Here is a 70,965-nt window from a genome sequence, read left to right as displayed (position 1 = left end):
GCCTAGGAAGAGGACGGCTGACCAAGGAAGAAAAATCAAAATTAGAATAAAGATAGTTGTTCTGTTTTGTTTTTAAACACTTGGCTAATATATGGGGCGCCTGGATGACTCAGTCACTTGAGCGGCTGACCCCTGATTTCAGATTAGGTCATGATCTCAGGGTCCTGAGACGGAGTCTAAGTCAGGTTCCGTGCTCAGTGGGGAGTCTGTTTCAGGATTCTCTCTCTCCCGCTGCCCCTCCCCTAACTTGTGCGTGTGCTCTCTCCCTCTCTCAAATAAATAAATACATCTTTTTTTAAAAAAATGTAATTAAATAAATGCTTCACAAAACAATGTTTAACCTCAGTTTACAGTACTAGCCATAAAACATGTAACAAACACTGCATTTTTCTATTCTGTTATTCTACTGTTTTTTTAAAATGCTGGCCTTACCTACTGGATGAATTGTCACCCGATAATGGGTCACCCACAATTTGGAAAAAAAACTGATTTCGTATTTAACAAAACTGGGATTAATGGAACAAAAATAGAATCCACATGTGAGCTTACAAATGTGCATGAGTTACAGACTATGAAAAAAGGCACTATCACAACAAAATAAACCCAAATAGAAGTAAGTAATAAACAAAAACACAATGATTAACTAATTAAAAAAATAGAAAAGATCAACAAAGTTAAAAGTTGCTTTTTAAAGTCTTTTTTTAAAGATTTACTTATTTTAGAGAAAGAGTGCAAAAGAGAGCGTGCACACGAGCAGTGGGGAGGAACAGAGGGAGAAAGTCACAAGCAGACTCAGGATTGAGCACAGAGCCCAAGGTGGGGCTCGATCTCACAACCCTGAGATCTTAACCTGAGCCGAAACCAAGAGTCTGACGCTTAATGAACTGTACCACCAAGGCGCCCCTAAAAGTTGCTTTTTCAAAAAGGTGAATAAAACTGACATTGGATATAATTCTGGTAGAATTAATCAAGACAAAGAAAAAAAAAACCACAAAAAAATATCTAGAATGAAAAGGGGACCATAACTTTAAATGCTGATATCAATGAACTTACACCAATATATTTGAAAACTTGGATGAACTAGAAAAATTCTTTAAAAATATAATTTCTCAAACGGTCTCAAGGAGAAAGAGCAAACCTAAATAGTTGTATAACATTAAAGAAACTGAATCAAAACTTTAAAAATCTTCCTATAGAGAAAATTCCAGGCTCAGAAATTCTGCACATTCAAGACATAATTCCAATTTTACACAAGTTATTTCCAAGTCCAGAAAAAAAGGTGAAAGGCTCTCCCATCTTCTAGGAGGCCAGTATAACCTTAATATCAAAATCTCACACCGGTGGTTCTCAAAGTACGTCTGAGGACGCCAGGAGTCCCCATAACCCTTTCAAAGGCTCTGAACTGTTTTCATAATAATACTGACAGGATTTTTTCACTTTCATTTTTGAGGCCATGTGATGCATGTTATTGCAAAGACTGACTGCAGAAGTAGATATGAGAATCCAGCTGTCTTCTAAGTTTTTCCCACTATAATGAAAGATATCAACTCACAGATTCAAGACACTCAAGTCCAAGCGGAATTACACCAAAACAAACAAAACAAAACAACCACTTAGATATGTCGAAGTAAAATAACTAAAGAAAAATGTTAAAAACAGCCAGAGGGGAGAAAAATCTACCCAAGGTCGATGAAAAAACTACACGTAATAGGCAAAACTATAAAATACTTAGAACAGAGATCTCTAGGACTTCTGGCCAGAGAATGATCTCTAAAACAAAATACAAGAAGTGCAAACCATAAAAAGATAAAATGATAAATTCTATGTTACCAGTAAAAATTTTTGTTCATCAAAAGACCCATACGGAAGTAAAAAGACCAGCGATAAACTAGTAGACTTGCAATCCGTACAACCGATAGGGACTAGCAACCCGAATAAAGGATGCCTACAAACCAATAAAAACAAAGACTAACAAAGCAAACAAAAAGGAGAAAACCGGACAGAAGACTTAAACAGGAATTTCACAGGAGAGGACACAAAATCAGCACAGCAACATCTGAAAACCACGTTTTGTCTCATCAGTGGTCAAGGCACGTATAGCCACAATGAGACACCGTCTAGCCGCCAACACAAGCAAACGAACAGTCGAACACCACCCAGTGTGGGCAGGGCCTGGAGCCACCGAGCTCCACTGGAAGGAGGATCAACAGGCTGGAGTCCCAAGTGGTCAGCAGAAGGGCTGGAAAGAAGAGGGGCTGATGCCCCTACATTAGAGTCCCAGGCATCACACTGCACTTCCCACTTGTCATAGTTTGGTCCCCCTGTCCCCCTGGCAAAAAGAATGAAAGACAAGGATGGAGGTGCAGGGAGTTTCTTTACTTGGGAGGTGACCTCAGAAAGCCAGAGTGACCAGCAAGGGGAGAGAGACACAGAACAAGGGACAGCCAGTAAGGTGAGCAACAGGGGCTCTTAGGAGTGCTAGGCACTCTTGAAGAACCACAAAAACTATACCTGTCCCTCAGAAGGATGAGAGGCCAAGGCACTAATCTCCCAGCTGGTGCCCACTATTGCTTGAGATTGTCCGGGACTATTATCAGCTCATACTCTGTATTCAACAACCCTCAAAAGATCTGCATCTTATCCTTTCCTCGATGTACCATTAGTCTGACAAAGAGCTGCAGTTCCTTGAGGAAAGACTGGGTGAACCGCTGTCTATACTTGCAGGGACGTTACAAAGTCCTCTTCAAAGAAACCCAGCCTCCCTCTCAATCCATGGGATAGGGGTCTGAGATCCTGTCTGAAAACTGGGGATGAACAGTGATTCTTCCATTGCAAGAGCTGACATCAGCCTTCTAACTGCCCGCTCTTGGTTTTTTTCTGGTTAAAGAAGTCAAGCAATACCCTAGTTAGCGGCCCATCTATACTGCCCTTAAGGATACTATACTCTATTAGCGTCACTGTGGATCAAGACACGTCGGCTGCAAGTCGGGCTTTATCGGCCATTGTGGGGATTGCGTCTACCATGCCACTGCAGGTCAGTGCCACTCAGCCTCCGCTCTTTCAGAATCCTATCACCCTCACAGATATTTGGGAACGGAGTTCCACAATCAGATCTAAAGTCAATTCTGGGGGCACCTGGGTGGCACAAANAGAATCCTATCACCCTCACAGATATTTGGGAACGGAGTTCCACAATCAGATCTAAAGTCAATTCTGGGGGCAGCTGGGTGGCACAANGTTCCACAATCAGATCTAAAGTCAATTCTGGGGGCACCTGGGTGGCACAAAGGTTAAGCATCTGCCTTCGGCTCAGGGCGTGATCCCGGCGTTATGGGATCGAGCCCCACAACAGGCTCCTCCGCTATGAGCCTGCCTCTTCCTCTCCCACTCCACCTGCTTGTGTTCCCTCTCTCGCTGGCTGTCTCTATCTCTGTCAAATAAATAAATAAAATCTTTAAAAAAAATAAAAAAAATAAAGTCAATTCTGGCCTACAAGGGACGGTCCACACTGAGCTCCACAAAGATGCTGGCCTCCAGTGGGCGGTCCCTGTTACCAGAATTAAAGGAGCGAGCCCTCCCAGAAACACAGGCAGGTGGTACATCTCTGGCCTCAGATAACAAATCTATTTCAAACCTCCACCTCCCTCTACCTCTGATCCCTTCCTCAACCCTCTACCGAGACAGCTCTGGCACCCCCACCTCATTTCCTACAGGCCAGGCACGACTGGCACTACTGACATCTCAGGCCAGCTCAGCCTTTTCTGTGGGGAGGCAGAAACAACCCCCAGTTTTGGCAACCAAAAATATATCCAGACATTGCCAAATACCCCCTGGGGAGCCAAAATCACTCCTACCTGAGAACCAGTGGTACAGATCATGGTCATGGCCAAGTTTCAAGGAATCTGTCCAGCAGCCTATGAGGACTCGCCCAGTTGCTCTTGCAAGATCATTAGATCCCGAATCCTGAGAGAATGCGCCCAAAGCGACACGGCCTCTCCCAAGCCGCCTTACGGTCCACCACTACCCCACTCTTCATCTGACATCCTCAAGATGCACCCGCACGACGTGTGCCCTCAGTTCCTGCTGGTTCCTGGAACCAGTCCTGCCACTCCAGCACAAAAGCCATCTGTCCACTAGCAGGGACTGCACTTCCCCCGCTTAGGCAATGCTGAGATCCAAGGGGAGGACGAGGCAGATCTTGAGAGGATAAGTACCATCCTGCAACGCAACAGCCTCCGGCGAGGTCTTTGCAGAGTGTCCAGACAAGGAGGGGTGGATACTTCCGCTGGCCCAGAGGATCTAAGGAAATCTGGGAGTTCAGAGTTCTCCGTGCTTCCAGCAAATATCTCCATCTCAGTCTCACCCCCGACTTCAGCAGAGGCCACCTGCCAAGGCTGTGCCTTCAGCCTCCTCTGCAGTCTGCCATAATCATGATTACATTCTGGGCCTCATTTTCCACAGTCTGGCCTCTGGCCGCTGGAGATGCTGCCACAGAGCCTTCTGTCGCACCCCGGACACACTGTGCTGAACTGAGCCTGACCTTATCTCAAGGCTCAAAGAAAGATGACAAGAGACAGCCAGCTCCATTAGCCTTATCATGACCACTGTCCACATTCTGCTTCCGTGCTACAGCTCCTGTAAGAGCCCATGCTTTCCCTTCTAGCTGAGCCACACCCCGCCCACCGCTGGCGAGAGTCGTACCACTGTGATGCGAGAGAGGACCAGGGGTTATCAACAGCCGCAGAGGGGCCCTTGTTGCCGTCTGAGGGTGAGGGGGTCCAGGTTTACAATACCATGCTCAGGGTCGGCTTTCTAGGGCCACTTCTAGTACCGATTGTCTCAGTTCATGCTCTACCAAACTAAGAAAAAACTGGAAAGCAGGGAGCTTGCAGAAGATGAGTCCGGAGAGCCAGGGGGAGGGACGAAGGAGAGGAGCCAGGGAAGAATAGAAAGCCATGAGGGTTACCACACTGAGCTGGGGAATGGGGCTCAGTCTTCTGCAGAACTAGGTGGAACACACCTCAGAACTGTCCCTCTGAAGGATAGGAAACGATGGCATTCATCCACTGAAGCCCGTCCCCTACTGGCTGAGGGCTATTCCCAGATGTAAACTCAGATTTCTGAGACATACCTACGGAGCCCAAGCAAGCTCCCACAAGTCTTTGCCAAACAGCTGAGAGACGTGGTGAGCACTTGAGGTGAAGTAAAACCATTAAAAAATGAGGGGAGAGACACCTGGGTGGCTGAACGTTTAACTCTTGGTTTCGGCTCAGGTCATGATCTCAGCAAGGAGTCAGCTTGGTATTCTCTCTCCCTCTGCCCCTTCCCACTGTTCCTGTGCTCGAGCTCTCTTTTCCTCTCTCGCAAATAAGTGAATCTTAAAAAAANTTTAAAAAAAAAAAAAAAAAAAAAAGGAGGGGAAAAGCCTTAAATGAAAAAGGAAAGCAAAGGATGAGAGATGAGGGGGAAAATCCCTTACTAAACGGTGCTTTAGAGATAGAGAACCTTCTTGGCGAGCACCCACGTACCTTTCACATACCTCATCCCAACATTTGCTACGTTTTATTAAGTATCTGCACCTCTGTCTCTTCTACTGGTTGTCATTTTCTTGTAGTCAATTTCCACACACTGAAGCACAGAAAGATGTATATCCCCAAAACCATCATCCAAGAAAACAGGTCATAATCTTCCCATCCAAAGAGGACATTCGCTACCACCACCACGTCCAAAGCCCCTGACATTGAGCTGCTCGGAAGAGGACTGAAAGGANGGACTGAAAGGGGTCTTCTACTAATTAACGTTCCACGTAACACCGTAACCCATATCAAACAAGAATTTCACAGCAAAGCCCTACAAACTTAACCTTGAAACACATCAAACCTGTCCCTGCAAAACACTGGAATCGTCTGGCTAGCTGTCAAGCACTGAGTCACTGGAAAAATCTTTTAACTCCTCTCTACTCTCAGGATTAGAAGCATTTTCTGTTCCTGGAATTATTTATTCCAAAAATGTGCCTGAAAAACCTTTCCATGGTGCTTCAGGCTATATCCAATCCATTTAGTCTGATGCTTTGAGTCACAATCTCTTGTCTTAACCTTTTTAGAAAAGCCCTCACAACTGAACTCCCAGGGCCACTGCAATACTGTAACTTTACCCCACTGTGCCTGAAAACAAAGGAACCAAGTATTAACAAAAGCAGGAAGATCTGTGATTCATTGCCTTACCTGATAGGGTTCTTTATAATTAAAGTTATATGATGATTAAGCACCCCTAAAAATAGTTTCCAATGGGGGGGAGTGTTTCTTTGATTGTGGGAATTATACTATAACATACACTATACATAATGTACATAATAACTAACAACAAAACTGTATTGAAGACTTACTACATGTATCTGTTTTAAGCACTTTGTATTAACTTATTTAATCTTTCTAACAGTGCCATGTGACAAGCTATTATTACCCTCATTTTACAGACAGGGAAAGTGCAAGGGGAAGGCTAAGTAACCTGCGCAATGTCACAAAACTAAAAAATGCCAAGGCTAGGATTTGGGGGATGGCAGTCCGACTCTGGAGCCCCTGCTATTAACCTCTGTGCCTCCCCTAATTACCTATAAAAGCCTATATTAGATCATTAGATCTACCTTTTTCACTCCTCGATTAGCAAAGGGAGCATAACTTGGCAGACCCAAATCTATCTATCCATACCAGCACATGCAACCAAGAGGCTTAAACCAGCGGAACTGAGGGATGCTGGAAACTGAGTCATATATTACCGCGAAAAGCCTTTGAGCCCTGAAATTTACAAACCAAGTCCAACGCAAGTCCTTAGAGCATTCAACTGACTTCCAAGAATTAAAATTGACATATTTCTATTTCAAGGTATCTTCAGACCACTGAGTCAAGGACCCCTCTAGATTAGCAGTTCCCAATGTTACACCAAGCAATCACTTGAGTCTCAAAACCATACAGATAGATCTGATTCCCACCGCTAGTAAACCTCCAAATGCCTCTGCGCTTTGAGCCGATGCCCAGAGCCAGGGCACCCCTGGCCACCTTCCCCACCCAGCCTTCTTTCCGCGCTGGGGGCACAGTGCCCCAAGCCCTGCCAAGGCATCCTGCGCTGCACGGGCTGCCACAGGCCAAGGGAGAGCCCAGCGCGCTAGAAATCGCCGTAGGGAGAACCAGATCCCCGCAGGTCGCGGGAAAGTGGTGGCAGCGGGAAGGCATAAGTCCCGGAGCAGAGTGGGCCCTGCGGGAAAGGCAGCTGCGGAGTCCCGGGAAAGAGGAAATGAGCGGGCGGGGGTGGGCGTGGGCAAGGGAAACAGGTGAGCACCAAAGCGCGAGGCGGGCCAGAGGACCAGGCGGTGCGGAGATCCAAGCGCTCCCACAGGGAGAGACTTCGCGAGCAGCCCCGGCGGGGGTGGAATCGCCCCTCGCCGCCCTCGGGCCTCCGCGCGGCCCGCGCTACCCGGCTGCCGGGCCCGACTCCGCCGCGGCCGTGGAGACCCTTCCGCGCCGCGCTTACCTCGGCCACGGTTGCCTCCCGCTCGGGCCCCGCGCTCGGTCACCGGGGCATGCCGCGGGGCGCGGGCCACGGCCGCCGGGGAGGGATCGCGCCGAATCGCCGGTCGCCACCGCCGGCGCCGGGTCTGCGCGAGCGAGCGGGGAGAGCGACGCCAGCGACCGGGCTAGGCGACGTCTGACACCGAGCGCACTGCGCATGCGGGAGCGGCTGGGCCCGCGCCCCCTGCTGGACAGGAGGAGTCAGGGCACCGCGTAAGGTTTCTCCCAGGCCGACGCGCGAAGCTCAAGCTCCACCCTGAAACTCTTGCGCAAAGACCCGCAGCCTCGTTCAGAATTGAAACTGCAGGCCCGTAGTGGTGAGCGTGCAGCATTCCTGGAGGGCAATTTGGCTACATCCATCAAATGTGAAATGCCGGCAACCTTACCCCACCAATCCCTCTGTATGGAGTTTACCCTACGGATATTCTCAACAGCGTTTACCAAAAAATACTCATTACAGCGTTGTTCCAAATAATCGCTAAAAACTGGAAAGAAGTAAAATAAGCTATGCAAAATGCATAATAATCAAAATAAAGTATGACTAAAATGGAATCATGTGAGAATTCATATATATGTCGGTATAGAAATATCTCGAAGGTGTATTAACATGGAAGCATGCTCTAAAACTGAGTAAATATGGTCCCTTTTCCATAAAATTATGTATATGCAAAAAGAGGAGAGAGAAAATATACATGCAGATGTTTATATTCAAGCGTATGTATAATATTTTCTTCTGGAGGGAATCCAAGAAGCAAAGAACAGTTTTGGAAGAATAATGGTGGAGCTAGAAATGGGGGAAAGAGGGGTCCCTGGGTGGCGCAGTCGTTGAGCATCTGCCTTCGGCTCAGTGCGTGATCCCGGTGTTCTGGGATCGAATCCCACATCGGGCTACTCCGTGGGAGCCTGCTTCTTCCTCTCCCACTCCCCTGCTGTGTTCCCTCTCTCGCTGGCTGTCTCTCTGTCATGTTAAAGAAAAAGAAAGAAAGAAAGAAATGGGGGAAAGAGATTTTTTGTTTTGTTTCTTTTTATATTATTTACATGATCTAGCCTTACACATGCACAGTAAAACCCCTGTCATAAGGCATAAGAGGAGCTAAAAAAAAAAAAAATCAAAATGCAGAGCGCTGCAACTGGGAGGTTAATGAGATGACGCCCAGGACGTATTCAGTTTACAGGTAACTGTGCGCAGAATGACATAGGTTCCGGGCCCAGCTATCCCATAGCGCCATCTGGTGGAAGTTGTCGCTTACAGCTTAAATGGTCATGGGCATTATTCTGAGTCTGGAGACTGTGGCTTCCAGCAGCAAGTGTGATTCCAGGAATATTCTTGTGAGTTAATGCCTGCTTGCTACTGATGCAGGGATATTTGGATGAGAGTATTCTGGAGATGGGAAACCCACATTTTGCTTCTCCACATCCAAAAGAGCATTGCTCTGCCCTCCAAATCCACATGCCTCCAAGACGATAGGAAATTTATCACACATGCACCCCATTTGATAACTGGATAGATGGAAAGTATTTTGTTTTCTTGTCTTTCTCAGTATTAAACATATATTGTGTGTGTATGTGTATGTATACACATACTTTGTATGTGTCCCTTTGCTGGTCCCTATATATATATTTTTTTTCATTAATCATTTATTTGTTCACTAAACGAGGACTTCTTGTGTTAAAGACCTGTTAGGCACTGCCTCGGAGGAACCTATCTTATTTACTTTTTATAACCCTAGACATGTATAGTGCCTGGCACACAGTTAAGTGGTCTATAATATGAGTAAAGGGTGCCCAGACACTGGGAGGAGCTCCGTAGAAAGAAGACAAATGCGCGAGTAAGATTAAGCAAAGCAGGGGGTGAAAAGTAGCGTGGGAGAATATAAACAAAGTGCTAAGGGGTTCGAAAGAGAAAGCAATCACATCCAGTTCAAAGATATGGGAAGACTTCACACAACAGTTAATATCTTTGCTGGTCCTGGAGGGTAGTTAGGATTTTGGCAGGTAGAGAAGTGAATAGGGCATTCCAGGCAGAGAAAAAGTCACGAGCAAAAGCACAGATGAGAAGCAGGGGATGTAAAGAAGGAGAAACCATCAGAAAGACCAAGTGCTGTTTTAATCCAGTGTAACTAGAACAAGGTGGCTAAATTTCCAGGGGTAGAAACCATGCAAGTGATTGGAGGTAAGGAAGCACAGAGCTGTGATTGTACGGGCTGTACAAACGCTAAAGCAGCTGAGGATGACTGCGGAGCAGAGCAGGAAAGGGAACTAGAAGACAGGACCTCCAGTCTCTAAGAAGGTAGAAAAGCTCAGTGGTCAGCGGTTAAAAGGGGAGAGGCTGTAGAAAGACGTTTTGTTACTCACATTGAAGATACAGGGGGAAAAAAAATAGAGACCGCGCAGATCCCCGCCTACCCAAGGGGTCAGAAAAGGCTAAAGTGGAAGCTGGACAAGGCGTGGCTTTCCAGGAAAGTGGCATCGTCAGGGGAAAGTTAGGTTACGGGCAGGAGGAACTGCTAGAGTGCAGCAGCATCCCAGATTCACCGCTTCCTTTAAACGATGCCGGTTTGCAAGAAGGGAGAAAGGCATAATCTCCAAGGAAAAGGACTCCGTGAAAGAATGAATCGTTGTGTGGTATTTTATGCTGGCTCAGCTTAAGTGACGGTGGCAGGCAGCCTGGAGAACTAGAAACCACCTATCAAGCTCAGATCAAATATAATGAACACGCTATCTGATGGGTAGCTGAGCTCACAAAAATAGTAAAGAAAGGATACAGGGGCCAGCAAGGAAGCTACAGTGAGAAAACGGAGGTTGACGTGACAATGAGGGCGTGCGAAGTGGGGCGTGGATCCCGAGGGGCTCACAGAAAGCCAGGATCCTGAGGCGGAAGGCTGGAGAACAGACTCAATGTCAGTAACGACCAACCAAAAAACTGTCCATCTTGTGCAGAGAGTGGAGAAAGGAGAGTCTCTGCTGAGACTCTAACATCAGGCTTCACAACGACGTGGGATTTGAATTCATACTTACCAGCAGGGTCCAGAAAGCTCCAAGCCTAGAGAGTAACACTAAGTATTACCAACCCAGGTCAGTCGCACCTGAAGAAGGACACATGAACACCCCCACTGGAGGGTCTTGCCTCCACACAGTCTGCCCAGGATCCTGGCAGATAAAACCCAAACAAACGTAAACTCACAATCTAGAATGAGCACATGATAAATAAGCCATTCAGAAGAAACTACAAACAGCACAAATTTTACCGCCAAGAACCACAGATAACTGGATTATGAGAAATAAATATAAAGTCAGTAAGTTTATGGTGCTCAAAGACTTGAAAGATGGAATGTCAACATTAGAAAGAAACAGGATGATATTTTCTCAAAAGACCGAGGAGATTGAAAAAGTACTAAACATAAAAACCAGGAACTCAATGCCTAAGTTAAACAGTAGATGAGACACAATCAATAAATTGGGATATAGATTTGAATAGACTACCCAGAATGCAGATTGAGGAGAAAAGGAAGAGATGGACGAGGATGTTGAAAGAGAGGGGGGACAGAGGACGAAAGGGCAGCATATGTCCCGAAGGGGGGGATAGTGAATGAAGAAGCAGTAACCAGGGAGATAGTAGCTGAGAATTTTCCATCACTGGGCAGAGATGACCCTCTGTAACAGCTGGACAAGAAGACTAACAGCAGACTTCTCAATAAGAACAAAACCAAAACACAGAAACCATAAGATAATCATAAGAGAAGCTGGTAGTCGATGTACAGTTGTAGACCCAGTGAAGCCATCTGTCAAGAATAAGAAATAAAGACATTTTCAGACAAACAGTTTACCATCAATAAATCCTTCCTAACAATTTCTGAAAGATGCACTGCAGGAAAAAGAATGTTAGAACCAGAAGAAAGAATTCCATGCTCATGGATTGGAAGAATTAACATAGTTAAAATGTCCATGCTACCCAGAGCAATCTACACTTTCTGCTATCCCGATCAAAATACCGAGGACGTTTTTCAAAGAACTGGAACAAATAGTCCTTAAATTTGTATGGAACCAGAAAAGGCCCCGAATCTCCAAGGAACTGTTGAAAAGGAAAAACAAAGCTGGGGGCATCACAATGCCGGATTTCGAGCTGTACTACAAAGCTGTGATCACAAAGACAGCATGGTACTGGCACAAAAACAGACACATGGACCAATGGAACAGAATAGAGAACCCAGAAATGGACCCTCGGCTCTTTGGGCAACTAATCTTTGATAAAGCAGGAAAAAACATCCGGTGGAAAAAAGACAGTCTCTTCAATAAATGGTGCTGGGAAAATTGGACAGCTACATGCAAAAGAATGAAACTTGACCACTCTCTCACACCATACACAAAAATAAACTCCAAATGGATGAAAGACCTCAATGTGAGACAGGAATCCATCAAAATTCTAGAGGAGAACATAGGCAACAACTTCTATGACATCGGCCAGAGCAACCTTTTTCACGACACATCTCCAAAGGCAAGAGAAATAAAAGATAAAATGAACTTATGGGACTTTATCAGGATAAAGAGCTTCTGCACAGCCAAGGAAACAGTCAAAAAAACTAAGAGACAGCCCACGGAATGGGAGAATATATTTGCAAAGGACACCACAGATAAAGGACTGGTATCCAAGATCTACAAAGAACTTCTCAAACTCAATACACGAGAAACAAATAAACAAATCATAAAATGGGCAGAAGATATGAACAGACACTTTTCCAATGAAGACATACAAATGGCTAACAGACACATGAAAAAATGTTCAAAATCATTAGCCATCAGGGAAATTCAAATCAAAACCACACTGAGATACCACCTTACGCCAGTTAGAATGGCAAAGATAGACAAGGCAAGAAACAACAATTGTTGGAGAGGATGTGGAGAAAGGGGATCCCTCCTACATTGTTGGTGGGAATGCAAGTTGGTACAGCCACTCTGGAAAACAGTGTGGAGGTCCCTTAAAAAGTTAAAAATTGAACTACCCTATGACCCAGCCATTGCACTACTGGGTGTTTACCCCAAAGATACAGACGTAGTAAAGAGAAGGGCCATATGCACCCCAATGTTCATAGCTGCATTGTCCACAATAGCCAAATCATGGAAGGAGCCGAGATGCCCTTCAACAGATGACTGGATTAAGAAGCTGTGGTCCATATATACAATGGAATATTACTCAGCTATCAGAAAGAACGAATTCTCAACATTTGCTGCAACATGGACGGCACTGGAGGAGATAATGCTAAGTGAAATAAGTCAAGCAGAGAAAGACAATTATCATATGATTTCTCTCATCTATGGAACATAAGAACTAGGATGATCGGTAGGGGAAGAAAGGGATAAAGAAAAGGGGGGTAATCAGAAGGGGGAATGAAACATGAGAGACTATGGACTATGAGAAACAAACTGAAGACTTCAGAGGGGAGGGGGTGGGGGAATGGGATAGACTGGTGATGGGTAGTAAGGAGGGCACGTATTGCATGGTGCACTGGGTGTTATACGCAACTAATGAAGCATCAAACTTTACATCGGAATCTGGGGATGTACTATATGGTGATTAACATAATATAATAAAATAAAATAAAAAAAATTAAAAAAAAAAGAAGAAAGTAGTGAGATGAGGTGTGGATGGCAAACAGTGAAACTGATCAGCTCGTGGGTAAATCAAAACAAATACTGACTAAAACAACAACAATAAATACTGACTATATTAAACTATAAAAATAAAAAAGACAAATCTGGAGATTTAACACTAGATGTTTACCCCCATGTTCATGGCAGCAATATTTACAATAGCCAAGATATGGCAACAATCCATCAACAGATGAGTGGATAAAGAAAAGGGGATATGTATACATACAATGGAATATTTTTTATTATGACAAGGTTTTTTTTTAAGATTTTATTTATTTATTTGACAGAGAGAGACAGCCAGCGAGAGAGGGAACATAAGCAGGGGGAGTGGGAGAGGAAGAAGCAGACTCCCTGCTGAGCAGGGAGCCCGATGTGGGGCTCGATCCCAGGACCCTGGGATCACGCCCTGGGCCAAAGGCAGATGCTTAACCGACTGAGCCACCCAGGCGCCCCATAACAAGTTTTTTTTTAAGATTCATTTATTTATTTGCGGCACCTAGGTGGCTCAGTCGGTTAAGCATCTGCCTTTGGCTCAGGTCATGATCTCAGGGTCCTGGGATGGAGGCCTGAGTCCAGCTCCCTGCTCAGCAGGGAGTCTGCTTTTTCCCTCTCCCTCTGCCTGTCCCCTGATCATGCTTTCTCTTGCTCACTCTCTCTCTCTCAAATAAATAAATAAAATCTTAGGGCGCCTGGGTGGCTCAGTTGGTTAAGTGTCTGCCTTTGGCTCAGATCATGATTCCAGGGTCTTGGGATGGAGCCCCACATCGGGCTCCCTGCTCCATAGGGAACCTGCTTCTCCTTCTCCCACTCCCCCTGCTTGTGCTTGCTCTCTCTCTCTGTCAAATAAATAAGTAAAATCTTTAAAAAATATATATATATATACATATATATCTTAAAAGAAAAATATTTATTTATTTTAGAAAAAGAGAGAGAAGGGGGGAGGGGCAGAGGGAGAGAGAAAATCTTAGGCAGGTTCCACACCCAGCGCAGACCCCTACGCGGAGGCTCGATCTCATGACTGTGAGATCACAACCTGAGCCCAAACCAAGAGTCAGATACTTAACCAACTGTGCCATCCAGGCACCCCCATAGAATGGAATATTATTCATCCATAACAAGGAGTGAAATCTTGCCACTTGGGACAACATGGATGGACCTCAAGGACATCATGCTAAATAAGTCACACAGAGAAAGACAAATAGTGGGTGATGTCCCTTATATTGGAATCTAAAAACAAAAACAAATAAACAAATTTTGGAAAAATAAGCTTATACAGAGGACAGATTGGTGGTTGCTGGAGGTGGGGTTGGGAAGTGAGAGAAATGGGTGAAGGGGGTGACAGGTAAAAAAAATAAATAAGTTGAAAGAATTTTGCAGTGAATACCCACGTGTCTACCATCTCTACTATGTAATTAATATTTTACGATACTTACCATATACTGACCCACCCCTTGTTGACCCCTCAATTTTTGCTGCATTGCAGAGTAAATTGCCACTGCCAGTAGTTACATCTGAATATTTTATCAAAGGCATGTCATTAACTACAGATCAATATTTCGCAGTTCCTTTTTCCTAATGAGGTAAAATTTATGTGCAATAAGGTGCGCATATTTTGCATTTTTTCTTTATCAGGGAATAACAATGGCTATGGCCAGTGGTGAGGAACACATAAAAGCAGAAGAAAGGATCAAAAAATAATCATTTTCCCTTTATACAAAAATCATAGTTCACATATAAGCAAAAAAAAAAAAAAACCGTATTAAATTAGAAAGCAGGGGCGCCTGGGTGGCACAGTGGTTGAGCGTCTGCCTTCGGCTCAGGGCGTGATCCCAGCGTTGTGGGATCGAGCCCCACATCAGGCTCCTCCACTATGAGCCTGCTTCTTCCTCTCCCACTCCCCCTGTTTGTGTTCCCTCTCTCGCTGGCTGTCTCTAGCTCTGTCAAATAAATAAATAAAATCTTTAAAAAAAAAAAAAAGAAAGCAAACATACACTAGATAGCATTAACAAAGGTAATAGTTCATCGTAAAAAACTAATAAAACCAGCAAATTCGATAAAATCATTACAAGGTTGACTGTTCATGACAATAAAAGCAAAGAGAACAAATGCTACCAATATCAAGAATGAAAAAGGGGATATTACTACATAGAGGGACGAAAAAGAGAGGAAGAATGTACCATTTATACATGCAACAATGTCAATGAATCTTAAAACATTCAGCTGGCCTATCACGTATCCCCCGCTTTGCATGGTTCCCTGAGAGGCAGAGCCTTGATGCTGGCAGCTATTCTGGACACAGTCTTAGGAAACGGTGAGATCGGAGTAAGTCTAAGAGGACAAAGAAAGCCTGTCCAGAGGTGTGTTATAGAGCAGGCTACCGCCCTGGGCACCCGGGGCTCAATCCCAGCAGGACTCTTTGAGGAGCCACGCGGAAGGTCAGAAGGGCTCGGCTCACCGCACAGCGGTCGCCTGCTGACAGCGGCATCCATCCGCTGCTTCCTGACCCCCGCTGCTCAAGGACCGCCCCGGGAGTGTGAAGTCCCTCAGAGCGCCCAGTTTGCGTGTGCCCCATGAGGCTGTCAGAGAAGCCTGGGGCAGGAAGTGCCCTCTGGAGCAGCCGAGGGGCCCCCGGGGCGACGCTCACGCACACGTGGCTGGCGGTCGTACCGAGCAAGGGGAGAAAGGTGCGCGCAAAGGGGGACCTGAGATGGGTGTGGAATATGCCAGACCCAGACTCCACAGAGAGACATATGGAGCGCAGCCCTTCACGCAGCCCTTCCGCCAACTGAAACAGACGGACTCGATTCGGGCCCCGATCCCCAGGTCGGTCAGCCTCTGCCGGGAAGCCAGCTTTTATTCCCTCTGAAGAACTAGGAGTCATTCTTCTGAGAATTCTACATGGAATGTATCACAGGGTCCTTCCGTGGGGGACCCTGAACCACAGTGGCAGCGTCACAACAGAGGTCTTTAAAGGGGATACAAAGGGCTCTCAGTGTGGCCGTTATTCTGACCCGCAAAACCTGAAGGCTTTCCTTCAATGAATCCGCAACTCCTAGTAGCAGTGTTTCCTGGCAGTGGGACGAGAAAGGAGCGACCCTTGGCCAAAGGCACCGAGCAACAATGAAAGGTGCTGCCGATGACGACACGAGGCCTGGTCCTCGGGGCTGGAAAGAGAAAGCATCCTGCGGAGCCAGCTTTGGCAGGGTACAGACAGCACAGAATTCACAACCAAACCGACCCGACTCTGAATCCTGGCTCTGGGACTTTCTACCTACGGGACTTTGAGAATGTCATTCCAGCTCTTTGAGACTCCATGGCCTCATCTCTCGAGTGGAGGATAATCACGTCAGCTTCCTGGATTGTCGAAGTTAGACAGACTGCACAGAAATTACCAGCACGGTGTCCGCACACAGAAGGTATTCAAGGAAAGACAGGGAGAAGGAGCGAATGGATGAAAGGCAGAAACGTAGAGGGAAGCAAATCCTCGGTCAAATACCATGGTTTACAGAAAGTGCACACTGACTGCACCGACATTCTCTTAAACATTAACAAGGGAAGAGACTGCTTTTCTACCTAGGAGTGTAGACACCAGAGAAGGGTCCTCCGCACACAGCTTTAAGGTCGCTTCGGAAAGCCCATGTGGGCCCTGAGCTCAAGCAGCCCTGAGGATGGCCTGAGTGGCCCTTTGCCTACTTGGGGTGGAAAGGCCAGCCCTTATCTTCCCCCCAGTAGTCATGGCTGGATCACTCGGGTCTGAGATGCTCAGTGGAGGCAGCTCCTTGCCGGGGCAAGGGAGAAGGAAGAGCAGCCCAGAAGCAGGGCAGCTCTCCCTGACTGCCCCCACCGGGTCTTGTCCACCGCACCCCAATCGGAGGCCTGTCCCAGTCCCCGGTGTCCCGTGGGGGACACACCCGCACGTGGGGAGAACAATCCGAACACACAGAATTAACTCCTTCCTCCTGGTGGTTTGGGAATTATCACTCTTGTTTATTTCTTGGGCATGTTCTCTCTTTTACGTGTTGTTCCTCACGTTTCCCTGGCAACAAAGGAGGAAGGACGGTGCCATCAAAAGAAGGTACATGTTGTTTTCTTTTCACATCCTCAGGGGGCGAAGGGCTGTGGTTAGGAGCAGTCACGACTCCTCATTCTGTAAATTACTCACAACGGAGGCTTCTAGGTCCCCCCAGTTTTAACAGGCGGGGGGGAGGGGGGCGAAGCACAGCACAGCTGGAGGAGTCCCTCACCGTGCCTGAGGACCAGGAATGGTTCTTCTTCAGGGGTGAGGTCACGTCGGGTACCCTCCTGATACATGGCCCATCCGCCGTCGGTCTTCACAGCCCCAAATGGCTCAGACTGGCGGTGGCTGCCAGGCCCTGCTGTAACCAGGTCCTGCTGTCACCAGGAGACGACCAGCTCACCTGTGCCGGCTCCTTGGCTCCTCGGTCTGACAGGAAGGGGGCTCTTCTGCCACCTGGGATGTGCCCTCAAGCACCTGCCAGACCCGCCGCATCCCTGGGAAGGAGAAGTGACAGCCCCGTAGCACTGACGGCTGGGTGGGCAGGACGGGCAGGCTGAGGCTGCTAGAGCCCCACGTGGGACGAGAAGGGGCAGGGCCGAATGAAGGGTGCGGTGAGGAGGGGGCGGCACTCACCCAGGCACAGCCGGTGGGCCTTGTCTGAGAAGACCAAGCGGAACCAGCCGGGCTCTTTGCACTCGAAGGTCTTGCCGCAGGACAGCAGCACCTTGTTGTCCAAAAAGCGGCGCCAAAGCAGCATTTCCTCCTTAAAGGTGGCCTCAGGCAGGAACTGGGAGGGTGGCAAGGGCTCAGGCTGCAGAGGAGACAGCCCTGGCCCTCCCCTGCCGCAGAGGCTTCAACTACCCCCGGCCTGCAGCCCCACCTGCGTTACCTTCCTCAGGTCAACCCAGATGAAGAAGCCCGCCCCGCGGCTCAGGAAGGGGATGCCCAGGGCCCGGAGCTCTCCCGCGACATAGCTGTGGGCAGCCTTGAGCCGGGCATGGTTCTCCGGTAAGTACACCTGGTTGATCCAGTCTGTTTGGGTGAAAAGAGAAGCCAACAAATAAATCTCTTATCAACCTCCACACTGCCCCGTGAGTCTAATGCTGACGAGAGAAAAGGCACGAGCTGCCAAGACCCCTTCTCCTGCTGGTGGATGGGGGCCACGGGAATATTCAACGTCTAGTAGAAAGCACTGGAAATCCAGATAGCTGGCCTCCCAGCTCCCAGTCCTGCAGACACAGGGTCCTGAGGGTGCAGATCCTAACGGAAAGACGGCTCATTCACACGCTGATGCTTCCAAGCCAGAGGCTGCCATGCGGATCCCAGCCTGGCCACTGATGAGAGGCGGGGCCTGGGGCAACTGCACCTACCCATCCTCAGCTTTTCTATTAACTTTCTTTGGTGTCCCACTTGATGAGGGTTTTTTAATTGTTTTTTTTTTAAATGATATGATGTTTCTTTTTTTGAGAGAGAGAGTGAGAGAGCGATCGAGTGAGTGCACGGGCAGAGGGCAAAGGGAAAGGGAGAGAAAGAATCTCAAGCAGGCTCCACACCCAGTGTGGATCCCAATGCAGGGCTTGATCTCAAGACGCTGAGATCATGACCTGAGCTGAAACCAAGAGTTGGATGCTTAACTGACTGCGCCACCTGGGCACCCCACCCCCATTTGATGGGTTTTAACACATGTACACAACTACGTAACCCGCCCCTGCAGGCAGGACACTGAACAGTTCCCTCCCCCCAAAGAACATCCTTGTGCTGCTCATAGTCACGTCACTCCCATTCCCCCATGACGTTGGTCTCCGTCACTCCAGTTTTGCCTTTTCCAGAATGTCACGTAAGTGGAATCATACAGTCATGCCACCTTTTGAGACTGGCCTCTTACACTCAGCACAATGCCTTTGAGCTTACTCTGTGCTGCCCTGGCTCTCACTGCAGAGCTGTATTCCACTGTGTGGATGCAAATCAGTTTGTTCCCTCCTTCATCCTCAGAAGGATGTTTGGGGTGATAGTGAACAAAGCAGCTATAAATATTCACATAGTGGGTTTTGTGTGACCATAAAGGTAAACAGCTAGGAGTGGGATTGCTGGGCCATTTGGTAAGTGTGGTTTAACTCTGCAAGGAACTTTGTTTTCCAAAGTGGCCGCACCACCTTCCATTCCCAGAGCAGCGTGAGAGTTCCAGCTGCTCTGCTTCCTCGCCAACACATGATGGTGTCACTATTTTAAATTTTAACTGTTACAGCAGGTGCACAGTATCCAGTCCTCGTGTCCCCATCTATAAAATATTGGGGGGGAATACAGGAATATCTGCCTCCTAGGATTCTGGGGAGGGACCAACGAGATGGTGCAATGAGAACACCTAGCAGGGCTCAACAAAAGGTAAAAGGTGACAATTACAGACTCATTATCTGAGATCCTCACAGGAACAGGTATTTCCATTATAATGTTTTCCTTTGTTGCTTCTATTCTCTCTTTTTCAAGCGCTCACAGCTAATAATGATGAGTTCACATTGACTAAGTGCCTATTATATGCCAGGTACTATTCGAACTGACACATCATATGAACTGAGGTTTGGGGAGGTGAAGGAATATGCCACACAGCCAGGAAGTGACAGAGTTGGCTATGAACCCAATCATGGCCCTGGGGTTCTCGAACACCACCCTAAATTCTTCTTAGGTGAGAAGCTCCCATGATCCCTGGCCTGTCCCGGACTGAATATAACCGCCCCCCTCCATTCTCAAATGAGCAGGCCCAGGCAGTCACCATGGTCCCGGAGCAGCTGTGCCATCTGGTACTGGACCAAGCCACTGAGGCCATGATAGCGGCAGAGGGAAGCCACCGCAGTGGCCACGTCCCGGTTTTCCGTGTACAGCGTGCCAAACCGGAGCCCAGACATCCCGAAGTCCTACGGAGAGAGGCACCCTGGGCAGTGGAGGAAGCTGCTTCTACCCACCTCTCTGCCCTCCCACCTCCCTGACACCCCCAAGGCCAACCAGGAACCTACCTTGCTGGTCGCCCACATCACATGGGTCCTCTGGGGGTCAGGCAAGCTGCAAAGAACACAGTGTGGGAAAGGAGGCAACGCAGATCCACAAAAGCTCATACATGTCTGGATGAATTTGGTTCCGGTTCTGTGTGAAGCCCTGGTCTCATCTCTCGAATCACCAATTCCTACACATCCTTTAGAACCAGGGTCAGCAAACTACAGCCTGCAGGCTAAACCCGGCCCGCGGCCTATTTTCGTAAATAAAGCTTTACTTGAACACAGTCATGCTTTTTCATGTCTACGGCCACTTTCATGCTATATAGCCGAGTTGAGTGAGAGACCATAGGCCTATAAAGCCTAAAATATTTGCCATCTGATCCAAAACTAATTGCCGATCCCTGATCCAGAGGTCCACTCAAGTTCTACTTCCTCAAACAGACCTTCTCTAACCACCTCCCAGCACCGGGCCTGGGGACCCCAAGCAGATCCCCTCATGTCTCCCCAGACTTCTCCTTTTTAGCACTTATCAGAGCCACAATCAAATGACTGTGTATTTAGCTGCTAAAACATTTTTTCTGGGGGTGCCTCAGTGGCTCAGTCGGTTAAGCATCCAATTCTTGGTTTCAGCGCAAGTCATGATCTCGCAATTGTGGCTTTGAGCCCCGAATCGGGCTTTGCCCTCAGTGCAGAGTCTGCTTAAGATTCTCGCACCCTCTCCCTCCTGCTCTCTCTCTCTCTCTCAAATTAAAAAAAAATCTTTAAAATGATTTTTCTGGCTAGAAATAAAAGTACCACCTGAGAGGGACCTCTTTCTTTCTTGCTCACTGTTGTCCCAGCACCGACCAGAGTCTGGCACAGTCGCTATTTCTCTGCGTCTCACTTTCCTAATCCATAAACAAACAGGGGTAACAACCATCCACTTGGCAGAGCCTTGTGAGGACCAGCTGAGAGAACCAATGGAAAGGACTTCACAGGGTCCAGAGCTCTGAACAAAGACCAGGAGCTGTTAGAATCTCTCAATGTCACATTTATAGACTTTACAGGTGATCTGGTCCAAGAGTTTCCAGAGCTGTTTCAGCCACAGATTCTTGGCTCAGACTAAATCTAACGAAAAAGCCCAAACAGCTAGAAATGCTGGCACGTGCCTGGGGCGGCAGAAGGATTTGCTGAATGAGTGAGTGATTTGATGGATGGATGGATGGATGGATGGATGGATGGATGGATGGATGGATTGATGGATGGATGGATGGAGCTTAAGCTGCTCTAGAGATGAGGGAACAGCACAGGAGGCCGGTTCCCACCCTCACAGCCCTCCCACCCCCAGGAATCCTATGGCCCAGCCCCTCCTGGAGCTCTCAGAAACCCCACAGAACAATCTGAAAAGCCCTGATGTAGCCTGGCCCTCCCATCTTCTCCTTAGGGTATCTGAGGGCAGTGGGACCAGCTGGATGGAAGAGGAACTGCCACGAGGGGCCAGGGGACTGGGGGTGGGCAAAGTCGGCTGTGGCAGGGCAGCCTCACCCTTCCAGGCTCAGGACGCTGCGGTAGGCCACCGACTTCTCGAACACGGACAGCATGTAGACCTCATCCACCATCACGTGAAGCTTGTGCCTGGAGGGGTGGGGCCGGGAGGAGACGGCTTGGTCTGCAGCCAAGTAGTAAGTCCCCCAGGGTGGGGAAGCAATGACTCAGAAATCTAACGGGACCAAGGTCGCGCCCAGGACTACCAAACTTTTTTCCAGAGACACCTTTCCTGTGTCTGAATTTTCACACAGAAAGCCGCACACACAAAGCAGAAAACAGGCTTCTGAAGCACTGTGGAGAGGCGGAGGCCTCCGGCACCTCCATGGAGGAAGGGCCCAACTGAGTGCAAAACAGGTGTGTACAGACAGACCCAGGTTCAAGTCTGGCTCCACTCCTCACTCTGAGGCTCAGCAACCTGGATATAAGGACCGTGCAATGACTGATAGGGTGACTGGGAGGATGGCAGGAGACAGAGCACGTGAAGAGCTTAGCAGGGTACCTGGCCCCTGGGGGGTACAATAAAGGACAGCTGTTGCACCTTAAGAAAGAGGAGAGAGAGAGGGAAAACTAGCACCCCACAAATCCCTGCCCCCCTACCGCACTGCGGGGAAGGCCAATGCGGGCGGGAGCCCACAGCGGAGTGAACAGGGTGGGAGAGTCATACCAAAGCCCACACCCGTATCCTGGTCTGCCAGGATGTTTTGTGGGGTGACCGTGGGGTGCCTCACCTCTTGGCAAATTCCAGGTAGTCCCGCAGCTCTCCTGGGGAGTAGATGTCGCCCAGAGGGTTGTGGGGGTTGATGAGGATGAGACCTTTGACCTTCACACCCTGAAACCATCAGTGGGGCAGGAAATGCTCAGCTCCTCCTGAAGGCCAGAGCCACACGGGCCCACTGAATAGGGCTGGTGGAAAGGCAGGCTCCCCGGGGAAATGGGTTGGGAATGTGTTCACGACCCAACACGAAGCAGACAAGGGCAGAGAATTACGTATCTGGCAGCAGATATCCATATGTGCATATGTGTCAACTGGGAAAGAAACCAGAGGCAGAGAACAAAGCCCAGAGGCAAATAGGCCCAAATGCCAGGAAAGGCTGCCTCTGTGTAGAATAATGGGCAGGGGTTTGCAGTTTAAGAATTCCTACAGGAGGCACGTATGACTGTAATGGCCACGGACTGGAAAGGAACCACGGGAGTAGTACGCGTCCTTGCCTTTCTTCAGGACGTGCCCTCAAAGTGACAGGGGAATCACGTCCTCGAATCCCCAGGGAGACTGCTGGACTACCACCCACTGCGCTCCACACTTGACCCCCTGAATCAAACTTGGGTGCAGCGGGGCTGGGGGTGTGAACGGAGCTCCCTGGTTGACTCTTTGTACAAAGAGGTCTCAGTCTTTCTCCAGTAGGAAGACTCTCCATGGGCTCCTGACAGAATGGCTCCCTGTGACCATCTGACACCCCAAGCCCCTCAGGGGGTGCCAACCCCACTCCCAGGATGAGATGGGCCACAGGAAGTCTGTGCCCTGCTCAGGCCTACCCCTCCCAGCCTTGGGTTTGATCTGACCCCCAGACCTCAGAGTTAGCTCTCTGCAGGGCCATCTCCAGCTTCTCCACGGTGAGCTGGAAGGGGCGTGTATCCAGCCCAGTGACCTAGAAAAAGATGGAGAAAAGCTACCAGCCAAGTTCAGTGATCCCGAAAACCTAAGCTTCTGGGGCCTCTCCTACCTGTCATCGCTACACTCCTTAGAACAGTCTCTGAAAAACACTGGCAGGGTCATTCCCCTCATTGCTGCCCACCCCATCACATCAGGCACACCTCAGCACTCTTAGTCGGAAAGAGGCCCCAGAGATCCTCTGATTGGGGCCCAAGAACTTACACATTGAGGTCTGCTCTGTCCCACCCTCACCCCACCATTTTGATGTAGTCTCCCTGGGGCTGGCCTTGGCTTCTACAATGACCCCAAAGATCTCAGAGCTAGGACCTAGGGAGCCCCAGGGGAACCCAGGTATGGACAGTCATGGGCAACAGAAGACTTTACTCCCCTTGCAGCCATGACCCCAGAGCTCTCAACATGGACTTCCTCCCACCTCCGCCCTCAAATTTGGTGAGAGGAAAGTCTTCCCCTACAGGAAGGCCTGGGTCCTACCTGGAGTCTCTGGAACTCTTACCTCACTGTCCAGATAGACACAGACCAGACGGACGTTGCCATAGAGATAGACGTGCTGTGTGATGGCTCCATAGTAAGGGGCGGGGATCAGGAAAGCCTCTGAGGGCAGGAATAGGTCAGGGCCTGTCACCCTCTGGCCAGAATGCCCCAGTCCTCCCGTCCACAGGCTCCATGCCCCTCCCAGCCTTCCAGGTCCTTGGGGGAACACCGGGGGTACACTCCATCTCTCAACTCCCAAGCTCCTTCTAACACCTGGATCCACTGAGATGCGTCCTTTTTCTGATCACCAGTAGCTAACATTTACTGAAAACTTACTACGTGCTGGGAACTGAGCTCAACGTGTATTTGTGTGTTATCTCAATCGATCCTCACAATCGCTCTGTGACGTCAGTACTCTTGTCACCCTAACTTCACCGATGAGGACACTGAACCTCAGAGGATCCCTCGGAAGCACTCCGCATGCTGGCTTACTCCGAGGACAGACCGGGGTCCAGTGAGTTGAAGCTGCAGGGTGATCTGGCCTCAACAAATGGACAAATGTGACAGCATATGGAATTGCCCAGAGATAGTGTGTTCAGGAGTGGATTCTCCCTCCCTGGGGACATTCAAACACAAGGCTGAGGCCATCTGGTGGGGAGGCATGTCATGTGGAAGATTCTAGCTCTGGAGGGGAGGCTGACGACCTCCAAGGTCTACCCTAATGCAGAGGCAGGCATTCCTTGAGTTCTGAAGAGGATGCGTGGTCAAGCTGCCCTCCCTTCCCCTGGCCTGCCCCACTCACAGCTCTGGAAGGGGCAGCTTCATCCTACATGTTCCCTACCCCAGCCACGGGGAGCGGACCGGAGGGAAACAAGGGACCCCAGGGAGCCAGGGCCCTGGCTGGCCAGAAACCCATCATGTGCTCTCTCTCACGACTTTGCTCCAGGAAGCACAGACGCTCGTTAGGTGAGAACGTGCACCTGAGCAGAAAGGTCATGAGCAGGTGGAGCTGGGGCAGCTGCTCTGGGCTATATGGGAGCCGAGGAAGGTCCACAGAGAGGTGAGCATTTACAAAGGGGAGGAGGAGGGACTGTATATCTCCATGAGAGGTGGAGAGTGTGACACTGATCCCGTTCTTGACTGTTCGAGAACGGGTAGGAAATCACCCACCCTATCCTTGCGATGAATCTTCTTGTGGTTCAAATCCTGGTTCTTATCTCTGAGTGTGAATTTGGCAAGTCACTTAACCCCCTGTGCCCTGATGTCCTCGTCTGGGACATGCGGATGGCACAGGACCTACCTTGGAGGGGAGAAGTGAGGATTGAATGAGCCGCTGTAAACCCTAGGCCAGTGCCTGCATCACAGCACGTGGTCAGGAAACATCACCCATATAATCACTGCTAGCGAAGCTGGCAGGAGTGGGCCTCTGTTCTGGTGACAATAACCCCTGACCGTGACCTGCTCTCAGTCCGACCATGGCTCCTGTAGCAGACGTTGCTGGCTGCCTACTCAATAGCCAGTCCGATTTTCTGGCTGCGGGAGCACCAGATTTCCCAGGGATGACCAGCAATAAGTCCAAGGAAGGAGGGCCTCCTCCAGCCCCTGGGGACAAACCACGTTTGGCTGAAGTCAACTGTGGTTCTTATTGTCTGCCAGGGACTGCTCTGGGAATGGGTTTGTGACGCGGTTCTGGCCAGCAAGACATAGGGGAGCTCTGCTGGGACTTTCTTTGGGAAAGATTATCTCCCTTGCCGCCTCCCAATAAAACAAAGACACGGGCAAGGCACAACCTTTCCCTTTCTCCCTGCTTCAGGACGCATTGTCGTGTAAGGATGCACTAGCCATCAAGTGAGAGTAAAGACCAAGGTCGTCACAGAGACCAACCCTGAACCTTGGCATCACGTTGACCTCCCCTGAAACCGCCAACATCCGGGTATCTTGTCAAGCCACTCATTAAGCCCCCTGCAGTCCCGTAGTCTACTACAGCCAAAGGCATTCTGATGGAGCTGTGGACACTGCAGGCACAGGCCAGTCCCCACGCTGAGCAGGCCTTGGGTCACTTACCCCCCACCTCACACAGCACGGTGGCCAGAGCAGAGAAGAGAGAGGCACAGCCATTCAGAACAACCACCTGCGGGTGACACGGCCACGTGACAAAGATGACTATCCGTCTGAGAGGGAGCAAGGACCTACAGCTGTATCCAGGCTGGCGTACAGGGAGGGCCGGGCCCCACTTGGTGCCCTCTGCAGCTCCGTCACAGCGAAGCCGCCAGAGGAAGCCCGAGGCCTCTCGTACTAACAGCCAAGGGCGTCTGTGGCTTATTCTTTGACCAGATCAAAGGGTGTTGCTCTAGATCAACAGGTCAAGGAAGAGGGAGCCGGGCACTCAGAGAGCCCGGTCCGAAGGTATGGAGGCAACAACAGGCCGCAGAACAAACTGGGGCAGAAACCGTCACCGAATTCTATCCTAAATACCTAGGATGGGGAAGACGAAGGGAGGGGGTATTCCTAATGCCATCTGCAAACAGCTCAAAACTGAGCGAAGGGCAGACCCCAAGCCCACGCTACCCCTGCCCAGCCCAAAGTTGGGGGAGGTGGGCAGAAGAGCAGGGGAGAGCAGAGGAGGGGGCTACTCACATTCTCTGGCTTAAGGGGTGTGGGGCTCTTGCAGTAAAAAGACAGGAATCTGGCCACTTCCTCCCGGAGGCTAGAGATCAGACAGGGAGATGGGCAGCACGTGTCAGAGGATCCCCAACCCACAGTCCACCCCAAAGCTCCTCCGCTGAATCTTCACACAGACGCCATTAACCTTCTCTGGTTCCCACGAGGGCGGTGGGGTCAGCATGGCCTCCACATTGCAGGGCCCACCAGCCCCCGGCCCACCGCTCCCCACACCCACAGACTTGCGTTCTCTGTAGCTCTAGGACACCCGTCCCAGCTAATCCACAGGCCTGACCCGCAGGGGACATCAAAACTAACACTCTGTCTACGTGTACATCAAGCTAGTAACAACGTTACTGTAACAATAACCACGTCAGAGTCGTTGTTGCTAAAATTCCTTGAGCATTTACATCACGCAGGGGTTACTTGCAGAATTTTACGCATTGAATCTTTTTACAATTCTAGGATGTTATTATTATTATTCCCATTTTATAGACAAAGAAACTGAGGCTTGAAGGAAATAAGTCACTTGCTGGTAAGTGGCAGAGTCCAGGCTGTCTCCAGGGCCCACCACCCTAATTACTACAGGAACATGCGCTTTGGAATCAAGTCCTGCTTGGCCACTAAGCCCTTGGAACAGCGGCTGCCCCCAGCAAGTCCTCACAAAGTACCAAACCCAAGAGGCATTATTTACCACGTCCCACCTCACCAGGAGGAAGACCCCCTCGCCAGCAGGTCCAAAGCTGATCCTGGTTCCTCTAAAACTACTGAGAGAGCAGGGACAAGGACTCCATGCCTGCAGGCCCCCCGCATGCCTCAGACCCAGGGAAGCCAAGCCAGGGAGCTCCTGCGCTGGGGTGGGACTGGCAGAGGCGCTAGCTCCCTGCACACACTCGGGAGACCCCACGATTGCCGGGCCTGCAGGACTGGCCCTTGGCCTACGGCCGGCTTTCTCCACCTGCCGTATTCACAGTCGGGGCGGGGTCATTATCTAGGGCTGTCCTGGGCATCGTAGGGGGTTAGCAGCGCCACTGGCCTCTACCCAGTAACAGTCCTTCCCAGGTGTGACAACCAGAAGTGTCTCCAGATGCCCTATGACCCCAGGGGAGCAAGACCACCCAGGGCTGAGAACCACCGGCCCACGGCAGCTACTTACAACAGGTGTCCCCTCCAGTCAGGGTACTGCAGCAGGGACGGCTCCACCCGCAGCATGTCGCTCTGACTCAGCTGGGGACAGAGGGAAGAGCGAGGCTGAGGGCCACCCACACCAGGGAAGAGCTGCCGCCGCATCCACACAGCACCTGGGCCAGGAAAGCCTGGGCTTGGTCGGCTCATCACAGAAACCAGGAGAGAGGCAGCACAGGCACAGCATTCCTCTGACCATTTTGCAGATGAGGAAACCAAGGCTCAAAAAAGTGAGGTGCCTCAGCCAAGGTCACGGAGCTAGCAAGTGGCAGAGCTGAGACAAGACCCAGAAGGTCTGACTCCTAATCCAGTGCTCTTTATACAACACTGCCATCTAAAAAACCCAGAGGGGTGGGGGCGCCTGGGGGGTTCAGTTGGTTAAGCATCTGACTCTCAATTTCCACTCCGGTCATGATCTCAGGGTCGTGACATCGAGCCCCATGTCAGGCTCTGCACTCAGTAGGGAGTCTGCTTGAGATTCTCTCTCTCCCTCTCCCTCGGCACCTCCCCATGTTTGCATACACTCTCTCTTTCTCAAATACATAAATCTTTTTGAATAAATAAATAAATAACCCAGAGGGGTGGATTTGTAGAGGCAGTGATAGGAGACCACGCTACTCAGCTTCTCCCTGGGGTGACGGAAGGGGTCCCAGAATTGGGTGCCATCACCTCGGTGTCGGCTCCAACTTCTGGAGGGACTCAGGCCACGGTGTTCCTGCAGACTCAGCCCAACCTTACGCTTTGGAACGTGTGGCCGTTTCTACACCGTCTCCACCCTGACCAGGTGCTGGGTTAGTAACTCCCAGGGCATCACAGACACAATGTCACGGAAAGGCAGAAGTCTTGGGGAGTGGACCAAAAGAAGAAGGGCCGGCAGCCACTTGTATGTAACTCCAGCCTTTTCCGTCTCTCCCTCGGCCCAGAGAGCTGCGCCATCCAGCAGGAAGGCCGCTAGCCACATGGGCCTCGTGAGCACTTGGAACGCGGCCAGTCTGAACTGAGACCCACTGGATTTAAAAGACTAGATATGAAAACAGTATGTGACATATCTGAATTTTTTAGACAGATGACATGTTCAAATGGTCCTATTTTGGATATGTGGGGCTAAATAAAATATATTACTAAGATGAATTTACCATTTTCTTTTTACTTATCTAACAGAAAATTTTAAATTATACACGTGGCTAATGTTTTACTTCTATTGGACAGTGCAGCAGGGAACTGGCTGGAAAGAACACGCATCTTGAGCCCCCTTCCTACACCCCTCTCCCCTTATGTCTTGGATTTGTCACCCTCGGAAATGAGTTCTTCTGGGTTAGGCGTCACTCTCTCTACACTCCCGAACTTTGAATCATGGCCTTGGGAGACACATCCGCAGCCGTGGCCTGAGACTCAGCTGCCGTGGTGGGAGTGTGGGAGTATTTACACTACAGGAATTGGCAAAAGCTACAAATCAGAGTCTTCCCTACCCCAGAAGCAGTTGTTAAATGCTGACCACACCCCAGTGTGCTCCCCCCGCAACAGCAGGACCCAGCCAGCAGGAGGGTCTGAGTATGGGAAGAGGTGAAGCAGGACCAGAATAGGGAAGTGACTCGCCCAAGACCACAGAGAAAGTTGTCCCTGAGGCAGATCTGGAACCGGGTCTGCTGACTCTCGGGCCAGGGCTGCGGAGGCAAGCAGCAGGCTCTGGTCAGGGAAGCCTTCCAGGGAAGTCCAAGAGCAGACAGGGAGCTGTTGATGCCACGCAGGGGCGCACTGGGACTTACCCGCCTGGACAGCAGGTCAAAGCAGAGTTTGTTCTCACTGGTGCCCAAGTTAATGATGCCCTGGAGACAGATACAGAGGCAGGGTGAGCACAGCCGAGGGGTCCCGAAGGAAGGCCTGAGATGCACACCAAGGCAGAAAAGCAAAGCGGGAGTGATCCTGCCCTTCCAAACACCCTTCCCTGCCCTTGTTCGAGCCCCACCTCCACTCAGCTCCCTGGTCTCATCTTCCCATTTCTAAAGCTCTGTTCAAATGCCATCTCCTCCAGGAAGCCTCCCCAGAGCCCCACCTAGAAAGGATCTTTTCTTCTTCTGGAACCCAAAGCTCTTGATCTGTCCCCCTTTAGAGCACTGCTTACTCTCTGCTTCTAGGTCACAAGGACAGACGTACATGCTTGATCTCCCCACTGGATGGGAAGGTCCCTGAAGGGGATGCATGTGGGAGACACCAGGGATAGTAGAACTTGATACATGTTTACGGTACAAAAGAAGGTACCAAGTAACGCAGTGCTCTGCTAGGAATGGAAACAAGGATACATGTGGAGCAGGAAGGGCTCCGGGGCTGGCAGAAATGCTCCCCTGGGAGGCCCCGTGCAACTGCACAACACCAACCCCATGAGGCACCCTCTCATACGAGCGGGAGGGGGAGGCACAACTCAAGCCGTCCCACAGAGTCCCCAGAGAGACTCATGCACTGTAACTCCTGACCCCTGAGGTATGGGGGCAATGAGGAAGGAGGAGGGGGCAGAGGCAGAGCTTGAATGAGCCAAGATTCTGACAACAAAAGGCAGTGCTCCTTCACTCCCGAGGAGCAGACCAGCACGTTCCTCTGCTCACAGCAAGTCTGTCCACAAATCCTGTCACTTGTACCTTCAAAATACATGTACGGCCCGACCACTTCTCACTTCCACGGCTAAGACCCGTCTGACCGCTGGAGTTTCTTGTCTCCCTACTTGCCTTGGCTTCCCTCCTTCCTTGCTGGTCCACACTCACCCTGACCTCCACACAGCAGCCTAAGAACAAGGCACCTTCTGAAAACCAAAATCAGATCATACTGCTCCTTCTCCAAACACCTCCCATCAAGCTTTGTCCAAAACCAGAACCTGTCCCCGTCCCATCATGCCCCACAGACTTCCTGTCCAGCCCACCCCCTGATCTTTCTGACCTCATCTCCTGCCCGTCGCACTTCCCTCCAGCCACAGGGGCCCCTATGCGGTCCCCTGAACTCATCAAGCCTTTGCATCAGCCGTTCCCTCTACCCGGAACATCCCCCCCAGGTATCTGCAGGGCTTGCTACGATAGCCAGCCTCTCAGATGGCTCCCAGCGAGCGATCCCCACTTCTTGGTATCCACACCCTGGCATAATCCCTTCTCTGTGCAGGCTGCACCTAGGACCCACTTCTAATGAACAGGATATGCAGATGTGACATCTTGCAAGCATAGGTTATAAAGTCCCTGGCTTCCATCCTGGGTATTCCCGGTGTCTCCTCTCTCGGATCGCCTGCCCTGGGGGAAGCCAGCTGCCACGTCATGAGGCAGTCCTGAGGAGATCCCCATGTGACAAGGGACTGGAGCTGCCAACACTCGCATGAACGGGCCTGGCAGCGATCCTCTCCCGTGCCCCCCTCCAAGTCAAGCCTAAGATGCGACCACAACCCTGGCTTCACCGCAAGTTCACAAGATTCTGAGCATGAGGCACACACCCAGATCCTGAACCCCAGAAATTACGACGTTTCTTTTAAGCTGCTGAAATCTATGGTAATTTGTTACACAGCAACAGATAACTAATACAGTCCTTCACTTTCTTCAGGCCTCCACTTGAATCGTCACCTTAGGAAAGTGGCCCCTGTGACCACCTTACATAAAACAGCAACATCCCCAGACCGCCCCGTCCTCCTCATCCTCTTCACCCTGCTTTATTTTCTCTACAGCACTCATCACCATGTATTACAGGGATTTTTTTTCGTCTGTTCCCCATCTGCCTCCCCTACTAGAACAAAAACTCCATGAGGGCAGGAACTTCGCTTTTGCTCATGGATGTAACCCCAGCATCTAGAACAAGTCTCGGTCAAGGTAGGGCATCCCACCCTGCAGTCTCCCCTTGGGGTCCAGTGGGGGCAGGGGTCTCACTCACACTGGGGTTCTTATCCTCATCATACTCGTCCATGTGGTAGGTCCTGTAGCCCTCCTCTGCCGAGTCCCAGAACCACTTAATGACGCGTCCTCTAGAAGACAGGTAGGAGCTGTCTGAGGACAACATGGTGGTGGAGTCACACAACTCGGGCAGCTTCCGGTCCGGTTTTCTGGAGCGTTCTCTTTCCAGACCATCCCCATAGTTACTGTCCAGGTCCTGCGTGGAGGCTGGGCCCGGACAGGGGGCAAGTGCCCTGGATTCCTCCTGAGGCAGAGTGAACATCTGCAAAAGGACAAAAGTGTTCAGGGCCTGAATTCAGCCTTCAGAAAAGAAGGGCTTTTCACAGCAGCAAAACTGAATTGGGAGTCACGAGGTCCTTCCCATTCTCTGTCTGCCCTTTCCTCTATGTTTATATATTCACCATTGCCTGAGTCCCTTACTAGTTGTAACCAGGTGTGCAGTGGCTTCAACAAGTGAATTCTACGAAGGATCCATTCAGGGCCAGGGGCTCTGCTTGCTACTTCTATATGACGTAAGGGATAGCCGCTTTCCCTTGTTTTACATTTATGGGAATTTTTCAATCTGCAGCTTCAGGGCTCACCAACGTTCTTTTTCCATTCTTGCTGACCTCAATTTCAAAACACCAGGATAAAATGTTCTGACTTAAGCAGAAAGAGCCCTTAGTCCCAGGGGTCTGGCAGTGATTGATGCCCACAGAACTAAAGGGCAGGAGAGTACTTGGTGATCGGAGCGGACGGTGGGTGCGGCCCAAGGGGAGGGCGACTCGGGTCTCCCAAGGGCAGCACCCCAGCAGAGCTCCAGGGACCGGCTTCCTGTCAGGTGAGGGAAGCAGAGGTGCCAGGAGACGGTGGGCTCCTCCTGCCCGCGGCAGTGCGCTCCTCCGCTTTCTAGGCGTTTCCTCCTCTGCGCCTAAAACCGCAGGGGAGCAGGAAGGCTATACACGGACGAGTTCCCGAGTTCCCGTACGTAAAGCGCTTAGAACCAATCCTGGCTCGTGGCTCAAGTTCAGTAAAATAGATTATCCTCGCTCCTCGCCGAGGTGCCGGGCCCTGAGGCAAGCCCGCACGCCAAGTGACGGGGGACAGCCAGCCAGCAGCCCCGACCCCCCCCCCGGGGCGCTCCCGCGGGTAAACACAGCTCCCCGAGGCACCCGCCCCCCGTGGCCGGCTCTCCCGGGCGCTCACCTCGCTCCCCAGCCGGGACAGCGCAGGCGCGGACGGGCAGCGCGGCGCGGCGGAAGCCGAGCGGGATCACAGGCTCCCCGGTTCCGGCCGCCCTGAGGCCCGGCCTCGGAGTTGCGCCGGGGGCGGACGCCGCGGACGGAGGCTGAGCCTCGCGAGACTCTGCAGACGGCTGAGGTTCCGGGACCGGGAAGTGCGAGCCGGGCCCGGGGCTGCGGGACGCAAGCGCCCCCGCCTACGGACGATCCCCGGAGCCCGCGCGCACGGAGGCCCCGCTGCGCTGCCGGGCAGAGCGGGACCGCAGCCCTCCGGGCCGGCGCTGGGGAACCGTGCGCCCCGGGCCGTTTCCGCTGCCCGGACCCGCCCCCCTCCGGCGCCCGGCCTCCTGGACGCCCCGGCGTGACCCTCGGGGAGCCGACTCCCCCGCCTCCGCCCAGCCCTGCCCGGTGCCGACCCCTGCCCGGACGCAGCAGAGGCCGAGAAGACCTCCGCGGGGAAGGGTTGGCCCCCGGGCCCTCTCCCGGGCTGGCACGTAGGGGCGCCTTCCTCTACCTCCCGGCCTCAGTTTCCCAATTTTGAAGCAGTTAGAGCCCCGGGAGGTTACTTGGCAAACGTCTGCCTGCTTGCACCCATGGAAAAGCCTTTCCGGGTTAAAGAGAAGGCATCCTTAAAAATCCTTCCCCCTTCCCCCGTGATAGTTTTTTCACTTTGAAATTCTCCTTTCGCTCCATGGGACATTTGTTGAACTCTGCCAGTTGACCCCTATGCATTCTGGGGCTTCAGCAGTGAGTTAGGCTATGCAGGCCCCAGCCTACGCAGAGCCTTGAGTAGAAGTCTCCGTTCCCCATGAAATAAGCAGGATCCCTCAATACAAGTAGGGCTGGGAAGACTTGGCAGTCTTCTAACCACTCCACTTCTTGTCTTCGCTTTGGCCTTGCCAGGAACATTGTGACCTTCAGCAGCTCTCATGACTTCATTGGTCCTCTGTGCTATGTTCTCTAAAACAAGCCAGTTCTCTCCATCTAAGTCCTATTCTATTTAATTCTGATAAGTACTCTTATTGAATGCCTGTTTTGTGTCAGATCTCTGCAAAGTGCTGGGATACGATAATAAGCAAAACAAACAGTGGGCCTCTGGTTGATGGGGAAGGCAGGCATACAAATGGGAGAACTATTAAGAAAGAGATTACTGGGTGCCATGGAAGCAAGCAGCAGGGAGATTCACCCCCAACCCCAACAGATGCACTGGCCCCACACAGGAAGCCCTACACACATACAATTGCTGTGAACACTTACAAAATGATGGCTGAGTTCTGAACGGTAAGTCGTAGTCAGCTAGTGAGAGTGTGGAGAGTGGGAAACAAGGACATATTTGATAGGACCTCAAAGGTCAGGGTCAGTCTGGACCATTAACATTCTCAGGAATTGAACTCAAATGGACAAATTTTCTTGAAAGACACAAGTTGCCAAAACTGACACAAGAAATAGAAAACGTGAATCGTCCTATATCTGTTACAGAAATTAAATTCATGAGTAAAAACCTTCCCATAAAGAAAACTCCAGTACAGAAGGCTTTACAGGTGAATTTTACCAAACATTTGAAAATTTAAAAAAAAAAATTAACTTGACACAAACTTTCAGAAAATTGAGGGATGAAGATTTCCAAAAACATTTATGAGGTCAGTATTACTCTGATACCAAAACCAACAATGTATTACTAAAAAGAAAATTACAGCACAATACTCCTCATGAAAATAGATAAAAAATTCTTTTTCCGGGGGAGGGGCACTGCCCAGTGTAAAATTCATAATATCAAACCAAATCCAACAATATATACGAGGAGGATGCATCATAACTATGTACAGCTTATTGCAGAAATAGGACCTTGCCTTACTATTGTAAAAAGTTCAATGTAATTTACCACGTTAATACGTAAAAGAATTTCACCTTCTCTAGAGGTATAGATGAAAACATATGACAAAATTGAACCCTCATTCATGCAAAAACTCTCAGCAAACTAGGAATCGAAGGAACTCTTACCTGGTGAAAGGCGGTGTGAAAAATACTTACAGTAACATTGTCCCCAAGAGTAAGAGTCAGGTGCCTGGGTGGCTCAGTCAGTTAGGCATCTGACTCTTGATTTAGGCTCAGGTCATGATCTCAGGGTTCTGAGATGGGCTACTCACTGGGCATGGAGCCTGCTTAAGATTCTTTCTTTCCCTCTCTGGCTCCCCCCTCTTAAAAAAAATAAAATAAAATAACAAGAGTGACCTCAGTCCTCCTAAGATTGAGAACAAGAATGTCCTCCCTCACTACTTTTATTTAAGTACTGGAGGCTCTAGGCAATGCAATTAGAACAGAAAAATTAGAAATATGAAAAAAGGAAGAAGGAAAATCATCTTTATTCACAATCAACATGATTGTATACATTGAAAATTCAAAGAAATCTGCCCTTCCCCGTCATGCTACTAGGGCTAGTAATGAGTTTAGCAAGGTCACAAGATACTATCAGGAGAGGATTCTTCCTGGGTCTCTCATGTCTCTGCCTGTCTTACAAGGAGGGGCACTGACTGTCTTTGTTCTAGGCTATCTTTAATGAGATACACACACACATACACACGCACATATATACACACATGTGTAGAGTGAACAGCATTGGATGATAGCAATAGTGTCTCCCTCCAGAGCAAAAGGTAGGTTTATTACTCAATATAATAAAGACAATGTCTCCTTTGGGGCCAAAGTTCAGGCAGGCTTCCTGCTCGTCATAAAAGAATCCTGTTCCTTAAGCTTGGGTTTCCTCTTTTGCAGGACACCCCACTGCACGTGCAGGCATCAGCGGGTCCTCCTCACTTTGCCTTATAGGAATTAGGGCTTGGGGAACCAAAAGCTGATATTCCAATTCCTCCTACTGCTGTGAGTAATAAGCTGTCCTTTATCTCTGACCCAGAATTCTCACGCCTTCTGCCAGCATCCATGAAAGCTGCTCGTTTGTAAGTTAGGTATAATCTCAGAGCCTTCAAAGCTCTTGATAGATATAAGATACAAAAACCAGTTGTTTCATACTAGCAATAAACAATTAGAAAATGAAGTTAACAATACCTTTAGCAGAACACAAAAAGCATAGTATAGCAATAAACTTAACAATGTGTGTAGGACAAAATGTGTGCTCTGAAAGCCACAAAGACCTTGCTGAGTGAAATTAAAGATCTAAATAAATGGGAGGACATAACATGCTCATGGCTAGGGAGATATTAAGTTTTCTCCACTCAACCATTCAAATCTTGAGTGGAATGGAAGACAAAGAGTCTATTCCTTCCATGGGAGTCACCATCCCTTTCAACCGAGGACAGTGTCTTGATGAGACTGTCTATCAGCCCCCATTACAGAGATCCCAAGAGCTTCTCATCTTTCACATCTTCATTTTCTCTCTGTTCCCAAGAACTCCCTCATTCATCCAGTGAATTCCCTGTGTCTATTACCGTATTAGTCAATTTCTAAAGAACACCATCTGGTATTATTTTAATACAGTCTGGTATTAAAAAAAAAAACCCTAAAGAATCAGGATTTGCCTGAATACTGCTTTTTGTTGATTAAAAAAGAAAAGAAAAAAATTGTCATTGAAGAACAAGAACCACCAAATCTGGACCCAAGAGAGAGGATGGTCACAAAGCCATAAGTTGGTGCTAAAAGCTCTTTTGTCATCTATAAAATGTGGTAGTCTGTCCCGGACCCATGTCATAGCATCAGTCCTCTGACTGATGTGCAGATATGCAAGAGCTTTATGGAGAAAGTCCCAGGTGGTGGGACTTGAATAGCTGAAAACACTACAGAAGAAAACAGAAGACCTCAGGCTTATCACTGGAGATTCATTTTAACAGCCTTTTGAGGGGCGCCTGGATGGCTCAGTCAATTAAGCATCTGCCTTCAGCTCAAGTCATGATCTTGGGGTCTTGGGATTGAGCCCCGCATCGGGCTCCCTCCTCAGTGGGGAGTCTGCTTCTCCTTCTCCCACTGCCGCCCCCCCCGCTTGTGTACTCATGTGCTCTCTCTCCAAAAAATAAAATACTTTAAAAAAATTTTTTAATTAATAAAAGCCTTTTAAAAAAGCGCAAATGGAAAGAACTCTTATTTGGAAGAAGGAACATCTGGAATTATACCCTTACCTGTGCTCCAGCCCCGCCTGACCAAGGTGGGCATGATCTTGTGGGATGCAAGTTCCCATAGGATCCTGACACCTAGAACGTGCTTTGTCCTGCCTTTCCTACTTTCCCTGGACAAGATTCTTCACATACAACTTGCCTTAGAATTTAAAAGAGACCAAAAAAAAAAAAAAAACCCAAAAAACAAAAAACATATCCCAGAGGTGATACAAAGAATGTAAAGAAAGAAAACAAGCCTAGAATTTAAGAGAACATGAAATTTATTAGATGCGGACTACAAAAATAAAACCATCAAAATCAGAACCCAGCGAGCCCCCACCCCAACCCCCATAAAAACATTTCACCTACACACACAATGGCTAACGAAGACTAAAAAGATGCCAAGCTTCCAAAGCGACAGACGATCAGCTGGAGAAGGCTGATGACTGGGTCAGAGGAGCCCATTCCCGGAGGAGCCCACTGCGGGCTCAGTCACCGCACCAGGCCCAAACCCCAGGCTTCTGGCCCAGAGGCTGACGTCAGGGAGTCCCTGAGCACAGGACTGGCCGCAGCCGCTGGGTGGGAGGCAGACCACTTACTCACACTGCGCGCTCTCCAGTTGTTTCACTCTCAGCTCCAGCTTCTGCGTCTCCAGCACCTGGTAGAACCGGTGCATGGCTGGAGGGGCCAAACGGGGACAGAGAAACGAAGATTTGGTGGGTTTGCGGGTGGGCCCCAGACATCCCCAGATCCTGGCAGACCACCACAGAGCCCCTCATTCAGGGTTGCTGAAGCTCAGTCCTCCCTTCTCTGGGATGGATTTCCGAGTCTACCTGCTGTCATTAAGCTTCACCCCCAGCATCTGCCTGCCGGACACGTTCAGCTCTCATATCAAATCCGGTACCCTGGCTTTTGGCCTTGGCCTCATCAAGTTTTCTATCTGCCTCTATTTGCCCAGTCCATTCTCCAAAATGTATTTCTGTGACAAAAATGTTCCCTCGTCAATGGTTCTATTCTCAGCAGTAGAACAGTATCTGGCATGTGGTGAGATGCAAAAGAAAACTGACAAAATGAAGGTCAGATTCTCCATAACCTTCAGAGGAGTATCTGAACTCCACAGTGTAACTTGCAGGGACCCCCGCGGTCCGACTGGACTATCTCTCCTGCCATACCACTAGGGCAGTGTACCATTTCCTCTCAGTGGAGAGTGCCAGTGCCCTGCTCAATGCAGGCACAGAACAGATACCCAGAGGGTACAGTGTTCCTCAAGTGCCTATCGGTTCCTGTTCGCAAAGGAGCTCAAAGACGTGAAAGTAGAAACAGACCTAGAGCAGGGCTGGCACTACAGGCTGCTAAAGGCCATAAAAAAGGAAGAGCCAGGAATGGGCGATAGAGGAGTGGATGGGGCATCTTTGAAGGACACCCGGATCGGGAGGCCAGGACCACTCACCTTGTTTTAGCCGCAGGGGCTTATCCGCAAAGACGACGCGGATCCAGCCAGGCTCCTTACACATGTAGGTCTTGCCGCGGGACAAGATCAGCTTGTTGTCCAGGAAGCGGCGATGGAGCAGCCGCTCTTCCTCAAAGGTCCACAGATCCAGGTACTAGGGAAGGCCGAAGGACAGAGCTGAGCCAAAGACGCAGCAGGCAGGCCTGCCCAAGAATACTGGGCCTCATTCCCAGAGCTCACCACTTTCAAGTTGATCCAGACGTAGAGGCCAGAGCCATGGTTGAGAAAAGAGATCCCCAATGCCTTCAATTTCTTAGTGATGTATCTGTGAGCTCTCTGCAGCCGGGAGCAGTAGGTGGGCAGGTACACTCTGTCAATCCATTCTGGATGGGTGGGGGAAGACAGCGGTCATGGCTCTGGTGGCAGAGATCTGCCGGAGGGATCCTTATCAAATGCTCCCTACCTGGGCTTCGTGCCAGCTATTTCTATCCAAGATGGACTCTGTGTTCTATCTGAGCTGATGAATGCCATACCCAACACACCTTTTCAATAGTTCAGTAGGAATGTTCTGCTTGGGTTTATACCCCTGATACAAAGAGTCGGGGTCTTCCCGAAGTGGGATAGATGCTGCTGTTGCCAACTGGGCAGACACTCAGAGCCTCGCACAGTGGACTTTGAGAAACCTAGATACACTTAGGGAGACTTAGCCCCGTTGTTCATAGCACTGGCAGCACATAAGAACCAGGTGGGGAGCTTTTTAAAAGCCCTGATGCCCAGGTTATATGCAGGCAGATCATCTAAACCAGAATCTTCGGGGATAGAGCCCACATATCAGCATGTAAGCTCCCCCAAATAATTCCCATGTGTCCAAGGTTGAGGACTCTTGTCCAAGGGGCTAGGAACCTGGTTTCCGCCATGTATCAGAGGGCCGGGCACCATGCACGGAGCCATCTGGTTGGATTTCTCCTATTGACCCTTTTCCCCCTGCCAAAGCTGAAAGCAAGTTGTTTCTAAACCAGATTATCAAATTACATTAATTTGTATCATTATATCCCAGCTTTTAATTTAAATCCTCCAGCCTGGCATCTGCTCTGTTATAGGGAATTAAAGAAAGGGGGCCTTATCTAAGTTTGGGCTATGGCATTAAATAGAGGGAGTGGAGGGAGGTTTCCTCTGAAGCCAGGATTCACTTGTGATCCATGGAGGAAACTGAATCCAGGTGCCATAGATCTAGCCACACCAACTTGCCCAAATGGCAGCTCTCCTTCAGCCACCTTGGAAGATGAAGTCAAGTCATATTTAAGGAGTCACGGCATTTTTTTGGTAATCTCTGCCTACAGCAAGCCAGGCATTGGGGAGGGGAAATTAACCTTTGCGTAAAAACTGGTTTCTGTCTTTCAAGCCTCGGAGAACAATTTGCCTTTGCCCTTTCCAGGCAGAGCACGAGCTCCCAAGCAGCTGAACATGAAAGCCCATCTGTGTTTTAGACCAGCAGCTCGTCTTCTCTCTGTGCGCTACTGCCCGAGCTGAGCTGCATCCTGCCCACCTTCAAACTTCCTGTCCCCCCACCGTTAAGACCAAGGCACAAATAGGGTCTCAGTGGATTTGAGGTATGTCAGCAGCCCAAGCAGACCCAGGAACTCCCCCATAGCCATGAGGCCTAGCCACGATCCCAGCCTGGGATAAGTCTCACTACCTCTGTCCCGAAGCAGCCGATACAGCTTGTACTGGGCGATGCCAGAGATACCGTGGCGATAGCCAAAAGAGCTCACAGCGGAGGCCACCTTCTTGTTTTGCGTGTAAAGAACACCAAAGCAGAAGCCAGAGATGCCGAAATCCTAGCGGAAAAGAAGTAGAGGAAGGAACCCCTGGTTTGCCCACCTCCTGGCCCCCTTTCCTTTCCCACCCGAAGACAGGAAGCTAGGGCTCACCTTACTGGTGCCCCAGATCACATGGGTCCTGTTGGGGTCAGGCAAACTGGAAAGGAGATAGTACAATCAAGGTTATGAAGACATATTGAAAGGATGAAGACTTGGGGTCAATGAGGGCAAGAGAGGAAAATGGACTTGAGGTCCTTCCTAGACATAAGAGCCTATAAGGCCCAAAGTTCAAGAAACAGTTGCCCCAGTTAACAGCCAAGGAGGCAGCAAAAGGTATCCTTGGGGAACTAGATGGGACAGCTCCCAAGTGCCCACTGAATGAAGTCTGGGCCCCTCGGCCTGGCTCATGGCCTTCCTGCAGCTGGTCCAAAGCCAACTTCTTGGCAATCAGCTCTACACACACGTGGGCCACCCACTGTTCCTAAAATGTGCTCACCTATTTCTAACTGCCCCACTTTGGGTAAAGCTGTTCCTTCTGCCAGGCATGGCCTTGCCTTGCTTTGGCTGCTGGGATCCTGTCTTAGGGCCACATGTTAACCTTAAGAAAGTTCTGCCCTATTTCTCTTCTTTCCCTATGCACTATTCGTCAAGAAGTTCCTACCCTGACCTTCAGTGGGGTTTTATGTAGACGTGTGACAGTGCACTTTCTACCTTGCCTTCAAGTTATTTCATGTGCAAAACAGAATTGCAAAAAGACACTTGGGAGGAAAGAGGATGCTTTGCTCATTTTCACACTCCCAGTGGCACTTAGCTCCAGTTCGTAGCACATAGCCCGTTAAGTCTATGGCCCATGAACACACCCTATAAAAGCAGGAACCTCATGGCTCGCATTCTCAACTCCAGCTAAGGCCAAAAAACTCACCTTTCCATGCCCAGAAGGCTGTGGAACGTGATGGATTCATCAAACACAGACAGCATGTAAATCTCATCTATAATCACGTGTAGGTTGTACCTGCAGGTTGGGCAAAAGAGGGAGAACATTATCTAGGTTCTCTCTCATCTCAACTCCTTTTCTTTCGTGGGCTTCTCTGGATACAGTTCAGATACTCATACCACTCCGGCAGTGCATCCAACCCTTCCAAGGGGCTTAGTAAGGTAGAAGAGAGGTACACTAGAAGGGGGGGTCTTTAGACCTGGCTCAGGGGTAGGAAGGAATAGGACCCAAAGACACTCAAGAGAACATCTAATGCTTCAGCTGTCAAGCAGAGACCAATGCAACGGGGAGGGCTTCGTGTCCCAAAGAGTTTTACGTCTGGTATAGTCAGGAGCTCCCACCCAGTGTCTGGATTGAATAGTGGCATTAAGTGGGCTAAGTACTAATGCAGGTCATCGTGTTTATTTCCCCAACAGCCCTCCGAAGCAGTGCTGGTATCTCACTTTTATGGATGAAGAACCCGTTTCTGAGACAAAGTTAGTTCCCTCAATTAGCAGGTACTCGAGCAGGGATCTGAACCTAGTTCTGTCAAATTCCAGCCCACACACTACCAGCATTCTTCCTTTTGTCCTCATGAGCTGCCATGAACTTGTCTGGACTAGAGTTATGAAATTTGGATAAGTGTGTTTCTTCTAGAAAATGGGAGATTAGCACCGCTAACCAATAGGGTTATTTCAGGACTCCAGAGAACTGATGTTAACGTGTTCATGGGAAGGGGACATGAGGGTTCTTTAGGGACACATCTTCACCCCACAGGGTCTGAGAGTCTGGTTTCCTTGCCGCCTCAGGCCAGGTAGCTGGGAAACGGATGCCAGGAGAAAGTGGTTATGTGACAAGAAGAGGAAAAGCAACAAAACCAGATCATAATTGTTATGCAGGTGTCTGTACCTGGGGGGGGGGAGGCAAAAATGGCAAAAAAACGTTTGGTTGAAGCACGTGGGTACATTTTCTTTCACTTCAATTTCAGTGAGTTGTACAAAGCTTTGCAAAGTATACTGTGCAGTAAAAATATTGGGGTCAGTTACATCTGGTTCTGACTTCTTGGCCATGAGTGACAGGAACCCCGTTCAGGGACTTCGTCTAGTCTCAAGGGCTGAAACTCCTACCTCTTGGCAAATTCCAGGTACTCTTTCAGTGAGTCTCGGGAGTAGACGTCTCCCAGAGGATTCTGAGGGTTGATTAGTATGAGGCCTCTGACCTTTTTCCCCTAAAAAAACAAACAAAAAAACAAAACCCAAAACCCCCAAATAAACAAAACACCAAAAAACGTCACTGAAGTGAACACAACAGGTCCTTCACATCTACCTCAAGTTCAGCCGAAGGTCAAGTCAGGATACCCAATTTTAGACACCTTCCCAAGGCCTTTAGTTGGGATCTCAGCAACTTAGGTAGGATCAGGAACACACAGCTCTTTACTGCCCACAAAGGGGGAGCAAGGAGGAGCTCTGGGGGCTGCCCCAGACACAAGGCTCAGGGCTCTCAGGGGGACACGCCCCTGGGACACTGCCTCTTCCGAAGAAGGAGCCCACAACACCTTGGTGAGAACGATGTCCCCTCTCAGGGGCAGCAGCGCCCACCCCGAAGACACGGGTCCCTCCTTACTGTAAGTGTCGCCTCAAGCAGAGCCTGTCCAACTTGTCCACAGTGAGCTGGAACAGACGGGGATGTGCATCTGTGCTCTGGAAGACAGACACGGCCTGAGCACTGCCTACCTGAGAGTTCTACGCCCCAGCCCCTCGCTCCTCTACACACCGAGCAGTCCCTCACACCCAGGGCTGCCGTCCCACAGCCCTCCTTGCCCTAATTTCCCCATCTTCCCCCCACCGACGCAAATATGGGAGGAGAGAGAGCAAAGTCCCCTACACCTTCCAAATGCCCTTAGGATGTTCCATTGCCTGGTAGGCTAAGCAGGGGAAGGGGCCCCATTCTGACCTCACTGTCCAGGTGGACGAGAATCAGCTCAACTTTCGAATACAGGTGGGAACTAAAGGCGAAGCCACCATAGAAGGGGGTGGGGGTCAGAAAGGCCTCTAGAAGCACAGGGAGACAAAATGCTGTCGCTCCGGGGTCTCTCTACCTCAGACCGGTAGCAACACCACAGACAGAGAGGTTACTTTGGCAATCCCTCCTACTTGGGGCTTAATTTTTGGCCTCAGGCTCTATAAAAGTTACATTCTTATAAATGCTATTTGGGGAACACTACAGAAGGAGAAGGGGAAGAATATTGCTATGAACGGCTCGGGATCCAGGTTACAAACCCAAACGGGCTGCCAGCGCGTGGAGCACTAGTCATCCGGCAAGTCTTACCTGCTCCTGTCCAAATACTAGAGGCTGAGGTCCATGCCCAGAGAGGGCGCTCCTCTCTCTGCATGGCTCAGACTACCTGCACCTGGTGAGCTCCTGGGTTCTTTCCTTCCCCTTCCTTTGGCCTCACTGATGAGTTAGCCAAGGGCCTACTCCTTTGAGTGAAACTGACCATCTGGGTACCTTCCTTCCGTGGAGCCAGAGCTCACTATGATTGGAGACTCTTGTTCGGGTGTTGTTAAGAGGGAGACTGAGAACAGATCCCTCAGCCTTATTTGATCTAGAACTAATTAGCCTTTTGGAGCAGGGGTGGTAGAGAAGATAGGAGTTCGGAAATCTAACTGGTCTAAGCCAGTTTACCAGGGCTTTCTGTACTGGAGTTGAGTCCAGAAGCCCAGCCAATCATATAATGAGTTGGCTCTAACTGCCACTCTTTCTGAGGCATACGTCCCTTGAGGACTGTCCCATGTTTTCCTTCCACATTAAATGGGGACCCAAATCCGTCACTCCTACAGAATAGTAGGAAGATGTTCTAAGTTCCAGCACTTTAAGGGAAAGGCCTTTGAGTCAAGTTATTCTTCCCTAAGGACCAGTGCCCATGTGCTGCTATTTTCCTGAGGGAAAGTAGGGCCCATTGACTTACCACCTGGATCACACAGAACCACGGCCAGCGTGGAGAACACAGAGCAGCAGCCATTTAGAACGACTACCTGAAGATGTGCAGAAGGCAGAAGTCAAACACCAGTCCCCATGTAAGAAGGTCTACCCCCTTTTTCTCCCTCCCCCCAGGAGGGATAAGCACCAGGAACCTCATCTGGAACCCACTGGCCTTGGCTCTGCCCTGGCCGTCAGGGCCTCTGCTGGTTCTAGAAAATGCAGAGAGTCCCCCAAGAATCCAGCCCTCTACCAGGATGCTAGTGAGGCTGGGAAACGGACTCACATTTTCTGGATCGAGCTGAGCAGGTGCCTTGCAGTAGTAGGTCAGGAACCGGGCCACCTCTTCCCACAGGCTGTGGGTAGACCCAGAGAGACTGTGTGGTGCCCAGGCCCATGGGCCTTTCCTTAGTCAAGGTATAGGCTGCAGTCTTTTCCAAAGAGCAAGGCATCCAACCTCATGTCACAGGGATACTGACTGATGCTATCAACTCTCCAGGTGACGCAGACGATAAGTGTGAGAGTTTGGACGAGAACTCAGGCCTTCTGAATTATAGGGCAGTGCTATTTCTACCATACCAGGCTCCCTCCTGAGGAGCTTTCACTCTAGACATTTTCTAGAACTTGTTACCCAAAGAAATAGGGAGGCAGCCAACCAAGAATCTGGCGCCCTGGGTCCTTCCCTCCCTGAGAACAGGTATCTGGGGGCTACAAGACTTTAGATCTGGAAGTTACTTACAATGGTTGCCCTGACCAATCAGGATACTGCAGCAGGACATCCTCAATGACGTTCATGTCACTCTGACTCAACTGCTGACAAAGAGAAGGTGAGGACAGCCAGACCAGGGAAGACCAACAGGCCTTATCTTACTGCTAGGATGCATATGGGTGTTCACCCTACAACCCAGGGCCTTACAGAAGAATAGGGAAACATGCAACATGCCCCTTCATGAATGGAGGCCCCAATCTTCTGGTCATCGGTTACACAAAGAGAACTAAGGGGTATTGGACAACCTCCCCAACCTTACACTTGGGCCAGAGGCTCCCTTGGCAGCCTACCCACCATATGCCCATCCAGAGCACACCCAGAAACACAATAAGCCAGGAGGTAAGATGTGTTATTCAAGAACCTTTTTACCAACTCCCTTCCTTAAACTCCTTAGTCCCATTCCTGTATCTACCACATGCTAAGAAACATTCAAGGGGTACTGGACCCAACGGTGGGTCCCAGCACAGCCCAAGACTTGGCTTACCCTTTCAGTCATCAGATCAAGGCAGAGCTTATTCTCACTGATGCCAAGGTTAATGAAGCCCTGGAGATGGAAGGAATCGATCAGGCCACTTGCCCTGATCCATAGGGACCTCTTTAAACATTCTAGTAAGTACTCCGATGATTTGCAATGGAAATCTCACTGCCCCACTAGGCAGTTCACTCCATGTTTAACAGCTTCAAGTGTTAGAAAACTTGCCACAGTCTCAAAAATTATACAGCTTGCAATTTCCCCCTTTAGAACCACACAGTACTTCTATACCAGGGAGCAGTCGCTGAGTTCTTATGCTGTGCCAGACCCCAGACGAAGGGCTTCATGCAGTAGCCTTCCTTCTCACAACTCCCAAGGAAACGGTTCTAGTATGATCCTCGCTTTGAAGAGAGTGAGGCTCAGGCAGGTGGACCACCCCACTGCCCCGTAAGCTCGGCCATGGGCAGAACCCCACCTGCCTGACCCCAGGGCCTGCTGCGTGCCCATCTCTGCCAGTTGCACTTCCATGTGAGGCCCCTTCACGTTCCTGGAGGACACAGTGGTTCTTCAGAGTCCAATGGAGATACCGGACTCCGTTAGTCCCCAGAAAAAGTAGATGGCCATTGACCACATATCGCTTAGCTAGAAACAGAAAAGAAGGTACGACTCGGGCTGTCCTCCACCCTCTGGCTAGAGAGCAGTTGTGAACCTCCCCTGCTGGGAGCCTCTCCCTGGCTCCCTAGCCTAATGTCACCATCTTAACACCCCACAACTCTCATCACCTCACTCATGTTCCCTAATCTAGCCCCAGGAGCCTCATTTCCCCATCATTCCAAGCCCTTCTCACCTTAAAGCTTTCATACCTGTAGTTCCTCCTACCTGGAAGACTGCCCCCCCACTCCCAACCCTACCACCCCCACTCCCAACCCTACCACCCCTACCACATGGTTGGCTGGTTCAGCCTTTAAGACACCTCAGACCACCCAAGGGCCTCCCCTTACTTCCCTGAGGTTATTATTATTACTAATGTTCCTTTCCCGATGGTGGGCTACATTCGGCACTGGACTCCACTCCATGAGGGAGGGTTTGCTTACCACTGTGATCACAGTGACCACAGTGACTCCTCGTGGGCAAGAGCAGGGACTGAGGGAATGCACGTGGAGGAGGGGTGGGGAGGACCCAGACACAGCTCTTAACTTTCTTGGCATTGTCCCCTTGCTTCTGTGCCCATTCCCTTCTCGCTAAGGTGACAATAGCGTCTACTTCGTGGAACTAGGAAGAGTGAGAGAGAGGCCAGTACTTGGCACCAGACTCAGTCAATCCTAGTGATGGGGGCCCTCAAGGAGGTGTCTCCCCCCCACTCCTCACCAAGGTGTTCTTGTCCTCGTCATATTTATCTCCTTGGTACAGTTTGTAATCCTGGAAGCTGGCTTGGAATAAGGCAGAGATGTCAATCCCACGGTTGGACAGGTGCTGGCTGACGAATGTCGCTTCAGGATCATTCCGTTGGTGAACTGGCTGGTCAGGCTGCCTGGATGATTGGGCCCGCTGCCCACCTCCAACAACACCCCTCACATCCAGGGAAGGGCAAGACGGTTGCAGCCCCAGGCCACCTGCGGCCCCAGACTGGAGGAGGTTGACCAACTGGTACATTAAGCCGTCCAGGAGGGCTTCCTGCTCCCCAGTGGCCGGATGACGCCTCTGTTCCTCCGGCACCAGGTCCTGCTGCTGGCGCATGGTGACCAGCTGCACCATATGCTTCTCGACGGTCAGCTTGAAGTGCAGCATCACCTCCACGGGCTGGGTGTGGATGCCCTGGTTCCCGAGGCACTGACCCCTCATCTGACCACAGGGCAGATGGACGGTGTCTGACCGGTGACTCATGGTCTGGGGCTCTGTCTCGGCCTCAGCAGGCTGGCTGGAACCTGCGGGGGGGGACCATGTGCTGCAGCAAAGTCTACTCGCCTTGACCCTCAGGTTCAGGCCTGATCTCCGGCTCCCCACTGCCCCTCCTACTTCCACACCTCGGGTAGAGGCCCACATTGGTTCTGGAAGAATTACCGACTCATTCAAGGGCAATGCTTAAGTGGCCCCAAGCCCAGACACTGGAGCACTGTACTTACAAGACATTAAAATGGGTTCTGAGAAAAAGCTTTAGGGCCTACGTTGAGAAAAAGGGGACACTGAACAGGTTGGCTCTGGGGTCTCCACCGGTGCCTCAGTTAGAGCAATTCCTGCTTTACAGCGTTCTAAGAAAAAGGGATTTTGAAGACAGAGAGAAAGAAAGAGGGAGGGGGAGGGAGGGAGACAGAGAAGGAAAGAAAAGACGGGGAGACCCAGACAGAAAGAAAATAAAAAGCCTGAGTAAATTATCCTGCTAGAACAGGGATTAGTAAACTACTGCCCAAGGGCCAAATCCAGCTACCTCTTTCTGTAAATAAAGTTTGATGGGAACATGGTCACATTTGTTTATGTATCACTTCTGGCTGCTTTTATGCCACAATAGCAGAGTGGAACAGCTGAGACACAGACTATATGGTTCACAAGGTCTACGATATTCATTATCTGGCCCTGTATGGAAAAAGTTTGCTATCCCTTATTCTAGAACATCAGCCCTTCTTTTTATCTCTTTTTCCTAAGTTGGCCATACCGGATATTCAAAGCTCGGTCCTTCCATTCCTTCCTTGTGTCACTTCCTTATAAATACCTTCAACCTGCTCCCACTAGTAACCACAGGTGGGATACGTGGTTCTTGAACTTCAAACTTCACCAGAGTCACTTGGAGGACTTCTAGGACAGGGATGGCGAGGCCTCCTTGCCAGACTTTCAATCAGTAGGTGTGGGCTGGGAATTTTCAGTTCTAACAAGTTCCTGAGACTCTACTTTGAGAGCTTCTAAGGATTCAAACCACCCTTTCCTCTGACGCAAGTCAAAACGATGGGTAGGACCTCAGAAACACCTTTTTAAAGCCTCAAAGAATCCAAATTCTGGACACTCTGCCCAACCTCTTCCAACCATGTTCAGTCTGCTTGTGGTATTCCCAGAGCACCCAGTCCTTCCCCTTGATGACACTTAACACTGTTCCTTGTTCAGGATCTCCCCGGGTCAGCCTTCATCACGGTATCGTTAGCACAGTGCCTGGCACATAGGAGAGGCACAACCACGGGGATGTTGCAAAGTCCACGAAGGGAGGAGCCATAACTGAGGACTTAGCTATAGAAGATGGAACAACGACCAGATGCAGCCATAGGACAAAGTCTACCAAGTCTTGACTTAGGGTGCCAACCCCTCTTCAACAGTGATACAAAGAACTTCACTCACCAGCATCAGGAACATGCATACTGTTTAGAAAGAAATGGAACAAACACAAGCCCTCATGCCTAGACTAACCCTTTGTTCCACAAGCAAAAGCTCTGCTCTGGCCCAAACTCCCTCCCTTAAGAGTAGGAGGGTCATTGTAATGGGGTGCTCCACCCTGCAGGTAGGGAGGTCACACGGTCCTTCCAGATACAGACATCCCCCCATTTAGGATGGTTCAACTTATGATTTTTTTTTTTTTACTTTACAATGGTGCAAAAATGATATGCATTCACGTAGAAACTGTACTTGGAATTCNGGAGGGTTTGCTTACCACTGTGATCACAGTGACCACAGTGACTCCTCGTGGGCAAGAGCAGGGACTGAGGGAATGCACGTGGAGGAGGGGTGGGGAGGACCCAGACACAGCTCTTAACTTTCTTGGCATTGTCCCCTTGCTTCTGTGCCCATTCCCTTCTCGCTAAGGTGACAATAGCGTCTACTTCGTGGAACTAGGAAGAGTGAGAGAGAGGCCAGTACTTGGCACCAGACTCAGTCAATCCTAGTGATGGGGGCCCTCAAGGAGGTGTCTCCCCCCCCACTCCTCACCAAGGTGTTCTTGTCCTCGTCATATTTATCTCCTTGGTACAGTTTGTAATCCTGGAAGCTGGCTTGGAATAAGGCAGAGATGTCAATCCCACGGTTGGACAGGTGCTGGCTGACGAATGTCGCTTCAGGATCATTCCGTTGGTGAACTGGCTGGTCAGGCTGCCTGGATGATTGGGCCCGCTGCCCACCTCCAACAACACCCCTCACATCCAGGGAAGGGCAAGACGGTTGCAGCCCCAGGCCACCTGCGGCCCCAGACTGGAGGAGGTTGACCAACTGGTACATTAAGCCGTCCAGGAGGGCTTCCTGCTCCCCAGTGGCCGGATGACGCCTCTGTTCCTCCGGCACCAGGTCCTGCTGCTGGCGCATGGTGACCAGCTGCACCATATGCTTCTCGACGGTCAGCTTGAAGTGCAGCATCACCTCCACGGGCTGGGTGTGGATGCCCTGGTTCCCGAGGCACTGACCCCTCATCTGACCACAGGGCAGATGGACGGTGTCTGACCGGTGACTCATGGTCTGGGGCTCTGTCTCGGCCTCAGCAGGCTGGCTGGAACCTGCGGGGGGGGACCATGTGCTGCAGCAAAGTCTACTCGCCTTGACCCTCAGGTTCAGGCCTGATCTCCGGCTCCCCACTGCCCCTCCTACTTCCACACCTCGGGTAGAGGCCCACGTTGGTTCTGGAAGAATTACCGACTCATTCAAGGGCAATGCTTAAGTGGCCCCAAGCCCAGACACTGGAGCACTGTACTTACAAGACATTAAAATGGGTTCTGAGAAAAAGCTTTAGGGCCTACGTTGAGAAAAAGGGGACACTGAACAGGTTGGCTCTGGGGTCTCCACCGGTGCCTCAGTTAGAGCAATTCCTGCTTTACAGCGTTCTAAGAAAAAGGGATTTTGAAGACAGAAAGAAAGAAAGAGGGAGGGGGAGGGAAGGAGACAGAGAAGGAAAGAAAAGACGGGGAGACCCAGACAGAAAGAAAATAAAAAGCCTGAGTAAATTATCCTGCTAGAACAGGGATTAGTAAACTACTGCCCAAGGGCCAAATCCAGCTACCTCTTTCTGTAAATAAAGTTTGATGGGAACATGGTCACATTTGTTTATGTATCACTTCTGGCTGCTTTTATGCCACAATAGCAGAGTGGAACAGCTGAGACACAGACTATATGGTTCACAAGGTCTACGATATTCATTATCTGGCCCTGTATGGAAAAAGTTTGCTATCCCTTATTCTAGAACATCAGCCCTTCTTTTTATCTCTTTTTCCTAAGTTGGCCATACCGGATATTCAAAGCTCGGTCCTTCCATTACTTCCTTGTGTCACTTCCTTATAAATACCTTCAACCTGCTCCCACTAGTAACCACAGGTGGGATACGTGGTTCTTGAACTTCAAACTTCACCAGAGTCACTTGGAGGACTTCTAGGACAGGGATGGCGAGGCCTCCTTGCCAGACTTTCAATCAGTAGGTGTGGGCTGGGAATTTTCAGTTCTAACAAGTTCCTGAGACTCTACTTTGAGAGCTTCTAAGGATTCAAACCACCCTTTCCTCTGACGCAAGTCAAAACGATGGGTAGGACCTCAGAAACACCTTTTTAAAGCCTCAAAGAATCCAAATTCTGGACACTCTGCCCAACCTCTTCCAACCATGTTCAGTCTGCTTGTGGTATTCCCAGAGCACCCAGTCCTTCCCCTTGATGACACTTAACACTGTTCCTTGTTCAGGATCTCCCCGGGTCAGCCTTCATCACGGTATCGTTAGCACAGTGCCTGGCACATAGGAGAGGCACAACCACGGGGATGTTGCAAAGTCCACGAAGGGAGGAGCCATAACTGAGGACTTAGCTATAGAAGATGGAACAACGACCAGATGCAGCCATAGGACAAAGTCTACCAAGTCTTGACTTAGGGTGCCAACCCCTCTTCAACAGTGATACAAAGAACTTCACTCACCAGCATCAGGAACATGCATACTGTTTAGAAAGAAATGGAACAAACACAAGCCCTCATGCCTAGACTAACCCTTTGTTCCACAAGCAAAAGCTCTGCTCTGGCCCAAACTCCCTCCCTTAAGAGTAGGAGGGTCATTGTAATGGGGTGCTCTACCCTGCAGGTAGGGAGGTCACACGGTCCTTCCAGATACAGACATCCCCCCATTTAGGATGGTTCAACTTATGATTTTTTTTTTTTTACTTTACAATGGTGCAAAAATGATATGCATTCACGTAGAAACTGTACTTGGAATTCTGAATTTGAATTCTTTCCTGGCCCAGGGGTATACGGTACGGTCCTCTCTTGTGATGCTGGGCACCGGCAGCGAGCTGCAGCTTCCAGTCAACCCCGCGATCACAAAGGTCAAAACCATCTTACAACTATCCTGGACCTAGACAACCCTCCTGCTTTTCACCCTCAGTACAGTATTTAATAAATTACAGGAGATGGTCAACACTTTATTACAAAACAGACTGCTCAAGGATTTTGCCCAGGTGTAGGCTAATGTGAGTGTTCTAAGCCTACTTAAGATAGGTTAGGCTAAACTATGATGTTCAGTAGTTTAGGCGTATTAATTAAATGCATTTTCAACTAGTAATGGGTTTATCATTACATAACCCCCTTCTAAGTCAAGGGAGATCCATACTTGGAAAGCATAGCAGGGTAGTTAAGGGTCAAGAGGGATTCCTGTGATTTTCCCTTCCAAACAGTGGTGTTTATCATCCCTGTTGCTCCTGGGGAGTGCTGGTGGGAAGAGCCACAATGGTGGACAAGATCTCTTTTCAATGGGCAAGAAGTTTGCCTTCTTCCAGAGGTGGGCTCTCACATACTGAAGGTCTTGTCCTGTGTCACCTTAATAACAAAAATCAAAGATACCACCGCTCTGTAGTATCCACTAGACCAGCACGTAGCCCCAGAATTTAAGCCCTAATTTCAATTCAGGCTGGATTAGGGGGTTCTTTTGGACTTCTTGCCCCGGAAGTCCTTGATGTTACCAAGGTTCCACGATTCTGCCCCACCTACCCAGCTCTCAGCCAGGGACTCTAGGACCAAAGAAAATAGCAATCAGGATCAGGTAGGGAAACCAGAGCCCAGTGTGGCCCAACAAGCCATTGGAGGAGAAAGGCTGCTTACAGCAGGTGGAATGAGAACCTCTCAGACAGGCTTATGGAATAACAAGTAGGTGCCAAGGCAAGTACCCAAAAGAAGTGCAATTTCTTTAATTTTCTTCTTTTTTTAAGGTTTATTTATTTATTTGACAGAAAGAGCACAAGAAGGGGGACAGGGAGCAGCAGGCTCCCCACGGAGCAGGGAGCCCGATGCGAGACTCAATCCCAGGACCCTGAGAANAAGAGCACAAGAAGGGGGACAGGGAGCAGCAGGCTCCCCACGGAGCAGGGAGCCCGATGCGAGACTCAATCCTCAGCATGACCTGAGCCAAAGGCAGATGCTTAACTGACTGAGCCACCCAGGTGCCCAAGAAGTGTATTTTCTTGGCAAAATGTATTTTCTAATAAGGAAGTGAGTATGTGGCCAGGCCAGGAGGAAACCTGGCAGTTAGGCCTCTGCCAAGGAAAAGTCTATTGTGAAAGACATTGGCCCACAAAGGCAATAATGTCCCTAAATTGTCTGGTATTAGGGGACACCAACACTTTCCTCTAGTCCTTTTGTACGAACCCTTGGTTTCAGTCTTCCCCAGCTTCCAACCATCTACCTGTTGAGCCACACTTGGGGGCCTTCTAGAACAGCTAGAAGCGGTGTCTCAGAACCAGCCAAGCAGATGGCAACAGCCCTCTGAAAAGGCTGGCAAACAGTAGAAGCTGAGAAGGAGTGAACATGGAAAATGAGCTAGGAACAAGCAGGTCTCCTGTTTGTGTGCAGTGCTGGCACATGGGGAGCTCCTTCATAGCAGAAAAGGTTTGATGTCACTTTTCCTAGCACCCTACAAGCTCTTCTAGCTCTGTCTTGCCCTCCAACCTTCTTTCCCTTTGCCATGTACCAGGCTCCTCTGTCATCCCAGTCCTCTGAACTAATTCAGATGGCTCCTTCTTATTATGATAAGTATGATAAGATTGCAGAGTCTCCATGTGTGTGGGAAGCAAGGTGTTGGGAAGATAGACCCCTCAACCAAGTTACAAAACTGAAATCTCAGGTAAAAATAGCCTTGAGGAGCCTAGGTTATATTTTAGAGTTCCTACTCACCAATTGTAGCCTGTTGCAAGAATTATCTCCCCTGTCTGGGCATCTGTTTTTCCATATGTAAGATAAGAAGATACCTCAATTCAGGGTGAGAACACTGAAGCCTAATGATAGGAGTCACTTCCACGGTCCCACAGACGGTCCGGATTTTAAACCTCAGACCTTGCACTTGAGCCCAGGCTTCTGGGAATGAGAGTAAGCTGGCTGAAAACCAGTCCTTGCATGCGCAGCAGCTGGCCTGCATGTCATAATGCCCAGGAGATCTCAATTTCTGCAGTTGGATTAACTTCACCCAACAACCTTGTCCTCCTGTATTGTTCATGACTGAAATTCCTGGGCAGAAGCTGAAAAACACTCTGGAAGTGGTTACCTTAGACTTGCACTTCTCAGAGGATCACTTTTCAAATACAGTGTCCAGGACACAAAATCCAGACACATGGACAAACAGCATGAGGTAAGATCAGTGCAGACAACAGAAAGGCTAACTGGACTCCAGCTACTAAAAGTAGACTGTAAAATCATCACTTTTCCATCCTAGGAGATAAAAATNAACGACCAGATGCAGCCATAGGACAAAGTCTACCAAGTCTTGACTTAGGGTGCCAACCCCTCTTCAACAGTGATACAAAGAACTTCACTCACCAGCATCAGGAACATGCATACTGTTTAGAAAGAAATGGAACAAACACAAGCCCTCATGCCTAGACTAACCCTTTGTTCCACAAGCAAAAGCTCTGCTCTGGCCCAAACTCCCTCCCTTAAGAGTAGGAGGGTCATTGTAATGGGGTGCTCCACCCTGCAGGTAGGGAGGTCACACGGTCCTTCCAGATACAGACATCCCCCCATTTAGGATGGTTCAACTTATGATTTTTTTTTTTTTACTTTACAATGGTGCAAAAATGATATGCATTCACGTAGAAACTGTACTTGGAATTCTGAATTTGAATTCTTTCCTGGCCCAGGGGTATACGGTACGGTCCTCTCTTGTGATGCTGGGCACCGGCAGCGAGCTGCAGCTTCCAGTCAACCCCGCGATCACAAAGGTCAAAACCATCTTACAACTATCCTGGACCTAGACAACCCTCCTGCTTTTCACCCTCAGTACAGTATTTAATAAATTACAGGAGATGGTCAACACTTTATTACAAAACAGACTGCTCAAGGATTTTGCCCAGGTGTAGGCTAATGTGAGTGTTCTAAGCCTACTTAAGATAGGTTAGGCTAAACTATGATGTTCAGTAGTTTAGGCGTATTAATTAAATGCATTTTCAACTAGTAATGGGTTTATCATTACATAACCCCCTTCTAAGTCAAGGGAGATCCATACTTGGAAAGCATAGCAGGGTAGTTAAGGGTCAAGAGGGATTCCTGTGATTTTCCCTTCCAAACAGTGGTGTTTATCATCCCTGTTGCTCCTGGGGAGTGCTGGTGGGAAGAGCCACAATGGTGGACAAGATCTCTTTTCAATGGGCAAGAAGTTTGCCTTCTTCCAGAGGTGGGCTCTCACATACTGAAGGTCTTGTCCTGTGTCACCTTAATAACAAAAATCAAAGATACCACCGCTCTGTAGTATCCACTAGACCAGCACGTAGCCCCAGAATTTAAGCCCTAATTTCAATTCAGGCTGGATTAGGGGGTTCTTTTGGACTTCTTGCCCCGGAAGTCCTTGATGTTACCAAGGTTCCACGATTCTGCCCCACCTACCCAGCTCTCAGCCAGGGACTCTAGGACCAAAGAAAATAGCAATCAGGATCAGGTAGGGAAACCAGAGCCCAGTGTGGCCCAACAAGCCATTGGAGGAGAAAGGCTGCTTACAGCAGGTGGAATGAGAACCTCTCAGACAGGCTTATGGAATAACAAGTAGGTGCCAAGGCAAGTACCCAAAAGAAGTGCAATTTCTTTAATTTTCTTCTTTTTTTAAGGTTTATTTATTTATTTGACAGAAAGAGCACAAGAAGGGGGACAGGGAGCAGCAGGCTCCCCACGGAGCAGGGAGCCCGATGCGAGACTCAATCCTCAGCATGACCTGAGCCAAAGGCAGATGCTTAACTGACTGAGCCACCCAGGTGCCCAAGAAGTGTATTTTCTTGGCAAAATGTATTTTCTAATAAGGAAGTGAGTATGTGGCCAGGCCAGGAGGAAACCTGGCAGTTAGGCCTCTGCCAAGGAAAAGTCTATTGTGAAAGACATTGGCCCACAAAGGCAATAATGTCCCTAAATTGTCTGGTATTAGGGGACACCAACACTTTCCTCTAGTCCTTTTGTACGAACCCTTGGTTTCAGTCTTCCCCAGCTTCCAACCATCTACCTGTTGAGCCACACTTGGGGGCCTTCTAGAACAGCTAGAAGCGGTGTCTCAGAACCAGCCAAGCAGATGGCAACAGCCCTCTGAAAAGGCTGGCAAACAGTAGAAGCTGAGAAGGAGTGAACATGGAAAATGAGCTAGGAACAAGCAGGTCTCCTGTTTGTGTGCAGTGCTGGCACATGGGGAGCTCCTTCATAGCAGAAAAGGTTTGATGTCACTTTTCCTAGCACCCTACAAGCTCTTCTAGCTCTGTCTTGCCCTCCAACCTTCTTTCCCTTTGCCATGTACCAGGCTCCTCTGTCATCCCAGTCCTCTGAACTAATTCAGATGGCTCCTTCTTATTATGATAAGTATGATAAGATTGCAGAGTCTCCATGTGTGTGGGAAGCAAGGTGTTGGGAAGATAGACCCCTCAACCAAGTTACAAAACTGAAATCTCAGGTAAAAATAGCCTTGAAGAGCCTAGGTTATATTTTAGAGTTCCTACTCACCAATTGTAGCCTGTTGCAAGAATTATCTCCCCTGTCTGGGCATCTGTTTTTCCATATGTAAGATAAGAAGATACCTCAATTCAGGGTGAGAACACTGAAGCCTAATGATAGGAGTCACTTCCACGGTCCCACAGACGGTCCGGATTTTAAACCTCAGACCTTGCACTTGAGCCCAGGCTTCTGGGAATGAGAGTAAGCTGGCTGAAAACCAGTCCTTGCATGCGCAGCAGCTGGCCTGCATGTCATAATGCCCAGGAGATCTCAATTTCTGCAGTTGGATTAACTTCACCCCAACAACCTTGTCCTCCTGTATTGTTCATGACTGAAATTCCTGGGCAGAAGCTGAAAAACACTCTGGAAGTGGTTACCTTAGACTTGCACTTCTCAGAGGATCACTTTTCAAATACAGTGTCCAGGACACAAAATCCAGACACATGGACAAACAGCATGAGGTAAGATCAGTGCAGACAACAGAAAGGCTAACTGGACTCCAGCTACTAAAAGTAGACTGTAAAATCATCACTTTTCCATCCTAGGAGATAAAAATCCAAGTCTGAGAATTGGCAGATTGGAAATTGTTTTCTTTCAGATCTGTCCTTTTGATAATCATTTCTAGAGAGTACAATGCAATGACCAAAACTGAAAAGCCTCAATGGAAGGGCTTATCATCATATTAGATATAGGTAAAGCGAAAATTAGTGACCCGGAACAAGGGGCTGAAGAAACTTTCTAGAATGGGACATGAAGACACAAAAGAAAGTTAAGAGAAGATATGAGAAAATCTAAAATATACATATACATATGCATTTGGAGTCCCAAAGGAAGAGGAAAATGGAGCAGAAGCAATCTGAATAAGATGTTTTATCAGTGCCAAATAATCAGACAGCAACGCATGGATTCAAGAAGCCCAACAAATGCAAATTAGAATAAAGAAATCTACATATACATATATATGTATATATTTATAGGATAATATATATATGTGATCTACAAAAAGCAAACATCTCAAAAGCAGCCAAGAAAAAAAAAAGTTACCCTTAAAGGAATAATAGACCAGAAGCTGACTTCAGCCAACAGTGGAAACCTGAAACAATGAAATGTTTATTTTCAATATACAGAAAGAAAATAGCTCCCAAGCTAGAATCCTGTAGCCATGAAAGCATCAGTATTTCGTTAGGCAGTACCAACTCCTCCCCCTAGAGGAACTGGATCTGTGNAGACTTGCACTTCTCAGAGGATCACTTTTCAAATACAGTGTCCAGGACACAAAATCCAGACACATGGACAAACAGCATGAGGTAAGATCAGTGCAGACAACAGAAAGGCTAACTGGACTCCAGCTACTAAAAGTAGACTGTAAAATCATCACTTTTCCATCCTAGGAGATAAAAATCCAAGTCTGAGAATTGGCAGATTGGAAATTGTTTTCTTTCAGATCTGTCCTTTTGATAATCATTTCTAGAGGGTACAATGCAATGACCAAAACTGAAAAGCCTCAGTGGAAGGGCTTATCATCATATTAGATATAGGTAAAGTGAAAATTAGTGACCCGGAACAAGGGGCTGAAGAAACTTTCTAGAATGGGACATGACGACACAAAAGAAAGTTAAGAGAAGATATGAGAAAATCTAAAATATACATATACATATGCATTTGGAGTCCCAAAGAAAGAGGAAAATGGAGCAGAAGCAATCTGAATAANAAAGGAAGAGGAAAATGGAGCAGAAGCAATCTGAATAAGATGTTTTATCAGTGCCAAATAATCAGACAGCAACGCATGGATTCAAGAAGCCCAACAAATGCAAATTAGAATAAAGAAATCTACATATACATATATATGTATATATTTATAGGATAATATATATATGTGATCTACAAAAAGCAAACATCTCAAAAGCAGCCAAGAAAAAAAAAAGTTACCCTTAAAGGAATAATAGACCAGAAGCTGACTTCAGCCAACAGTGGAAACCTGAAACAATGAAATGTTTATTTTCAATATACAGAAAGAAAATAGCTCCCAAGCTAGAATCCTGTAGCCATGAAAGCATCAGTATTTCGTTAGGCAGTACCAACTCCTCCCCCTAGAGGAACTGGATCTGTGTGGAGGATGCTACTAATTTGTACAAGTAGGTTTGCCTTTAAAAACTAAGGCCAACTGAGTGAAAGACACCAGACACAGTACATATTGTACAGTCCTACTTATAGAATGAGCAAAAGTACTCAAGAGCGGTAAAAATCAGAACAGTGGTTGCCCAGGGAGAGAGTTGGGAAACTGACCATAATGGGGTGCAGGGAACTTTCTGGGGAGAAACGTGATCTAGAACTTGATGAAGTGGCCTAACCATTTGTCATAGTTCAAACTGTACACTTAGGAATTTTACTATATTAAGGAACTGGGTTTTTAAAATGCAGCTGTAGCTAATTTAAAACTCCGTTAGGATATAAATAGCAAAGTGAAGTTTGTTTCCAATGCTAGCCCATCGAGTGGAAAGACCAATATGGGGTCAGGAGCAAGTACATGGGAGTGTATTTACATAATTATTTATAGCAGGAAAAAATGAAGAGCCAATTCTCAAAAACAAAAACAAAAACCCACATATAGAGAATGTTTAAGTCTGGATGAAATGGATAATTTAGCTTAAAAATGTAGTTTATTAATCCTAATCCCAGATGAGAAAGTCAAAACAATTTACATAGAAGTTATCAAAGAACTAATTCCCTAAAAAAGTACCTGGCCCAGTTTCATCAGGAACATTACATATATTTAAAGGAGAATATTATTGCAGTGCTATGTAAACTATTCTAGAGAAAAGGGAAAATATCTACATTTTATAATTAAATAACTGATTTGATAAAGTTTATATGAAGAACTATGGCCAAATATCCCCTATGATTAGATCATTGGTACTTAAAAGCAGAATAGCACTTAGCAAACAGAATCCGACAGCATCACAACATAATCTTATGACCAAATAGGATCACACAGAGAATGACAGGATGGGTCAGTCTCGGATTTAAGTTAACTTTTCATTAACAGATCCTAAAGGGATAAAAATCACTTGATCTATAGACACTAACAAGACTGACAAAATCAGACACCCATTCTTGACTTAGACCATAAGATGAATGAATAGCTCTTTAACATTAGACACCTCTCAGCCAAAAAGCCAGCCTCCTACTCAATCAGGAAACTCCAAAAGGTTGGAACTCCCGAACAAAAGCAAAGGCCACCCATTGTCACTGTTAAATATCTAACATGGTACCAGGGGTCTCGGCTGAGAATATTAGGCAGGGAAAGAAACTAGAGTTAGGACAAGGGAATTTGGAGGTCTGCTACCTACAGATTACTCCTGTGTGCCTGGAAGATACTAGAGAATTGGCTGACGATCTACAAGAGAATTTAGTGTAGTTATACAACAGAGGCCCAACTCATGCTCCTGTAAATACAGTTTTATGGGAACACAGCCGCCTGTGTTGCACATATATGCCAACCAGACTTTGGTAGTAAACACTGGACCAGCATTTTCAACCCTGGGCCACTTACCTACTGAGCAAGCCTAGCAACTGCCCAGCATCCCCAGCCTCATGCAGCATTTAAGCCTAACTGCTAGGAAGAATTCTTCCCAGCCTTCAGCTGGACCAACTAAGGGCATAATTTATTAGAGTCCATTGAATTTAACAAGGCCCCCCAATAGATACGGCATAGGTATGAATGGTGTAAGCTGTTTGGGGGGGACACAGAACCCTCCCAAACTCCAATAGTATCAATGACAGCTAACATTGAGCACTGCCTTGAACCAGGCTCTGGTCTGGGTGATTAAATCCTCACAACGACTCTGTTAGGAGAGTAACACGATTAGCCTCACTTTACAGATGAGAAAACAGAGGCCCAAAAGGAGGTGACTCACACAAGTAGGATGGGAAAGGGGAACTTTAACCCCAAGTCTGCTAACCCCAGGACGCCACTACCCTCTTAACTATTCCTCCTCAAAAGGCCTCTTCCTGGAAAGCTGCCCATACCTTCAAAGCTTGGCATTCACTTGTGGGAATCCAGAAGCCCCCTACCCCACCGGGGGTTCAGGAGCCCCAGCTGAAGCCCCAGGAACGTTTGGTCCACAGCCCCTCTCCCACTCCACACCCCACAGCTCCCCCGTCCCCACTACCCCACATTTACCTCCATCTCTGTCTCCACGCATCTCTTCTCTGGTCTGAAATCCCTCTTGTGCCTGATGAAACTATCCTTGATCCTGGGGGCTCAGAGACCTCTCCACCACTCCCCTCCTCTCACTAAGCTTGCTTTCGGCTTTGGGCCCCCAGGCTCTGCTTTTAAATACAAGGTGGTTTTAAGGGCAATAATAAGATCCACCTTTTACCTCCTAAGGGGATCTCCGCAGGCACTCCCTGGTACCTAAAATGGCCTTTCTTTGCGTCTTTACAGAGAAAGGTTTAGCAACGCCCACACATGGAGGAGCCATGCACTGGGGCCACGGTTCTCAAACTCTGGAGGCACTGGCACCTCCCGGAGAGCTACTAAAGGCAGGACACTCTTGGAAGTAGTCTCGGGCCTGGGCCCACGTAAAAGCTGAAGACCGCCAGGTGATTCAAACACTACCGGCATTTGAGAACCACTGGAGCATTCACACCTCAATTACAGAACAAATGAGCCACTAACTCTCCCCATTTCTGGAGAGGCCATGATTGAGAACAAGGTGAAGTGGGTTAACCTAGGGCAGGAAGGACAACTTGACAAGGACGCCCTAGAATGACTGCCGTAAAGACGGGTCCCAGTTCCCCCAGCCTCACCTGACTGCATCTTTGCGCCAAGTCTTTCGGTCTTCAGTGACTCCTGGTTAAGGGGGAGGTCACGAAACCTGCCTCACAGAGCCTGGTGTGAGGGCTAAATGGGAGGCGACACATAAAAGGTAGGGCAGGTAGAACTACCACATAACTCTTCGTGTGCCCTGGGCGGCTCCTGTCCCACTTGCCCTGAGGGCCAACAAACAGAAACAAGGCCAAATGCAGCCTGCGGTCTGAAAATACCCTGCCTCGTGCCTGTTCTCCAACTTTAGCGGGTGTTTGTCTAATGCACAGATGCCTGGGCTCCCCTAGGAGATTTCAGCTCAGTAGGTCTGTAACTGGGCTCAGCAGTCTACATTCTAAAACAATCATGGCAGGTGATTATGGACTACTCTCGGAGAGACGGAGAGACGTTGTCCTAGCAGACTCCACGGTGAGACAAAGCACGAGCTGTGGGTGGGCACTTACCCCAGAGGGTTTGGACCTCATGGATCCCCCAGCCTGGCCGGTATGGACAGCCCATCCCTTCTGTCATTTATCTGTTCATTCCCCATTCATTAAAACACAAAACTAAAACCAATTCACTGGGTACTTTTTAGGTACCCATACTACATGTGTTAGACCCTGTGTTAGACTGTGTTAGACCCTGAGACTCTCAAATGAAAGAGAAGGTCTCTGGCCTCAAGGAGCCCCAGAACACCTCCCAACAGAAAAGTGTGATCACATCTTTCCTGTGCTCAAAGTCCTCCAATGGCTCCCCTTCACCCTACAGGGGTTATAAAGTCAAATATCTTCGGGGACACAATGGTAACAAATGCACAAAGCTGACATAACGCAAAGGGTAGACTGGGGAGGACGTTGGCTAACTGCAGCCTGCATAACCTCCCTCCATGCGTTCAATTTTTTTTTTTTTTTTTTTTTTTGGAAGTAAGGGCGAGCAAAATGGTTTGAGCGGATACTGTCATCCCCCCAGCCAGCAATTTGCAACACTGGAATCCAAACTCATTCATGTGCCATATCAGACTCTAGAATAATCAATCACAGACTACCTCCCTAATCTCATTCTTTACACACCCCTCCCATTACTCCTGCCTGCGACAAGCCCAAACACTGATCCTCCTTAACTCTCTAATATGGACAGCACGCCATGACCTCTCATTCCCCCTTTGTACCTACTGTTCCCTGCACTCAGAAAGCCCTTTCACAGACCCACCTGGGCGGCAGACCTCTGCTTCTCCTTCAAGTCTACAAGTGCGTGTCACCGCCTCCAAGGATCTTCCTCCCTGACTCCCCAGGTAGGTTGAGGGGCCCACACCCTATATGCCCGAACCGAGGGTAGAAAGCACACAAGCCAGGCCGTATGCCTCAGGGCCTTTGCTCCAGCTGGACCTGCATTGCCCTGCTCCCAAAACCAGGTTGGCTCACTCTCTCACCTCCTTGTGCCTCCTCAGATGTCACCTTCTCCCAGAGGCCTACTATGACCACCAACTTCGTTCCACAACCTGTGTCCACACTTACCACACTTTTCCCCTCCAAACGTACCATATACATTATCATTCATTATATGTATTGCTTCTTTTCAGTCCCCCTTCTGAAACATAAACTCCGTGAAGGCAAAGGTCTTCAATTGTTTTGTTTACTGGTGTTTTTCAAATGCAAAGAACCATGGTTGGCCCTTAAGGAAGTTCAGTAACATTTGTGGATGAATGAGTGGATGGATGGATGGATGGATGGATGGATGAATGGGTGGATGGATGAATGAGTGGATGGATGGTTGGACAGATGGATAAATGGATGGACTGGATGATGGATGAGTGCCATAATGCAATTGTCTAAGGTCTGGGTCCCCCTCTGCACTTAGGCTTCTCGGGTTCTGCCACAGTTCCAAGGCACGGGGGTGGGGGTGGGGGCTGGTTCTTGGTTAGTGTTTCTTCAATATTCTTGGCAACTTACCAGTGATTGAGACGGGATTGAGGGAATCAATTAACTGTAGGCACCAGGTGAATGCTGACAAGCGGAATGAAGACTTGCCCAGAGGAAAACCCTCATTTCTCACAACCTGGATATTGTGGGGCATCGCCCAAAACTTGCCACAGCCTGAGCCCCTCTCCTGTGGCCCCCCACAACAGCTATAACGTAGACTCGCCAAGAGGGGGCGCTAAACCCCTATTTTCCTTGCTGGCACGGAAGACAGGGCCGCCACCTCCACAGCTGCAGTGAAGCTGGGGTGAGGGGACAAGGAATGGGGGGCGATGGACCGTGCCTTCCGAGAGCAGCCAGGCCCCACGCACATAGGGTGCGCTCGCGAAGCCTGGACACCGAGCGCCTCGGGCACCGCGCCCGCGGCGGGCAACACAACCCATTCTAACCCACCGTGGCGCCGTGCCGTGCTCTGAGGCTCTCCTGGGGTCTCCAGCTTGCAGACAGGACCCAGGCGCAGAGAGGTGGGCTGCCTTGGCCAAGGCTAGACTAGAAAACACCAGCGATAGGATTAGAATCCAGATGTGGGGAGCACAGCTGTTCCCTCCCCCACTCCTCCTCCTCCATCTCCCCAGCTCCTTGGGGCATCGCTGTTCCAGAAGCGAAAGCAAGATTCCAAGTCCAGAATTCCAAGTCCTGGCTTGGCCTAACCTAGAGGGCCCTGCGGTTCTCTTCCCAGGTTGGGAAAGCCAGGAGGAAGGTACTGGGAGGTGGGGAAAGGCAGAGCCCCTCCCCCAAGCAGCGGACCCAGCTGCCCTGACTACCACCCCCCGCCCCCTCCTGGCTGGTATCACTCTTGCTCCCTTGATTTCAGTCCCCGGATCTGGCCACACGCAGATCCACTTTAGAGAGAGGAGGCTGGCAGGCACAGAGATGAGGGCAGGAGGGGGAGGAGATTGGAAATGGTCCCCTGACCCATCTCAGAGAAAGACAGCAAAGAAATGCAGCCCCAGAAAGTTTGAGAAGAATTTGGTCTGTGTGCCCTTGTGGCCAGAACCTGGGAGTCTGTCATGAGAAGTTCTCTTTGCTGACATGGGCCCAGAGGCCCACATTCTGGGCCTCCCAACAATACGGTGAGGAAAGTGTCCTTGGCCTCACCTCATAAATGGGGAAACTGAGGCCCAGCAAGGTTTCTTCAATTTTGTCCAAGTTTATGCCGCTTGAATTGGCCTGACTCCAGGAATGTCTGAATCCAGGCCTAGTGAGTTCCCTTTCCACATTCCTGGGCCCCAGCACCACTACCCTAACAGTCCTGGTATGTTCGGCCCATTCTCCAGGTTGTATGAGGTCACCTGGAGTAGGGAAACTGAGGAGGAGGAATGCCATGATGTGGGGGGCCAGGGACTCTGGCCCACTCACCCCATCTTCCTCTGGCAGGACCTGAAGCCAGTTCCTACATAGTTGCCTCCTGGGTCCTGTTCCTCAAAGGGCACACCCCCACAAAGCCCTTCTGACTGCTCCAGCTCCCCAGGGCAACAATGTCTGTCCGAGGTCCCAGGCAGCTGCCCACCCAGGGGTTCTGACCTTAGCACTCACACCTGACTGCATCATAAAGACCCTGAAGAGAGAAACTCTTTGCTTACACCTCCCTTTAGCGCATGGGGGCTGAGCATACTGTAGGTGTCAAGTAACTGCTCTGTGTTTACTTGTTTCCGTTTCTGAGGAGTTTCTGACAAAACTGGAAAACGACATTTGTGTCCTGTTGGTCAACATGGAGGAGCAAATTCACGTTAATTCATTCAACAAATATTTATTGGGCAACTGCCATGTGCGAGACACTCTTCTATGTGCTGGAGACACAGAAGACAACAGAACAGATCCGGCCTTCCTGCGATTTAGCTTCTAAAGCAGGTGACAAAAATGAACAATATAGGTAAATAAATCTCATTGGACAAGTGCTGTGAAGAAGACCCAAGTTGGCGAGGGGACCCAGAGCAAGAGGGAATGCTATTTAGAGAGGGTAATTAGGCAAAGGCCCACAGGGAGTGAGGGATCAGTCCACGTGGATCTCTGGGGAACAGTGACCAGCAGCAAGTGCAAAGGCCCTGAGGTGGGAGCATGTATATGCTGTATTTAAGGGAAGGACCATATAAGGTTTTGTGAACCTTGATAAGGACCTTGGGTTTTAATCTGAGCTTGATGGGAAGATAGTACAGATCTTCCAGAGCTGGTATGTGAGTCACTAACTGCCTTGTAGAGCTGGCTGGGGGATTGCAAACCAGTAAGGGTACCTCCGGCTGTTTGAGGTACGTTCCTGGCTTGCATTCACTTGTTTTCATTGCTAGCTTAGAACACCTTCCCTCTGTGAGAGCCCAAGGTCTGCATCTGGGGTCCCTGAAGCCCCCGGACCACATTCTCAACCAGGGGCGTTGTCAGAGTCATGCAGGAAGCTGTTTCCCAAAACCAGTGCCGAGTTCCATGTCCGCCTCGCTGACCCAGAGTCTCTGGGGTGGGCCTGGGGATGAATGCTCACTAGGAACCACTGTCTAAGAGGGGCTGTGGATGGGCCTCCGGGGGCCTCTCCTCATACCCCACAATTTATCTCCATGTACGTTAGGTGGTAAAGGGATGATAAAGACCACAGCCTTCATCAGACTCCCCCAAAGACTGAGATTCACATTCCAAGGCAAACAAAGCTGGTCTGCCAGGGAAAACACAACGATAGCCCACAGCCGGTGTGCTGGCTGCGCGCTTGGCCCTCCTGCTCTTTGCTTCCTCACAGGCCCCCCTCTCCTGCCCATGCCTTCCCCCCCAGCTCCTCTGGCCCCCGACTTCACCTAGATTTCTTTGGACGGCAGTGTCTCCCTTCCTCCCAGCACTTAGTACGCTGCCAGCGTTCGAAACCTCTTCAAACATGAATACGCTGCTCTCCCTCCCAGAGCTGTGGCTCGGTGAAGTCAGCCTCTTCTGGGCCCTTTCTGTGTGCTTTTCCCCAAGGTCTTCCTCCTCTGGCCGTCAAAGAGGAATTTGTTCCAGCCGCCCTTTTCTCCCCCAGTCCGGGGCTCAGTATCCAGCCTCCGGCACAAAGAAAAGGGTTTTGTTTCATGTCCCAGTGACACTATCTACTCGTGTCACCCACACTTCAAAGGGGAAGGGGCCCCCTTCAAGAGCCCAGGTCCTGGGAGGGAGACCGAGTGACCTTGGCCCTGGGTGTGCTGGGGGACAGCAGTGGGGTGACCAGGTGGCTTGGTTCCCTGGGGTGGGAGGCAGTCTGGCCTTGGCAGGCACTGAGCTCATCTGCTTATTCTCTGGCCCTGTTTGCTGTGATCCCCTGAGATGTCCCTTTCTCTGGATGGGGTATGTTGGGGTGTGATCTATAGGGAGCTATTGTCAGGGGTCCAGGGTTCAAGTCCCAGCTCAGCCACTTCCACACTCTGTGGCTTTAAGTTTTTAAGCATCTCTGGGCATCAGTTTTTCATCTGTGAAGACAGAAGGGAAGGGGATTGAGGGGATTACAGGAAATAACGAATATAAGTTTGAGCCTCTCCCCTTCCAAACTCTGTCCAGGTATCCACCAGACCTTTCTTCCACCCGATTATTTAAACTTCCATTCTTTCAATCCATGGCTACTGAGGCCTACTGCACGCTTGCCAGTCTCCTGAGACAGAAGCTATTACAAGGAATATTCCAGAGGGAGCCGACTCCTCCCAGCAGACCCAGGAATCGATGAGCTGAGCTTCCACAGGACTTTTCCTTCCAGTCCCACCACATGTGCAATATCCTTCCCACCGGGAAACTTCTTGGCAGGAAGTCTTCTTGTCCCCTGAGAGGCCTGCCCTGACTTGAGCTTCTGTTGACCTGAGTCTCCCCCCATACCCAAACTCTATGAAGCTGGCCCCTGCCACCTCCCTTCTTCCTAGGAATTCTTGGACAGATACAAGGCTCTGGCACCCTTCATCACACCAGCCCATTCCACTAAGTTCCCCTGAGGGCCAGAGAGGCCTCCTTCCACCCCCTGAGCCCTTCAGAGAGCAGTTTCATCCTGCTCCAGCCACTGTTCATTGGGCACATGTTTGAGGCACTTAGCAGCATTATCACCCCCCACACACACACACAGCCCCGGGCAGCCGGTAACCCTGGTGGCCGTGATGAATGCCCTGTGTAGTCCCCTCCCGTGCCAGCTCTGGGCTTGGCCATGCCATGTGCTCTGGCTAATGGGACATTAGCCAGCATGATACAAGCAGGGGCGTGACAAGTGCCCAGGCCCTGGGGCTTGCCCTCTCGGAAGGCTTGCCCTTAGAAGCCAGCCGCCATGCTGTAAGGAAGCTCAGGCTAGCCTGTAGAGTCAGGAGAGGCCACGTGGAGAGACAGCCTGGGGGGGGGGGCATCTTGCACATTCCAGTCCCAACCAGGAGTGCCCCTCTGATTTCAGCCCCATGAGTAATTGTGGCAATAATGTGTAAAGCTCATTACCCAACTGAGCCCCATTAACTCACAGAATCATGAGAAATAATAAATCATTGTTTTAAGCCAAAAATGCCAGGGATGATGTGTTACACAGTGATAGAAAATTGAAACAAACCTCAAGGCCTGGATACTATTATTATCACCCCCATTTCACAGACGCTGAGTCTGAGCCTCAGGGAGCCTTAGTGCGTTTCCCAAGGTTGCACAGCAAGTAAGCAAGCATGGTGGCCGTGAGAAGGACCACTTATCTCCTGCTGGGGTCTTACTGGATGGACAGCCCCAGCTCCTGTCCACCTGGACCCACCAGTGCCTTCTCCCTGCAGCCCACTGTTGCTCCCCCCGCCCCAGGCAGCTCCCAGCCCATGGAGCACCAGGGGACCGGCATGGGCTATTCCCAGGAGATGGGGGGGGTCCTCCATCAGCCTACCTTGGCTCAAGGACTCCCCATTGGCCTGGCTGAGCCTTTCTTGGAATTGTGTTGCAATGCAAAACTCTTCTTGCCCCAATTCCCCTACGTTCTCTCTTCTTTACCAGGACGGCACGGTCTGAAGCCTCTCCCCCTCCTTCCACTCCCTCCCTTATGCTCCACAGGTGTTTCCCCCAATAAACACATTGTATCTTGAATCCCACTGTGGCGTCTGCTTCTCAGAGGATGTGGACTCACACAGGGACAACGCTGAGGCTCTGCCCGGGGAACCTCTGCCGACACTTCCCTTTCTTTCTCTCCCTCCTCTTTTCCTCTCTTCAAAAACAGGCATCCTCAAAGGGCACGACTGTCCAGGCCTCAGATTTTCTAAGGCCACTGAAAAGGACCACTCCCAGGACAAGAAAAACAAGGTGCAGGAACCCCCTCAGACAGGCCTGGGAAGCCAGACAGACACCCGGCTCTTCGGGAACTGATGTGACCTGGGAGCATCCCCAGAAAGAAAGATGCTAACATTCCTGGGCTTCTCTGCCCCACACGCTTTACACAGCATCTCGCTGGATCCTCCTGAATGCCCGAAGGCCAGCATTACGATCCCTGCTTTACAGGTGAGGACACAGGGCTCAGAGACAGGAAGCCGCTTGCCTCAAGTCACACAGCTACCACGTGGCAGGGCTGAGATTTAAACCCGGGAAGCTGAGCAGTCAGGTGCTTTCCAAATCCTGGGGGTAAATCTCTGTGCTTTCACGTGTTCCTGGAAGACATGGGCAAGTTCCTTGACCTCTCTGACTCTCTGTTTCCCCACATAGAAAACCCGAACACTAACTGTCCCTTCCTCCTAGGGAGATTGTAAGCACAGAAAATAGAATCTGGTGCTAGTGGGTGTTCAGGACATATGAGCTCTGCTCTGCGCAGCCACCCCTGCCTCATTATACCTCTTTGCTCCATTCCACTGTTGACACAAATAAGAAGCTTTTTTTAAAAACCCCAAATCCAGGCTGATCACAATTGCACAAGAGATGACATCCAGGCCTGATTCATACTCTGGTGCTCTTTCATTCCTATAAAAACACACCGTATCAACAACTGAAACCCTGATAAATTAGCAAGGAATGCACAAAAATTGAAGGTTTCAAGCCAGGACACCCCCCCCAAAAAAACCCAGATTCTTTCCCCATGAGGGGAGGTTTTCCACAGGGACACAGCCCCATGCTTTGGCTCAGGGACCATGCTGCTCTCTCCTTGAGAAAGCTCCTGGGATAAAAATAGCCGAGCAGCAGCCGGCCCCTTCTGGGGCTCAGTGAAGAAAAGGGAGGGACAGGGGGCGGGGTGGGGGAAGGGTGCTGGCTCCTGGACACCTGCCCATGTTCTTGAGAAACAGGGGGAGCGGGGCTCTGCAATTTGGGGGTCTGAGGGGGAAAGAGGAGGAAGAAATGTCAGATCAGGACTCGGCAAATTTGTCAAGCCAGAGAATCCTAAGGAAATACTGCTTGGGAAGTGAGAAGAGGAAGTGTTGGGGGCTAGACTCTGATAAACCAGAAGGGGAGAGGTGGGCCACAGGGCCTCCAAGCATGAAAGACAGGAGGAGCCCCTGAGTACATTAAAGACAAAACAAAACCACACCAAGGCCCAGGGGACCCTGACTTAAGTGTCTGAAAGGAACCCAGGCCTATAGAGCTGCTTCCAAGAGACCCATGTTCTGCAGAAGTTGTCCTCTTGCCCTTACAGTCCCCACCCTAGGGACCCCGATTTAGACCCCATGCCTTTCCTTCCTAAGTGACACCTTGGCCAGCCCAAAGTCCAACACTCCTCTGGAGGGCCACCTCCCTGAGCCATCAGGCCAGCATGTAAGCAGAACAGGGGGGCCCTAAGGTGCTGAGGGCCACAGACTCTTTCCAGCTATAAGGAATCTTCAAAATTGGGCAGCTCTTTATTGAGACCTCATAGTGCAGATGGGGCATCTGCTGTCCAAAGAGAGCTGGTGGTTTGTCCAAAACACACAGCAAGTCTCCTGAGCTGCCAGCAATCCCAGCTGCCCAGAAGCTCATCCATCCAGCAAGAATGACTGAGCACCAGCTATGCCCCAGGCACCGTCCTTGGGAAGTTGGCATACAAGGGCAGGGCTGACCATTTTGTCAAGAGTACACAGAGAGCCTCTCTGTTGAGGTGACATCTGAGCAGAGACCTGTAGGGGGTAAGGATGAGCCAAAAGGCCGACTGGCAGGGAAGCCTTCCAGGCAGGGAAAGCATAAGTGAAAAGGCCCTGAGGCTGAACGTGCTCCTGGACCAGCAAGAGGCTGTGCGGCTGGAGCAGAGGATCTGGAGAGGAGGTCAGAGGGAGGAGGAGGGCTCTGTAGGCCACTGGAAGGGCGCAGGCTTCCCCCAGGGGGCAGGAAGCCTTTGCGGGGTTTTGAGCAAGACCTGATCTGAGGTAGCATTGGAAAGGGTCTCTCTGATTATAGGGGACAGGATGCTGTTGTAGAGGGTCAAGGGGGGGACCAGGTGGGAGATATTCCAATAACCCCAGGTGGTAATAACATGGCTCTGGGTGGTCCTGTGAGGATGGTAGGAAGTGGCCAGTTCTGGGTAGAGGTCAAGCCCACAGGGGTTGGGGGGGGGGGGAAGGGGAGNGGGAAGAAAGGCCTCAAAGAGGACCAGTGGAAAGATCAAGCTGCCATTTACTGAGATGGGGAAACTGGGACAAGTGTGTGGATCCAGCCTGAGGTCAGAACCCATTCCCTGGGGGCCTCTCATCAGATCACCTGGTGCCTTTAGCCTGGAACAGCCCCCATGCGAGTTCAGCCCCAGGCTGTGTGGCTGAGAGCATAAGCCTAGGTCCAGGCTGTATGAAATGTCAGATTCCACTTCCCCCTAATTCACTCACACTACCTCCCTACACCCGGCCCAGCCGGACCACACTGGTTCCAAGAAACTCATCTACTCTGAAAATATTTTTAGACAATTTTTTCCATTTCTCTACTATTTAATGATTTATAAAACATTCTTTCCTGTGTTAGTCACATGAC

At 49.6% G+C, this 70,965-nt stretch overlaps 3 protein-coding genes across 5 annotated transcripts in view; all 3 read right to left on the bottom strand.

Annotated features, from left to right (window-relative positions):
- Positions 1 to 7,716, bottom strand: part of EXT2 (exostosin glycosyltransferase 2) — a 133,862-nt gene extending 126,146 nt beyond the window's left edge. For 2 of the 3 annotated variants that reach the window (XM_034646238.1, XM_034646237.1), the window contains exon 1: positions 7,528 to 7,715. The gene's annotated coding sequence lies outside the window, so the exon portion shown is untranslated. Of the gene's footprint in view, positions 1 to 7,527 lie in introns of all 3 variants that reach the window. The other variant, XM_034646239.1, reaches the window with a different exon arrangement.
- Positions 7,717 to 15,142: 7,426 nt separating this feature from the next.
- On the bottom strand, positions 15,143 to 31,914 carry ACCS (1-aminocyclopropane-1-carboxylate synthase homolog (inactive)). Its single transcript, XM_011237233.3, has 15 exons — positions 31,633 to 31,914; positions 29,502 to 29,561; positions 27,707 to 27,777; positions 26,527 to 26,596; positions 25,954 to 26,020; positions 23,912 to 24,009; positions 23,315 to 23,392; positions 22,475 to 22,575; positions 21,744 to 21,833; positions 20,241 to 20,286; positions 20,000 to 20,141; positions 18,122 to 18,264; positions 17,866 to 18,019; positions 17,633 to 17,726; positions 15,143 to 17,250 (listed from the first exon to the last, which is right to left on the bottom strand). The coding sequence occupies exons 1-15, from the start codon at positions 31,912 to 31,914 to the stop codon at positions 17,241 to 17,243; spliced, it is 1,506 nt and encodes a 501-aa protein (XP_011235535.1). The 3' UTR covers positions 15,143 to 17,240.
- Positions 31,915 to 37,269: 5,355 nt separating this feature from the next.
- Positions 37,270 to 47,689, bottom strand: ACCSL (1-aminocyclopropane-1-carboxylate synthase homolog (inactive) like). The gene is given in 15 exon segments (XM_019809916.2): positions 37,270 to 37,653; positions 38,426 to 38,579; positions 38,666 to 38,808; positions 40,122 to 40,263; positions 40,357 to 40,402; positions 41,168 to 41,257; positions 42,346 to 42,446; positions 42,842 to 42,870; positions 42,873 to 42,916; positions 43,161 to 43,269; positions 44,187 to 44,253; positions 44,484 to 44,553; positions 44,937 to 45,007; positions 45,451 to 45,510; positions 46,807 to 47,689. Coding segments are annotated over 15 exon segments (1,884 nt in total). The 5' UTR covers positions 47,482 to 47,689; the 3' UTR covers positions 37,270 to 37,570.
- Positions 47,690 to 70,965: the final 23,276 nt, after the last annotated feature.

Source organism: Ailuropoda melanoleuca, chromosome 16 (assembly GCF_002007445.2).
Source record: "Ailuropoda melanoleuca isolate Jingjing chromosome 16, ASM200744v2, whole genome shotgun sequence".
Lineage (NCBI taxonomy): Eukaryota > Metazoa > Chordata > Mammalia > Carnivora > Ursidae > Ailuropoda > Ailuropoda melanoleuca.
Note: the sequence above shows the minus strand (reverse complement) of the source record. Positions and strands in the feature narration are given on the sequence as shown.

Excerpts from the sequence above, each read along its gene's own strand:
- ACCS (XM_011237233.3), bottom strand. The coding sequence starts at position 31,914 with ATGTTCACTCTGCCTCAGGAGGAATCCAGGGCACTTGCCCCCTGTCCG. Across the intron at positions 29,562-31,632 it reads ATGAGGATAAGAACCCCAGT|GGCATCATTAACTTGGGCAC; the intron begins GTGAGTGAGACC and ends ATCTGTCTCCAG. Across the intron at positions 20,287-21,743 it reads AGCGTCCTGAGCCTGGAAGG|CTTGCCTGACCCCCAGAGGA; the intron begins GTGAGGCTGCCC and ends TGTTCTTTGCAG.